The sequence below is a fragment of the Hemitrygon akajei genome, unplaced genomic scaffold, assembly GCF_048418815.1.
Source record: "Hemitrygon akajei unplaced genomic scaffold, sHemAka1.3 Scf000044, whole genome shotgun sequence".
Taxonomy (NCBI): Eukaryota; Metazoa; Chordata; class Chondrichthyes; order Myliobatiformes; family Dasyatidae; genus Hemitrygon; species Hemitrygon akajei.
Window position 1 is genome coordinate 5,871,215 of NW_027331930.1, and position 72,089 is coordinate 5,943,303.

The window sequence follows — 72,089 nt, forward strand, 5'->3', positions numbered from 1 at the left end:
AAGGCAGAGATTGCTAGGTATCTGAGTAGCCAGGGTATCAAAGGTTATGGTGAGAATGCGGGGGACTGGTACTAAATGGGAGAATGGATCAGCTCATGATAAAATGGCAGAGCAGACTCGTTGGGCCGAATGACCGACTTCTGCTCCTTTGTCTTATGGTCTTATTCTACCGTTCCAAATTCCCCTCTGATAAAACGTGAAATGACCTCTTTTATCGAAAATATAATTCAAACACTCAATTACCATACATTCCACAAGTTTACATAAATGAGACTTTAATGATATTGGCCTACAAGGAGGATCAGACGGGGAGATCCAGGTTTTAGAATGGGAACTACTACAACCATTTTCTATGAGAAAAGTAGATGGCCAAACCTCCAAATACGATTCAGAAAATTAATATTTTCACAAAAGAAAATGACTCACATACCTGTTGAATCGAGATTTTCTACAGGTTCATGATACATTTTATTCCGATTCACAACACTATACTCTGCCCCTTTCCTTATAAAACTGACAACCCCACCCCTCTACCAACTAACCTGTCAAGCCAAATGACAATATAATCCTGCACAGGAATAAAAATTAAAATGTGCAGGCTTCCTGAACAGATATAACATCGGAAGAATCTGACAAATCAGAAATAAACTGCTTAAAGTGTTGACCATGTAAAATCAGGCTTCTTGCATTTTACTTCAATATTTCAATCCCATTACATATCTTCACAAGTAGACTGGGATGCAGAAACCCCCACAAATCAGAGCTTCATTGACAGCTTCCCCCATAACACCAGTTACACCAAGATACCAGTCTGCAGCTTTCACAATAATTTTAATTTCCTCAGCAGGATGAGATGTCTGAGCAGTACAATTCACCACATCGGTTATAAACATCACAAACTTCATTTTATCCAGCAGTGAAGTATCTTTGGTGAGAGAACTGTGATGCCGGCATATATCCACTGACGTCACAGTCTGTTCTCCGAGTGGGGTCACTTTATCCAGTTTACCTGCTCTGCTTGCTGTACTTGTCCTTGAACAGGCCCTTCTGCTCACTGTGTTGTTCTGAACCAATTGAACTGGACACTTCATGTCTTACTAAACCAATCCCTTCTGCCTACACAAGGAACACATCCCTCCATTCTCCTTACATTCACGTGGTATCTAATAGCCTCTATCACATCTGCCTCCATCACCACCCGAGATTCACTCCAGACACCCACCACTATGGGAATGAAAAACACCACTTGAAACGCAAATCTCCTTTAAACATCCTGAGTCAGGTGTTTAACGTCATTGTCTTTTCTAATTGTTTTGCTCCAACAGCAGCTATGCAGAGAAAAGATAGGAAATTACATTAAATTACAAAATAATTCAATAGTGCAAAAAGGACCAATGAGGATGTGTTCCCCCTTTCTCCTGAAGTGCATGCCCACTGGCATTGGACATTTCCTCCTTAGAGAAAAAATCCCGGCTGTCTACTCTGTCTGTGCCTCTCACATTCCTGTAAACGTCTGTCAGACCTCCCTCAGCCTCTGCCACTCCGAAGAAAATTACCCGAGATTGTCCGGTCTCACTTTATCCAGGCAGCATCCTGTTAAGCCTCTTCCACTCACCATCCAAAACCTCCGCATTATTCCTGTATTCGAATGCAATTCTCCAGATGTGGTTAAACTAGAGATTTATACAACTGCAACGTAACTGCCTGACAATGGAACCACTATCTGAGAGTTATGAACTCGGATTCCAAGATCCCCCTGTAGATCAACACAGCCGAATCTCGCCCCATGAATATAACAGCAACGAGATAATGCTGAGGCTTTATAAGACACTAGTCAGGCCACACTTGGAGTATTGCCAACAGTGTTGGGCCCCATATCTCAGACAGGATGTGTTGTCAATGGAGAGAGTCCAGAGGAGGTTCACTAGGATGATTTTGGGAATGAAGGGGTTAAAATATGAGGAGCACTTGGCAGCTTTGACCCTGTGCTCACTGGAACTCAGAAAAATGCGGGGGCATCTCATTGAAACCTACCGAATGTTGAAAGGACTGGATAAGGTGGATGTGGAGAAGGTATTTCCTATGCTGGCGCACAGCCAGAAAGCTGAGGGGCCACCTTTTCAAACAGAGGTAGCAGGATATTTTTTTATTAGCCAAGGTGTATTGGAACTGTGGAATGCTCTGCTACAGACTGCGGTGGAGGCCGAGTATGTGGGTATATTCAAGACGGCAGTTGATCGTTTCCTGATCAGTCAGGGTATCAAAGGATATAGCGGGAGGTCAGATATCTGGAATTGAGTGCGATCTGGGATCAGCCATGATGGAAAGGTGGCTGACTCAATGGGCTGAATGGCCTAATTCTGTTCCTATGCCTTATGGACTTAGGAACAGAAGCCCCCTCAATCATGATGAATCTCCTCTGCACTCTTCCAGCACAAAACATCCTTTGTACAGAATGCTAAGCGGAACTGAATGTAACTTTTCAAGAACGTTGTCAAGTCAGGCAACATCTGTTGAGGGGAATAGAGTCGATGGTTGGGACAGAACCCCTCCCTTACGGCACTAACACAGGCCCTTCGGCCCAACCTTTCCATGCTGTCCTCCTGTCCATTTAAACTAATCCCTCTGCCTGTCTTTGACACAGAACACAGAAATCTACAGCACATTACAGGCGCTTCAGCCCACAATGTTGTACCGACCATGTAACCTACTCTAGAGACTGCCTAGGATTTCCTGATCGTATATCCCTCTATGTTTCTAAGCTCCATGAACCTATCTAAGAGTCTCTTAAAATATCCTATTGTATCCACCTCCACCATCGCTGCAGGCAGTGCATTCCATGCCCCCACGACTCTCTGTGTAAGAAACTTACCCCTGACATTCCCTCAGTACCGACTTCCGAGCAGCTTAAAACTACGTCCCCTCATGTTAGTCACTTCAAGCATGGGAAAATGCCTCTGGTTATCCACATGGTCAAAGCCTCTCGTCATCTTATTACAATTACTTATGTACAGGTTAGGAGAAATATAGCTTCAACATCACCTCACAGCTCTTGAACTCAATCCCACGGTTGATGAAGGCCATCACACCAGACGTCTTCCTAACAACACTGCCAACCTCCACAGCAGCTTTGAAAGTCGTATGGACATGGACCCCAAGATCTCTCTGACCCTCCACACTGCCAAGAGTCTTACCATTAATATTTTATTCTGTGTTCAAATTTGACCTGCAGAAATGAATCTCTTCATCTGTGTTGAACTCCCTCTGCCACTTCCCAGTTCTGCATCCGAGGCGAGGAAATAGATTGCTGGGCCTCTGGCTAGGATCATTATGTCCTCATTGTCCACGGGAATGGTCCCGGAGGATTGGAGGGAGGCGAATGTTGTCCCCTTGTTCAAAAAGGGTAGTAGGGATAGTCTGGATAATTATAGACCATTGAGCCTTACATCTATGGTGGGAAAGCTGTTGGAAAAGATTCACAAAGATAGGATTTATTGGCATTTAGAGAATCATGGCCTGATCAGGGATAGTCAGCATGGCTTTCTGAAGGACAGATCGTGTCTAACAAGCCTGATGGAGTTCTTTTAGGAGGTGACCAGGCATATAGATGAGGGTAGTGCAGTGGATGTGATCTACATGGATTTTAGTAATGCATTTGATAAGGTTCCACACTGTAGGCTTATTCAGAAAGTCAGAAGGCATGGGATCCAGGGATGTTTGACCAGGTGGATTCAGAATTGGCTTGCCTGCAGAAAGCCGAGAGTTGTGGTGGAGGGAGTAGATTCGGATTGGAGGGTTGTGACTAGTGGTGTCCCACAAGGATCATTTCTGGGACCCCTACTTTTCGTGATTTTTATTAATGACCTGGATGTGGGGGAAGAAGGATGGGTTGGCAAGTTTGCAGAAGACACAAAGGTTGGTGGTGTTGTGGATAGTGAAAAGGATTGTCAAAGATTGCAGAGAGACATTGATAGGATGCAGGAGAGTGCTGAGAAGTGGCAGATAGAGTTCAACCTGCAGAAGTGTGAGCTGGTACAATTTGGAAGGACAAACTCCAAGGTAGAGTACAAAGTAAATGGCAGGATACTTGGAAGTGTGGAGGAGCAGAGGGATCTGGGGCTACATGTCCACAGATCCCTGAAAGTTGCCTCACAGGTAGACAGAGTAGTTAAGAAAGCTTACGGGTTGTTAGCTTTTATAAGTCGAGGGATTTAAGAGTTTAAGAGTCGCGATGTAATGTTGCAGCTTTATAAAACTCTGGTTGGGCCACACAAGGAGTACTCTGTCCAGTTCTGGTCACCTCACTATAGGAAGGATGTGGAAGCATTGGAAAGGGTACAGAGGAGATTCACTAGAATGCTGCCTGGTTTAGAGAGTATGGATTATGATCAGAGATTAAGGGAGCTAGGGCTTTACTCTCTGGAGAGAAGGAGGATGAGAGGAGAAATGATAGCGGTATAGTTGATATTAAGGGGAATAGATAGAGTGGACAGCCAGCGCCTCTTCCCCAGGGCACCACTGCTCAATACAAGAGGACATGGCTTTAAGGTAAGGGGAGGGAAGTTCAAGGAGGATATTAGAGGAAGATTTTATACTCAAGAGAGTGGTTGGTGTGTGGAATGCACTGCCCGAGTCAGTGGTGGAGGCAGATACACGAGTTAAGTTTAAGAGACTACTAGACAGATATATGGAGGAATTTAAGCTGAGGGAGGCAGAGTTTAAGGGTCGGCACAACATTGTGGGCCGAAGGGCCTGTACTGTGCTGTATTGTTCTATCTGTTTCTCGCTGGAATCTCTCTTTTAATTTAATTTTTTAATGAAGGCACGACACAGTACAGAAAACGTAATGCATTACATTTTCCTCCATTTTGCTTTTATACCTTACCCCTAAACAACACAACAACGTCATCAGCGGGGCCTTCTGGGAGTTGTAGTCATTGTTCCTCGCTCGCTCCCTGTCAAAGCTTGTTTCGTCAGCCACCACAGACGTCACCGAAACAGACCCACCGAGGCGCGAAGGGGAATCACACCCGTCCTTGTGAGCGCCGAGGCCGGCGATACCGACAGAAGCGGATCGCTGAATCCCGCCATGGCGATGGAGCGGAAGAGGAGGGTCTCATCATGGGCCGATTTCCTCCAGCCTATCGTAGCTCAGACCTAACACTGACCCCTGCTGTCATTGGCTGTACTGCATGTCGCTCAAATGGGAACTCGGAGGGTGATTAGTTTATGTGAACGTCAGTCAGCCTTCCTGTCTTTATGAGTTTGTATTCGGATTTATAACGGGACAGGAAGCAAATTGGGAGAAATGTGAGTTTTTATGTGATGATACATCAGTCTCCGAGTTACATTATTAACAATAAAAGGGCAATGGCCGTGGTGAGGAAGTAGGTGATTTACTGGAGGTTATATGGAGATAATATTGGAAGGGATATCAAACTTGGAATTGTTTGGGATATGATTTAGAAAATGGCGGTTTTGTGGGGATCATAATATTCCAGTGTTGATTAATGAGGGCAAAATGATTGTTACTGAAACAGGGAAGGTTGTGTTACTGGCTGGGTCATTTGCTGAGATTCATAATCAGGATAATTTAAGTGAAGAAGTTAAACAATGTAGGGATATGTTTTTCAGTGAATACCCTGATGTGCTGGAAGTCAGCTGTAGCAATGATAGTATCACTGATGGAGAGATTTCTTTGTATGAATTTAAGACGTCTATTAATAATGCAGGTCAGGTGTTCCCAGGAAAGAGTGATATTTGAAATTGTAATTGTTTCTAATTCGCTTTTGTGAAAATATTAAATGTTTGAATTGTGCATCTACTTTCCTCATGGAAAATGGAAATAGTAGTGCCAATTCTAAAACCTGGCAGATCCCCATCTGATCCTTCCAGTTATGGGCCTATATCGTGAATGTCTCATGTATGTAAACTTATGGAATGTATGGTAATCAAGCGCTTGAGTAATATTTTGGAAAGAGTGGTGATAAAGTGTTTTATTAGAGTGGATTTTGGAAGGGTGAAATGACATTAGATTCAGTTTTAGATTTGGAAGATGATATTTGGAAAACACAATTAAATAAAGATGTTGTAATAGCAGTATTTCTTGATACTGAAAAGGGAAGTGATATGGAAGAAAGGACTTTTGATTAAATTAGGAGTGAGGGGGACATTGTATAATTTGTCTGAGTTTTTTATTTGGACGGACTGTGCAAGTACCGTTCGGCATGTTATGTTTGTGTTTCTATGAGGTAGAGAATGGGATCCCACAGGGCAGTATTTGTAGCCCTTCATTATTTAATATTATGATTAACGATATTTTCTCTGAGATGGGAAAATGGTATACCCTGGGTAAATCACAATATACAGATGACGTAGCTTTATGGATTAGAGGTATTAATTGCAATTTACAATTAATAGGTCAAACAATGGGCAGATTGATGAGGATTTTAAGCGTTTAGTCGTTAAAACACATTATGTGGTTTACAAACAGCAATAATAGACTTGCACTTGATTTAAAATTATGTCATTAATATCTTGTGGAAGTGTCAGAGGTAAGATTTCTCAGTATCTGGATGGATAATAAGCTGACGTGGAAGCACCTATCAGTAAAATAATTGATAAATGTAAAGGAGCTTTAAATCTCCTCAGACATCTATGTGGGTATTCTTGGGTGCAACATGAAAATCTTTGTTGACCAATTATATTTGTTTAATTTGATCTGTTCTTGAGTATGTCTGTGTGGCTTATGGATCACCTTCATCTTCAAATTAAAAATGTTTGTACGTGATACAATTACAGACTTTAAGATTGTGTTCTGTTGCAGTAATGTTGCCTCCTGTTTTGGCTTTACTGATTGCAATGGGACAATTGCCCTCAAAGTAACAGAGGTTCAAGTTGATGTCAACATACTGGATTAATTTGCGGGGGCAAGGAAATGATCATCCTGTTAAAGGTGTGCTGGAGGACGGTTGGGGACATCACAAGAAGAGTGTTTTTTGTTCTGAGTGGCTGGGTTCTTACCACGCTGGGAATACGGGTGTATTTGATGATACAATATGTCCCACTGTAGCTTTCACTGTAACCACACCTTGTTTTTTCCAATGACTTCAGTTGATTTTATGTTACACGATCGGATTCGGTTCTGCCTGAGAGTCTGTTGGTTCATCAAACCGTATTTCATATATAAAGTTTGATTTATATGTCTGCACATTCTGGGCCCTGCACATCACACTGTTGAGGGAAATGATGATGTTGACTGTTTAGCACCAAAAGCTATTAAATGTTAAGCTGTGGATATAGACCTTCCACTTAGCAAATTAGAAGCTAAAGGGCTGGTAGTGTTAAGAATTGGGGGCTTATGGCAAGACGTAGGATAATGGACATAAGGACAGACACCTTTACAGAATACATAAACCTGTTGGGTTTATAGAAGAAGGGCTTAAAACAAGGGAAGGAATGATATTGACATGACATAGAAATGTCCACACTATGCTTAATTATGCCTTGTAACTAATTGGAAAACTTCATTCTGTGTCGTGTACATTTTGTCATTATGAAACTGTCGAAACACATACTATTTCAATGTGAAGCATATAAGGCTGAAGAAAAATCAAATGCAGTCTTCAGTACAATCTTTGCGAGGGTAGATAGTTTTCAGATTAAAACTATTAAATTATGGGACTGACTTTAAATCAATTCACAGTTTGAGCTGGAAAAGGCATGTAATAATTGTGTTAAACCTAAGGAAATGACATATAGGGTAGCAAAGGTGAATGGGATGTTGGATTATTGGGATGCTCTTAAAATCCAACAAAAGGCAATGAAAAAAGCCATAAGAATGGTCAAGACGAAATATGAGGGCAAACTGGCCAATAATATAAATCAGTATACTAAAAGTTTAGTTTTCAGTTACATGAAGAGTGAAAGGGAGATGAGAGTTGATACTGGACCACTGGAAAATGATGCTGGTGAAGTAGTAATGGGGGACAAAGAAATGGCAGATGAACTTAATGAATAATCTTCACTGTCTTTTCCGGTCAGCACCGCCCCCCACTTGTCCCATTTAACCTGTCTCATTACGGGTGGATTTTAGGACCCGGGGGAGCTCAGGACCCGCCGCCCGCAACTGCTGCTGAATCCCCGGTGTTTCTGTTCGGTTGACGGATGCGGTGAACGAGTTAAAATTAATCGATCGACAATTCTTATGTCGTGTTTATTTCACTCCATAGAACCATAGAACACTACAGCACAGAAAACAGGCCATTTGGCGCTTCTAGTCTGTGCGGAAACTTTATTCCTCTCGTCCCATTGACCTGCACCCAGTCCATAACCCTCCAGACCTCTCCCATCCAGTTATCAATCCAATTTATTCTTAAAACTTAAGAGTGAGCCTGCATTTACCATGTCAGATGGCAGCTCATTCCACACTCCCACCACTGTCTGAGTGAAGAAGATCCTCGTAATGTTCCCCCTAATCCTTTCCCCTTTCACCCTAAAACCATGTCCTCTCATATTTATCTTTCCTAATCTAAATGGAAAGAACTTACTCGCATTTACTATCTATACCCCACATAATTTTGTAAACCTCTATCAAATCTCCACTCATTCTTCTACGCTTCATGGAATAAAGTCCTAACCTGTTCAATCTTTCCCTGTAACTCAACTCCTGAAGACCTGGCAACATCCTAGTAAATCTCTGAACTCTTTCAATCTCTCCAGCCTCTCCATGGATACCTCATGTCTGAACTTTCTGAACTAACCTCCCATCTGGGACCTTGTCAAAGGCCTTACTACAGTTCATGTGGACAACATCCACAGCCTTTCCTTCACCTACTTAGTTGATAACTTCCTCGAGAAACTCTTCGAGATTCATTAAACACGATCTACCATGCACAAAGCCATACTGACTGTCCTTAATCAGCCCTTGGCTGTCCAAATACTTGTAAATCCGATCTCTCAGAACATCCTCCAATAATTTACATACTACTGATGTCAGGCTCACTGGCCTGTAGTTACCTGGTTTACTATTGGAGCCTTTTTTAGACAATGGAATAACAAGAGCTACCCTCCAATCCTCCGGCACTGCACCCGTGGCTGAGGACATTTTAAATATTTCTGCCAGGGCCCCTGCAATTTCTACTCTAGTCTCTCTCAAGGTCCGAGAAAATATCAAGTTAGGCCCGGGGGATTTATCTACCTTTATGCGCTGTCAGGCAGCAAGCACCTCCTCCTCTTTAATCTACAAATTTTCCATGACACTACTGCTTGTTTCCCTTTCTTCTATATACACTATGCCAGTTTCCTGAGTAAATACTGATGCAAAAAAACTGTTTAAGATCTCCCCCATCTCGTGAGGCTCCACACATAGACGACCACTCTGATCTTCTTGGAGACCAATTTTGTCCCTTACTATCCTTTTACTCTTAATATACTTGTAGTAACCCTTCAGGTTTTCCTTCACATTATCTGCCAAAGCCACCTCATGTCTTCTTTTTTTTTCCTTCCTAATTTCCTTCTTTAGTATTTTCTTACGTTTTCTATACTCTTTAAGTAACTCATTTGCTCTTTGTTGCCTCTACCTGCTATACACTTCTCTCTTTTTCTTAACCAGATCGCCAATATCCCTTGAAAACCAAGGTTCCCTATGTCTGTTAACTTTGTCTTTAATCCTAGCAGGAAAATGCAAACTCTGCACCCTCAAAATTTCACATTTGGAGGCCTTCCACTTACTGAACACATCCTTGTCAGGAAAAAAAAAACTTATCCCAATCCACTCTTCCTCGATCTTTTTTCATTTCCACAAAATTAGCCCTTCTGCTATTTAGAACCTCAATTCGAGGACCAGACCCATCCTTATCCGTAATTAACTTGAAACTGATGACATTATGGTCACTGGACCCAAAATGTTCGCCTACACATACTTCTGTCACCTGACTGTCTGGTTTCTTAATAGGAGATCAAGTATTGCATCCTCTCTCGTAGGTACCTCTATTGATTTAGAAAACTTTCCTGAAAACATTTCACAAACTCCAAGCCATCTAGTCCTATTACAGTTAGGGAGTCCCAGTCAATATGTGGAAAGTTAAAATCTCCTACTATTTCAACTTCCTGTTTCTTACATTGGTCTACTATCTCTCTACAGATTTGCTCCTCCAATTCTCTGACTATTGGGCGGTCTATAATACACCCCTATTAGTGTGGTCACACCTTTCCAGTTCCTCAGCTCCACTCATATGGCCTCTATAGACAAACCTTCCGGTCTGTCCTGTCTACGCACAGCTATGATATTTTCCCTGACTAGTAATGCCACTCCTCCCCCTTTCATCCCTCCCCATCTATCATGTCTGAAACAAGGAATATTTCTATCATGTATAAACCTCAGGTGAGAGGTTATCTTTTTGTATTAATGTATTCATATCTGGAAACTTTGTAAAACATGTCTGACCTGAAGATATTGCAGTACGTGTGTATGAGAGAAAGATTATTTGCTAATTAACTCTTCAAAAGTCATAAATCGACCATCACAAAATAAATGATAATAAAAATAAATAAATCTGCAAAAAAAAACAGATCCCCTTAATCACTAAAGAATAAACAAGTTTGGGAGAGAGAACTTAATGTGACCTTTGTTAATGAAGATGGTCAATTCCTCTTTGATATGTGCCAATCAGTGTTTAATTCAATTTAAAATTGTTCACTGTTACTATTTAACAAAGGAGAGACTATCCAAAATATTTCCTAACATAGACAATTAGTGCGATAGGTGTAAAACTGAAGTAGCCACTTTTTCACATATGTTCTGGTCATGTTCTTCATCAAAATCTTTTTGGAAATTTTTATTTTCTACAATTTCTAAAGCTCTGAAAATTAATTTACAACCTAATGTACAAACCTTTGATTTCTGTCTATACACGCAGTCCTTACATGACCTTTATCCTCCTCCACCTCACTATCTGCTCTAACACTCTGGTTCCCCTCCCTCTGCAAATCTTTTTAACACCCCCCCCCCCCCCGAGCAGCACTGGTAAATCTACCCGCAAGGATGTTATTCCCCCTCCAGTTCAGGGGCAAACCGACCCGTCGGAACAGGCCCCACCTTCCCGGGAACAAAGCCCAATTGTCCAGAAACATGAAGCCCTCCCTCCTGCACCATCTCCTTAGCCACGTATTTAGCTGCACTCTCCGCATATTTATATTTACAGGGACTTTACTCCTGACGCCGGTCCCGGGACCCGACCCGTTTACAGACCCGGAGCGGATCCGGAGCAGATTCTCAGCCACTGGTTTCCATCCCCGGTCGCGAAGAAAGGATAAAGTTTCCCCGTGAATTTATTCCCAGTGAAGGTGTGGAGATGGGACTTGGTCTCCGCGTTGTAAAATGAAACTGTCCCGGACTCGTAACTGAGATAAACTCCCACCCTCCCGGGGATGGGACCGGCAGGGAGACGGGCCCCGGGGGAGGGGACACCGGACACGTCATAATCCCGATATAACACGTCACAATACCGCCTGATGATCCAGAATCCGGTCTCCGGTCTCAGTCTGACCCCTCTCTTCCTCTCCACAGACTCTGCGGCGACTCCCAGACACCAGCGCCGATTCCCCGTCACCTCCACCTCCCAGTAATGTCTCCCCGATGTGAATCCCTCCGATCCCAGCACACATTCCCAGAATGTAAATCTCTTCCCGGTGTCAGGGAGATTCCTCCGGGTCCCGGTATATCTCACACACTTCCGATCCTCAGACACCTCGAGCCGCGGATGCGCCGTTTCCACATCCAGGGTGACAGAGACTGGGGGGAGAAGCAGAGAATTAGAGAGTCCCCGGGGATCGGGGGGGAGACTCGGACAGCGCGGCCCCGGGGATCGGGGGGAGACTCGGGCAGCGCGGCCCCGGGGATCGGGGGAGACTCGGGCAGCGCGGCCCCGGAGATCGGGGGGAGACTCGGGCAGCGCGGCCCCGGGGATCGGGGGAGACACGGGCAGCGCGGTCCCGGGGTTCGTGGGAGACTCGGGCAGCGCGGTCCCAGGGATCGGGGGGAGACTCGGGCAGCGCGGCCCCGGGGATCGGGTGGGGAGACTCGGGCGGCGCGGCCCCGGGGATCGGGGGGAGACTCGGGCAGCGCGGCCCCGGGGATCGGGGGGAGACTCGGAATGCGCGGCCCAGGGGATCGGGGGGAGACTCGGGCAGCGCGGCCCCGGGGATCGGGGGGAGACTCGGACAGCGCGGCCCCGGGGATCGGGGGGAGACTCGGGCAGCGGGGCCCCGGGGATCGGGGGGAGACTCGGGCAGCGCGGCCCCGGGGATCGGGGGGAGAATCGGGCAGCGCGTCCCCGGGGATCGGGGTGAGATTCGGAATGCGCGGCCCCGGGGATCGGGGGGGGAGAATCGGGCAGCGCGGCCCCGGTGATCGGGGGGAGACTCGGGCAGCGCGGCCCCGGGGATTGGGGGGGAGACTCGGGCAGCGCGGCCCCGGGATCGGGGGGAGACTCGGGCAGCGCGGTCCCGGGGATCGGGCGGGTGAGACTCGGGCAGCGCGGCCCCAGGGGTTCGGGGGGAGACTCGGGCAGCGCGGCCCCGGGGATCGGGGGGAGACTCGGGCAGCGCGGCCCCGAGGATCGGGGGGAGACTCGGACAGCGCGGTCCCGGGGATTGGGGGGGAGACTCGGGCAGCGCGGTCCCGGGGATTGGGGGGGAGACTCGGGCAGCGCGGCCCCGGGATCGGGGGGAGACTCGGGCAGCGCGGTCCCGGGGATCGGGCAGGTGAGACTCGGGCAGCGCGGCCCCGGGGATCGGGGGGTGGGGGGTGGGGTGAGACTCGGGCAGCGCGGCCCCGGGGATCGGGAGGAGACTCGGGCAGCGCGGCCCCGGGGATCGGGGGGGGGCGGGGTGGGGTGAGACTCGGGCAGCGCGGCCCCGGGGATCGGGAGGAGAATCGGGCAGCGCGGCCCCGGTGATCGGGAGGAGACTCGGGCAGCGCGGCCCCGGGGATCGGGAGGAGACTCGGACAGCGCGGCCCCGGGGATCGGGAGGAGACTCGGGCAGCGCGGTTCCGCGGATCGGGGTGAGACTCGGACAGCGCGGCCCCGGGGATCGGGAGGAGACTCGGACAGCGCGGCCCCGGGGATCGGGGGGAGACTCGGGCAGCGCGGCCCCGGGGATCGGGGGGGGGGGGGAGACGGGCGGCGCGGCCCCGGGGATCGGGGGGGGGGGGGAGAGTCGGGCGGCGCGGCCCCGGGGATCGGGGGGAGACTCGGGCAGCGCGGCCCCAGGGATCGGGGGGAGACTCGGGCAGCGCGGCCCCGGGGATCGGGGGGAGACTCGGGCAGCGCGGCCCCGGGGATCGGGGGGGGGGGGGGAGACGGGCGGCGCGGCCCCGGGGATCGGGGGGAGACTCGGGCAGCGCGGCCCCGGGGATCGGGAGGAGACTCGGGCAGCGCGGCCCCGGGGATCGGGGGGAGACGGGCGGCGCGGCCCCGGGGATCGGGGGGGGGGGGTTTCCGCTGGACGGAGAGCAGAGAGACCCCTGGCCCTTGACTCCTCAGACAGGGGAAACATCCTCCCTCACTCCTGCCTGTTGACTCCTGAAAGAATTTTGTGTTTCCATGAGATCTCTCATTCTTCGAAACTGGGAACAGAGAACATAGAGCAGTACAGCACAGGAACAGACCCGTCATACAATGTTCACATTCATTTGTGAGTGTGAAGTGGGGCAGTGTGATGGTTTGAGACAGTAAAGGAGGTGATAATGGGAACCAGTAGGGGAGAGATGAATGGCACATCGAACCAGGAGGGGGAGTGGTGGAAAGCCCGTGGGTGAACTGTGTGTGTAGACGTTATGAGAAGCTGGAGGGGGCAAAGATGGGAGATGAGGATGACTTTGTCCCCTTTCCCAGAACCCCATCCCTCGCAGCCCCTTATTTAGACAGGGGATGAATTTGCAGGAACCCTTAAGCAAAACAGGTCCTGATGAACTGTTTCAGTCTAAACCGTGGACTGTTTATTCTTTTCCATAGAAACTTTCCGGACTGCTGTTCCCCGAACAATTTGTGTGTGTTACTCTGCTTTAAATATACTCAATTATTTGGCCTCCACAGCTGCCTGTGGCAGATTCACTATCCTGTGGATAAAGGAATTCCTCCTCATCTCTGTAGTCGGAGGCTGTGCTTACCGTTCTCGACCCACCCACATCCTCCCAACATCAACTCTCTCCAGACAGGTTTCACAGAGATCTGGCGAGACCCTTCATCAGGACCTGTGCAGCTTGGATTACCAGCATCTGCATATTTTCTCCTGCTTGATTTTTAAAGCAGAAGTTAATAAATAAACTTCTTGATCAGTCAGAGTCTCAAAAGTTATGGGGAGGAGGCAGGAGAATAGGGTTGAGTGGGATAATAAATCAGCCATTCTTCTAAACTCCCATGAGTACAGGCCCAGAACCATCAAACACTCCTCATATGTTAACTCTTTCATTCCCGGAATTATTCTTGTGAATCTTCTGCACCCCCTCCAATGCCAGTACATGTTTTCCGATAGAAGGGACCCAAAACTGCTCACAATACTCCAAGTGTGGTCTGAGCAATGCCTTATAAAACCTCAGAATTACATCCTTGCTCTTGTACTCTAATCCTCCCGAAATGAAAGCAAACATTGAGTTTGCCAATCTTACCACTGACACAAACTGCAAGTTAACCTTCAGGGAATCCTGCACAAGGACACCCATGTCCCTTTGCAACTTTGATTTTTGAATTTCGCCCTGTTTACAGAATTGTCTATGCCTTTATTCCTTCGACCAAAGTCATACCTGCCTAAGTTTGTACCTGCCAAACTCTACCTGTGCTACAAGATACTTATTCCGTATACTGGTGCATTCAAATAAGACCATAAGACAAAGCAGCAGAAGCCGGCCATTCGGCCCTTCGAATCTGCTCCACCATTTTATCATCAGCTGATCAATTCTCCCATTTAGTCCCACTCCCCCACCTTCTCACCATGACCTTTGATGCCCTGGCTACTCACATACCTATCAATCTCTGTCTTAAATACACCCAATGACTTGGCTTCCATTGCCGCAAGAAATTCACAGATTCACCACCTTCTGGCTAAAAAAATTTCTTTGCATCTCTTTTCTGAATGGGCACCCTTCAATCCTTAAGTCATGCTCTCTCGTACTAGACTCCCCCACCATGGGAAACAACTTTGCCACATCCACTCTGTCCATGCCTTTTAACATTCGACATGTTTCTGTGAGGCTCCCCCTCATTCTTCTAAACTCCACGGAGTTCAGTCCAAGAGCGGTCAAATGTTCCTCATATGTTAACCCTCTCATTCCCGGAATCATTCTGGTGAATCTTCTCTGAACCCTCTCCAATGTCAAAACATCCATTCTTAAATAAGGAGCCCAAAACTGCACACAGTATTCCAAGTGAGGTCTTACCAGTTCCTTATAGAGCCTCAACATCACATCCCTGCTCCTATACTCTATTCCTTTAGAAATGAATGCCAACATTGCATTCGCCTTCTTCACCACCGACTCAACCTGGAGGTTAACCTTAAGGGTATCCTGCATGAGCACTCCCAAGTCCCATTGCATCTCAGGACTTTGAATTTTCTCTCCATTTAAATAATAGTCTGTCCGTTTATTTCTTCTACCAACGTGCATGACTATACACTTTTCAAAATTGTATTTCATTTGCCACTTCTTTGACCATTCTCCTAATCTATCCAAGTCTCTCTGCAGACTCTCTGTTTCCTCAGCACTACCGTCCCTTCCACCTATCTTTGTATCATCAGCAAACTTAGCCACAAAGCTATCTATTCCATAATCCAAATCGTTGATGTACAACGTAAAAAGAAGCGGCCCCAACACGGACCACTGTGGAACACCACTGGTAACTGGCAGACAACCAGAATGGGATCCTTTATTCCCACTCTCTGTTTCCTGCCAATCAGCCAACGCTCTATCCACATATGTAACTTTCCAGTAATTCCATGGGCTCTTATCTTGTTTAGCAGCCTCATGTGTGGCACCTTGTCAAAGGCCTTCTGAAAATTCAAATACACAATATCCACTGCATCTCCCTTGTCTAGCCTACTTGTAATCTCCTCAAAAAATTTCAATGGGTTTGTCAGGCAGGATTTTCCTTTAAGGAAACCATGCTGAGTTTGGCCTATCTTGTCATATGCCTCCAGGTACTCCGGAACCTCATCCTTGACAATTGACTCCAGAAACTTCCCAACCATTTCTCAAGCTAACAGGTCTATAATTTACTTTTTGCTTCCTTGCCCCTTTCTTAAATACCAGAGTGGCATTTACAATCTTCCACTCCTGCGGAACCATGCCAGAATCCTGACTTTTGAAAGATCATTGCTAATGCCTCCGCGATCTCCACAGCTACTTCCTTCAAAACACAAGGGTGCATTCCATCTGGTCCTGGAGATTTATCTACCCTTAGACTATTCAGCTTCCTGAGTACTTTCTCTGTCGTAATTGTGACTGCGCACACTTCTCTTCACTGACACCCTTGAGTGTCCGGTGTACTGCTGATATCTTCCTCAGTGAGGATTCAGTTCCTCAGCCATCTCCTTATCTCCCATTACAATTTCTCCAGCATCATTTTCTATCGGTCCTGTATCCACTCTCACCTGTTTTTTATTCGTTATTTACTTGAAAAAGCTTTTAGTATCTTCTTTGATATTATTTGCTAGCTTCTTTTTATAGTTCATCTTTTTTCCTCTTAATGGCCTTCTTAGTTTCCTTTTGTAACCTTTTAAAAACTTCCCAATCCTCTGTCTTCCCACTAATTTTTGTTTCCTTGAATGCCATCTCCTTTGCTTTTACTTTGTCTTTCACTTCTCTTGTCAGCCACGGTTGCATCCTTTTTCCATTCGAAAATTTCTAACTTTTTGGAATATATCTGTCTTGCACCTTCCTCACTTCTCACATAAACTCCAGCCACTGCTGCTCTGCTGTCCTCCCGCTAGTGTCCCTTTCCAGTCAAATTTGGCCAGTTTCTCTCTCGTGCTACTGTAATTTCCTTTACTCCACTGAAGTACCGACACATCGGATTTCAGCTTCTCTTTCTCAAATTTCACAGTGAACTCAATCATGTTACGATCACTGCCTCCTAACGGTTCCTTCACCTCAATCTCTCTAATCACCTCTGGTTCATTACACAATATCCAATCCAGTACCTCTGATCCCCTAGTCGGCTCAACAACAAGCTGTTCAGAAAAGCCATCTCGTAGACATTCTACAAATTCTCTCTCTTGAGATCCATTGTCGACCTGATTTTCCCAATCCACTCGCATGTTAAAATCCCCCACAATTATCATAACACTGCCCTTCTGGCAAGCCTTTTCTATTTCCTGTTGTAATTTGTAGTCCACCTCACTGCAGCTGTTAGGAGGCCTGTAGATAACTGCCATCAGGGTCCTTTTACCCCTGCGATTTCTTAGCTCAACCCATAAAGATTCTTCCGATCCTACGTCACCTCTTTCTAATTTAATATCATTTCTTACCAATAAAGCCATGCCACCCCCTCTGCCTACCTGGCTATCCTTCCGATACACCGTGTATCCTTGGACATTCAGCTCTCAGAGACATGCATCCTTTACCCACATCTCAGTGATGGCCACAAAATTATACCTGCCAATCTGTATCTGTACGACAAGATCATCCACCTTATTCCTTATGCTGTGTGTATTTAAGTATAACACCTTAAGTCCAGTATTTGATACTTTTTGTTTGATTGCACTGCAACTCATCCCAGTGGCTGCAAATTTGCCCCATCACCTGCCTATCCTTCCTGACATCTTTACTACTCACTATCTTAGATTTATTTCTGTTTTCCCCCTCCTCTACTCTATCATTCGGGTTTCCCATCCCCCTGCCAAATTAGTTTAAACCCTCCCTAACAGCTCTATTAAACATTCCCGCTATGGTTCAGGTGTAACCCGTCCTTTTTGAACAGGTAATACTTCCCTCAGAAGAGATCCCAATGATCCAAGAATCTGAAGCCCTGCCCCCTGCGCCAGTCTCTCAGCCACGCATTCATCAGCCTGATCCTACTATTCTTGTCCTCGCTAGCACGTGGCACAGGTAGCAATCCTGAGATTACTACCCTGGAGGTCCTGCTTCTCAGCTTCCTTCCTAACTCCTGGAAAACTCTCTTCAGGACCTCCTCTCTTTTCCTCTCTATGTCATTGGTACCAACATGTACCAAGACAGCTGGCTGCTCACCCTCTCCCTTCAGAATATTCTGGACCCGATCCGAGACATCCCGTACCCTGGCACCTGGGAGGCAGCACACCATGCGGGTATCTCTACCAGGCTCACAGAATCTCCGGTCCGTTCCCCTATGACTACCGCATTCCTCTTCTCCTCCTTCCCTCCTGCACAACAGCGCCAGGCTCAGTGCCAGAGACCCGGTCACCGTGGCCGTCCCCTGTCAGGTCATCCCCCTCAACAGCATCCAAAACGATATACTTGTTGCTGAGAGGGGCAGCCACAGGGGTGCTCTCCACTATCCGGGCATTTCCCTTCCCTCTCCTGATAGTCACCCAGTTTTCTGACCCCTGTAGCCTAGGGATGACTACCTCCCTGTAGCTCCTGTCTATCACCTCACCATTTTCTCTAATAAGCAGTAGGTCATCAAGCTGCAGCTCCAGATCCCTAACACGGTCTCCGAGGAGCTGAATCTCGGTTTACCTGGTGCAGATGTGGCTATCAGGGAGGCTGGAGGTCTCCCAGGATTCCCACATCTGACACCCTGAACAAAGCACTAACCCTGCAGACATGCTACCTAATTCTACAGGAATGAAACAAAGAAAGATAGGTCAACTCACCCACTTACTTCGCCAAACACACGAACTTTTTAAACCGGTAGCTAATGTGCCCTGCTGTTCCCCCGTCCGTCCGGACCGATTTGCCAAGGGGAGAAAAAGAGTCGGTGCCTCGCTCTCGCCTCTTCCCGTTACCGCCTAAGCCCGTTGAGCCAAAGCCCTACACTCTGCTGCCACCCACTCCGCTGCCCGCTGTATAGGGTGGTCATCTTTTTCAACTCTCGGCACTGTCCTGCGCAGTCTTGCCGTTCTTGTACGCAAAGTTTTTTACAGAACTGCCTTCCTTCAGAATTTAGCTCCCACGCCGCCCTTCTTGTCCCAATCTAAAAAAACACCTTCAGTCCTGTATTCATCAGCCTATTCCACACTGTCCACATGAAATTCAGCAAGGCCTTTGATGTCGATGATAGACCACACTTGGAGCATTGTCTGCATTTCCGGTTCCCGAATATCGGGAGGATATCATTACACTGGTCAGGAGGCTTCAGGAGGATGTTACCTGGACTGGGGGCTTGGGTTAAAAGCAGAGAGTGGATAAGCTTGGGCTATTCAGCTGTAGTGTAGGATGTTCAGGTATGACCCCTTATCGAGGTAAATAATTCATAAGGAGCTTAAATAAGGTTTCTTTTTCCAAGAAATGGGAGTACAGAACCAGAGGCCTCAGATTGAAAGTGAGACAGGAAATTTTTCTGAGTGGTCTATCGGGTAAATGAGGGAGGTTGGTAAATGGAATATGTGCTCAGACGCTGCAGAAACAGGTAAAAATAAAATATTTTAAAATAAATTTGGGCAGGTACACAGATGGGAAATGGTTAGAGGGATGGGGGGGGGGGCAAACACACACAAATGGGCCATGCTCAAGAAGACATCTTAGTCTTGCAGATTGATGAAGTGGGCCGTGAGTTCAACATCCATCAAACCCTCCCAGATCATCCTCCTGAGGAATCTCACCCCGGAGTCTGTCTGTGAAGTGTTGATGTGACGTCACGTCAGAGAGCAGCTCAGTTCCACAGAACAGACAGACTGGGTAAGGACGGCAGATTTCAATCCTAAATGGGAATTTGTGCCTATTTCTGTGGCCGTGTGTCACACTTAATTGAGTTGTTTAAATGAATAAATGACTGTCTCTGAGGAGATTAGTTTCCAGGTTACTGAGGGAAATAACAAAGTACATTGCTGAGGCTCTGACTACAATCTGCCAGTCATTCCTGTGTATGTGTGTGAGGGAGCTTTGCCAGGCCGGTTATGCTGTGTGTGCTTCTCCCGAGATGAAATCTTGACCCATGTCAATGCTTGTTGGTGTGTCCGAGCTCATTCTCACAATGCTTCAATGTAGTGGTCTGATCACCATAAGACATAGGAGCAGAATTAGGCCATTTGCCTATCGAGACTGCTCTGCCATTCAATCATGGCTGATCCTTTTTTTCCCTCCTCAGCCGCACTCCCTGGTCTTCTCCCCGTAACCTTTTATGCTGTGTCCAATCTAGAACCTATCAAGCTCTGCCTGAAATACACACAACAAGTTCCACAAATTCACCAGCCGCTGGCTCAAATTTCTTCGCATCTGTTTTAAATAGACCCCCCTCTATCTTGAGGTAGTGCCCTCTTGTCCTAAACTCCACCACCATGGGAAACATCCTTTCCACATCAACTCTGTCTGGGCCTTTCAACATTCGAAAGGTTTCAATGAGATCCCCCCTCATCTTTCTAAATTCCAGCGAGTACAGACTCAGAGCTATCAAACATTCCTTGTATGATAACCCTTTCATTCCTGGAAACATCCTTATGAAATTAACCTTCTGCAATGCCAGCACATCTTTTCTTAGATGAGGAGCCCAAAACTGTTCACAATACTCAAGGTGAGGCTTCACCAGTGCCTTATGAAGCCTCAGCATCACATCCCTGCACTTGGATTGAATGCTATCTAAACCACAGATTAAAAGCCAGGAGCAACAGGCTCTGGGACAGCTTCTTCAACCAGGCCATCAGACTGATTAACTCATGCTGACACAACTGAATTTCTATGTTATATTAACCAGTCTGTTGTACATATTATTCATCATAAATTACTATAAATTGCACATTGCACATTTAGACGGAGATGTAACATAAAGATTTTTAATCCTCATGTATATGAAGGATGTAAGTAATGAAGTCAATTGAATTCAAATCAATTTCTTGTTTATTTTTTTCATCCCAATCATTCTTTCAGTTCCTCTCTGTAGGTATTTAAAAGCTTCCCAATCCTCCGTCTTCCTGCTAATTTTTGTTTAGTTGTATTCCCTCTCTTTTGCCTTTACATTAACTTTTCTTCCCTTGTCAGCCACGGTTTTACTATTTTGCCATTTGAGTATTTATTTATTTTTGGAATACATCTAACCTTCACCTTTCTCAATTTCCCAGAAACTGACACCATTTCTGCTCTGCTCTCATCCCTGCCAGCATCTCCTTCCAATTTGCTTTGGCTAACTCCTCTCTCAGACCACTGTAATTTCTTTCACTCCTCTGAAATACTATAATGTCAGACTTCACTTTCTCCTTATCAAATTTCAAGTTGAACTCAGTCATGTTGTGAGCACTGCTTCCTAAGGTTTCTTTTAACTACTCACCTCTGGTTCAATACATAACACCCAATCCAGTAGAGCTGTTCCCCGAGTAGGCTCAACGACAAACTGCTCTAGAAAGCCATCACATTGCATTCAACAAACTCACTCTCTTGAGATCCTTTACCAACCTGATTTTCCCAATTGACCTACATGTTGAAATCTCCCATGATTATCATAACATTATCCTTTTCATCAGCCTTTTCTATTTCCAGTTGTAATCTGTGGGCCTCAACCCACTGACTGTTGGGAGGCCTGTATATGACTGCTGTCAGTGTCATTTTTACTTTTGCAGTTCCTTACCTCAGCCCACAAGAATCAACATCTTCAATCCTATGTCATATGTAGGTGCTGATTTACCAGCAGAGCCACGTCACCCCCTCACCCGACCTTCCTTCCTCCGATACATTGTGTAACCTTGGACATTCATCTCCCAACTACAACCATCCTTCAGCCACGATTCCGTGATGGCCACAACATCATACCTGACAATCGGTAATAGTGCAACAAGATCATCCACCTTATTTCTCATACTCCATGCATTGAGATATAACACTTTGTGTACTGTATCTGCTACCCTTTTAAATTCTGCATCCCTAATGCACTGATACTCACCCTGCTGGCTGCAATTTTCTCCTCTCATCTGTCCGCCCTATCTGGCAGTCTGACTGCATGCTATCTTTGCATTTTTACCATCAGTCCTATCCCTTCACTCCAGTTCCAACCCCCCTCCCCACCAAATTAGTCTAAACCCTAACCAACAGCTCTATGAAACCTGTCTCTCTGAGAATATTGTTCTCCGTTGGGTCCAGGTGCAACCCATCCCTTTTGAGCAGGTCACTCCTCCACCAGAAGAGATCCCAATGAATCAAGAACCTGAGGCCCTGCCCCCTGCACCATCTTCTCAGCCATGTTTATCTGTCAAATTATCCTGTTTCTACCCTCACCAGCACGTGGCACAGGCAGCAATCCAGAAATTACAACCCTGGAGGTACTGCTTCGGAGCTTTCTACCAAGCTCTCCAAATTCTATTTTCAGGACCTCTTTGCTTTTGCTTCCTATGTAATCGGTCCCAAGTTGCAAAATGATAGCTGGCTCTTGACCCTCCCTCTCCAAAATGCTGCAGACGCGATCCGAGACGTCCCTGACCTTGGCACCTAGGAGACAACATAGCATTCCGGTGTCTGATTCTTGTCCATAGATTCTCCTGTCTGTTCCCCGAATAATTGAGTCCCCGATCACTACTGCTCCCCTCTGCTCCCTCTAACAACGGTGAGATTTGCTGATCCAGAAGAGGGAATTCCTACGTCAGTCAGAGTCTGCACTCACAGGGCACGCAGGACTTGTGTATTTCCCTAACAATCCCGGTCACCACACTGATACCCGTTTTTAGTCGGTATTAAATTCCCAGCATCTGTGGTAGGATTCAAATTCATGTCATGGTGTGTTAGTTCAGTATGCCTGGGATCAGGACACAATGGTTCATCTGCCAGTCCTGTGTATTGGTTGTATTGTGACCCTGTGCTGGTGTGTTCAGGGGTCTGACATCTCCAGCTGACCATGTGACAGTGATGCCTCCCAGTGAGTGGGGTTGATGTGGAATAAACTTCAGTTCCCCTTCAGTCCATTATCGCAGCCAATCCTTGCTTCAACTTATAACATAACTGTGTTTCGTGAACAGCGAAAAATGAATCTTTGTAAATGTTACCTCGCTTAATGGTATCAAGTTTTTCTCTCAGCACTGTGTTCAACAAATAGGGGTGAACGAATTTTCCAACCGGCAGGGCCTCATCTGTCACTGACAATTCCTGGATATTGTCATTAATCCTGTAAATATTAAACTGCTGGTGATAAACTGGAATTTTTAACTATTTTACAAATCTGTGCAGGGTTTCAGTAAAGAGCATGTCCTACCTCCTGTTCCGATGAGCTTCCTCCTGAAATAAATAAAAACACAAATCTGATTAGACTTGGACTTACTGTCCACATCGTTGACCGATTCATTGCAGTTTAATTTACGATTAATTATGCTGAAAATTCATCGCGTAAAGATTGTATGTTGCTGATAAATGATCGATTATCTGTCTCCGAATGTCATTAGCGGAGTGATTGGAGGTTCGTCATGCAAGGAGAACACTCTGTGTGAGGTCACCAGCAGCGGCAATTGATTTGGTAGAATTGGCCGCTGTGCTGTGTTTATTTCAAATATACCACTGTTCATTTAGTTCAATTTGACAGAAACAAATTCAAATTTAATAACTCACCTTGAGAAATATCACACCATCTTTTTGATCCATCTGCTCCTTTAATTTCAAGATTTCCTCCTGAATAAACCTGATATTCTCTTGAATCTCTTGAAGATTTTTCTCCATTGGATTAAGAATCCTCTTCTCTTCTTCCCTGAGATCCCTGAGTGAGCTCTGCTCTTTCTCAGTGATAATCTGGCGCAGTTCAGCAAACTGGGATGTGATGTGGGACTGAACGCTGTGTGACTGTTCCTGTCGAATGAAAGGTGAAGATTAGTTTACTGCATTGCTGTGTTGTATTTCCTTATGACATAAAAGTGACCATTCGGTCCATTGGGGTCCATACTACTTCTGAGACATTCCCGTCAACCCCATTTCCTCACGTTTTCCTGAAACCTATTCTCCCTCACTGACCCATTAACGGCCAACTGATTCACATACACCCTCCTCGACCTTCACAGGGTTAACGGTAATTAGCCATTCATCCAGCATGTCCTTGGGATGTGTCGGAGTCCCTCGTGGTCACAGGGAGAGCATGCAAACTCCACACAGACAGCAGCAGAGGTCAGGATCGAACCCAGGTCACTGGAGCTGCGATACTCTGTTATTCTGCATTAAATGGAGCAAAACCCGACAGTAATATCAGAAATTCCGCTCAGGAAGCCTCACCCGAACTCCGGAAATCTTCTCTTTCTGTTGTTGCTCCTTTTCCTGGAAGTCTGATTTCTTTTTTGTGAGAGAGTCTAAGGAAGATTTTAGCTGATCCTGGAAGTCAGAGAGTGAAGGAAATAGAAATAAAGATGCATCAAAAGAAACAGGTGATCAAACCCGATTATCACACAAAATGCCGGAGAAACTCAGTGAGTCAGGCAGCATCTATTCAGGGGAAATAAACAGTCGGTGTTTCGGGATGAGACCCTTCATTAGGACTGAGAAGGAACGGGACAGAAGCCAGAATAAAAAGGTTGGGAATGAGAACCAGCTGACAGCTGACGGGTGAGACAATGTGAGGGGTAGCGTGGGGGAGGGTGATGAAGTGAGAAGCTGGGAGGGGACAGGTGGAAGAGGTAAAGGGCTGGAGGAGAAGGAATCTAATACGAGAGGACAATCGACCATGGAGGAAACGGGAGGAACTGGGCTGTTTGCGTCCCTGAATGGTGACGAGGGAGGAGGTTAGGAGTCAGGTGATTCACTTGTCCCGCTTGCAGGTGTCGGTGCCAGGAGGGAGATCAGTGGGGAGGAGCGAGTGGATAGATACAGGACGTAGAGCGCGATCCGTATGGAGAGCGGAGAGTTGCGGGGTGCGGAGGTGGGCTGTGTGACGGAGAGATGCTAGAATCCCGTTGGAAATGGCAGAAGTAGCAAAGAATGATGTGTTGGTTATGGAAGCTCGTGTGATGATATGTAGGACAAAGGAAATATTTTAAGTATTGAACTAACGTTAGTTTTTACCATATAGTTTTTAACAGCTTCTTTAATCGGCCTGAAGCGGTGCTCTCTGTGTTCCTCCGCCACTGCACAGATCACACAGATCAGTGTCTTGTCCGTTTCACAAAACAGCTTCAGTTCTTCCTCATGTTCCTCACAGTGAAGTTTACTTTCCTTCCCTTTGGGATTCAGGTTTAGATTTCGAGCTTTTTCAGCCAGATTTGCTAAGGCCCGATTCACCCTGAGGGTGCGGTCAGCAAACTCCTCTCTACATTCCGGGCAGGAGTTTCTCTCCTCCCTTTCCCAACACAGTGTGATACAAGAGCGACAGAAGTTGTGTCCGCACTCCAGTATAACCGGATCGGTGAAGAAATCCAGGCAGACGGGACAAATTGCCTCCTCGGTCCAACTCTCGGCCGGTCCTTTCGAAGCCATGTTTACTCCCAGCACTTCCTGATTCAGAATGCTTTCACTTTCGGGGAGTTGCTGATCCCCTGCAGTACCGCGAGTGTCCACTACGCGCGCTGCAGTGTCGGGGAATGAACATTCTGCTGCTGGATGTGTTCAGTGGAAATTCTGGTTAGTGTGGGATCAAAAACACATTAAACGGGCAACAGATAAGAAAACGCGGCCATGGACTGTCTTAAGCCCGGCTACGAGCGGAGGAGGGTTGGCCATATGGCCAGCAACCCCATCTCTTTAAAAACACAGAGCGACAAAAACGTCAGCTGAATCTCCAAAGGCCTCATCCCTGCGGTCGGAAGGACCTTCCTCTGGAAGATGATTGAAGTCCTGCGCTGAAAGGAGAAGCCATGTGTCCCCCCGGGGTGGTTCACTACTACAATAACTGTGAGGCTTCCTCAGCCAACCCGGCCACTCCCTGTCCAGTGTAGAGGATCCCTGTAGTTCCAATGGTGTCCCTGTAGTCTGGAATGTGTCAGTCGGCAGCATTCCCGTACTACTGGGCTTCGTAAACTTTTTTTTAATGCCATCGACCAATACCAGTAACCGTGGACCCCAGGTTGGGAACCCCTGCTCTCCGGACATCTCGATTTGATGGCAGGCCAACAAGTTTTGAGCGTCTTTCCCCGAGTTGATGATCTTCCAGCAGCATTCGCTGTCCGTTTTCCTGCGCGTCCTGGGAACAGCCCGAGGATCAGTGAGCCTTCTGTCACGCAGCTGCTGTGGCACAGGCCCTTGCATCTTTCTCCACAGATCTTCGCCAGCCCACAGTCCGCAAAGAGGCGAGTGACCGTCTCGTCCCCAATGCAGTAATCTCGGGGCAGCGCGCTGTGGGAGTGATCTCCGGGCATGCAGCAAGGATCAGACTGGGAGGGACCCTCTCGTCTCCACTGCAGTAATCTCGGGGCAGCGCGCTGTGGGAGTGATCTCCGGGCACGCAGCAAGGATCAGACTGGGAGGGGCCCTCTCGCCGCCAGACAGGTGAGGTCCTGGTGCCTGTTGGTGAGATCTGGTGATGAGACATTCTGCCAAATGGTCCGGACTGTCTGCTCAGGGAACCACTCCACTGTGTCCATCCAGTCCTTCTCCTGCAGTAACTGCAGGACATTCCGTGCTGACCACTGTCTGGTGTTCTTGTGGTCAAAGCTGCTGGTCTGAAAGAACTGTCACCAATTTCATTAACACAAGGTTCACATGGAGAAGCTTCCTGACTGAGACAGACACAGTTTCACAGGGTATTTACAGGGTAGGGGCAGGAATGATGTTTCTCCTGGCTGGGCAGTGGAACCAGGGATCACAGACTCAAAATCCGAGATCACCTCAGCAGGACTGAGATGAGGAGAAATTTCCCCAACACAGTGCGGTGAATATTTGGAGTTTTCTCCACAAGTTTTCTAAATTCAACAGACATATTTAGGGGCTCGGCGATGTTCGGAACGCTGCAGGAAAGTGGCGCTGAGGTCAAAGATCAGTGAGGGGCAGAACAGCGCAACGGGCCGAATGACAACGCCTGCTCCTGTTTCTTATTTTCTAAATCACGAGTTGACCTTTGCGCCTTGTTCTCCCTTGGCCTTCAGCCTGTCGGATTGCACAGGGGAGCGGTGAGAGCTCCGGAGATCCATCAGCAGCCGCTGCGGTTATTTCATGCTCTTGTTATTTATCGCTTTTTCCCCGTATTTGCACAGTTTGTTACCTTCAGCACTCCGGCTGATCTTTCACTGCCTGCTTCTGTTATGGTCACTATTCTATATTTTTTCTAAGTATGTCCGCATGAAAATGCTTCTCGGGGTTGTATGTGGTGACTTATCTGGACTCTGATAATAAAATTTATTTTGCAATTTGAGTTTCGGGAAACTTGCTTTAATTCTGAGAACAAACTGTGACTGACATCTCCAGCTCCGAGCAGCAGCCCGTCCTCACACACTCACAGCCATTCAGCGATCATCGCTGGGAGAAGTGTGCTCCCATTGGCTGAGGGTGTCAGTGGGCGGGACGCTGAGCGCCCGGCCGGGCCGGGGTTTGGAACCGGGACCGAGTGAGGTCGGAGACCGGGAGCTGCGCCTCGGGTTTCGGCTGCACCACCGGCGGGTCGTGAATCCTTTCGAAGGCAGAGCTGAAGACACCAGCGGAGATTCCGTGAGATGTTTCAGCTACACGGAGGGCGCCCGGCCTTTCCCCGCCGAGGATCGGGGCCTGTTGTCTGGAGTTGTCTCCCAGACCCGTCCCTTCCTGCTGGGTGACGGGAGCTGCCCCGCAGCGGCTGCCGATGGACCTCCGGAGCTCTCACCGCTCCCCTGTGCAATCAGAACGGCTGAAAACCAAGCGAGAACAAGGCGCAAAGGTAAACTCGTGCTTTAGAAAATAAGTAACAGGAGCATGCCTGGCCACTCGGCCCGTTGCGCCTATTCCACCCTTTCCTCAGAATAGTCCTTTCTATTTAAATCTTTTTATTGATTTTAAACAAACATAAATGAAACATGAATACAAAGAGCTTGAGAGTACATAATTAATAGGTTAAGGTATAAATACAAATAGATGATGATACCCTCCCAAACTCATAGTGGTTACAAAAAATGGAGAAAATAAGAAACCCTCCCCCCCAAAAAAATGAAAAAAATCCTAACCGACATGGGCCATTGCATTATATCAATTATACACAGTAGCGTCAATAACTCCGCACCTCCATCCAAATAATTAAGGACAATAAAAGTAAGGTTTAGGAAAAGTCAGTTTAGCTTATATGAAAATGTTGAATAAATGGTCTCCAAGTTTCTTCAAATTTAACTGAAGGGACAAAGACAACACTTGTAATTTTTTCTAAACTCGAACAAGAAATAGTTTGAGAAAACCACTGAAATATAGTTGGAGGATTAATTTCTTTCCAGTTCAATAGGATAGATCTTCTAGCCATTAATGTAACAAATGCAATCTTCCGCCAGGCTGGCGGGGGATAAAAGACTATTATCCACCATTGGTAAACCGGAAATTGCAGTAATAGGATGTGTTTGCAATTTGATATTCAGAACTGTTGAAATAATACCAAAAAGATCTTTCCAATAATTTTGCAAACAGGGGCAAGTCCAGAACATGTGGGTCAATGAAGCGACTTCAGAATGACATCTGTCACTGGTTGCATTAACATAAGAATGAAATCGAGCGAGTTTATCCTTGGACATGTGAGTCCTATGAACAACCTTAAATTGTATTAGGCATGTTTAGCACAAATAGAAGAAGAATTGACTAATTGTAAAATTTTCTCCCACTGCTCTGTGGGTATAAGACAGTGAAGTTCTTTTTCCCATTCCTTCTTAATTATTTCTGATACTCCTGGCTGTATTTTCATGATCATATGATAAATGATGGCTACTTACCCCTTCTGGCAAGGATTCAGAGCTAGAAATTTTCTGTAATGTCCATTGGACATAATTTCAGAAAATACTAACATTCAAGAAATTTCTAACTTGCAAGTATCTAAAAAAAAAATGAGTTTTAGGCTGTATAGCTGTTCAAAGGACATAAAACTGTTATCTAAAAATAGATCATGAAAACATGTTATACCTTTTGTTTTCCATAACACAAAGGCTTGGTCCATAAAAGAGGGCTGGAAAAAGAAGTTAGATATAATAGGGCTTGATTATTCAAGCCAAAGAATTTACAAAATTGAAACCATATTCTTAATGTATGTTTAATTATAGGATTAGTTATTTGTTTATTCGGTTTAGATAAAGCAAAAGGAAGCGAAGATCCTAAAATAGAAAACAATGAGAAGTTTTGTACAGATTTACACTTCAAATTTACCCATTGTGGGCAAGGTACTATGACCGATACTTGTGTCCAAAATATTAAATACTGAATATTAACTGCCCAATAGTAAAATCTCAGGTTTGGCAAAGCAAAACCACCTTCCTTCTTAGGCTTCTGTAAATATTTTTTACTTAATGTAGGATTTTTATTCTGCCACACATACGAGGATATTTTGGAGTCAATAATATCAAAAAAAGATTTAGGAATAAAAATTGGTAATGTTTGGAATAAATATAAAAATTTGGGTAATACTATCATCTTGATGGTATTAATTCGACCAACCAATGACAGAGATAATGGGGACCACCTGGTAACAAGTTGCTTGATTTGTTCAATTAAAGGTAAAAAATTAACTTTCAATAAACCTTTATGTTTCCTGGTAATTTTAATACCCAAATAAGTAAAATGATCTGTGACAACTTTAAATGGTAAGTGTTTATAAATTGGAACTTGCATATTTAATGGAAATAATTCACTCTTATTAAAATTCAGTTTGTAGCCAGAAAAGCTACTAAACTGAGCAAGCAAGGATGAAATATCAGGAATAGATCTCTCAGGGTCAGATATGTATAGTAACAAACCATCAGCATATAATGATAACTTATAAGTCCCTTACCCACAGGTAGTACCAAAAATATTAGGTGATTCACGAATGGCAACGGCTAAAGGTTCCAAAGCAATGTCAAATACTAGAGGACTTAAAGGACAGCCTTGCCTCGTACCACGGGACAACTGAAAAAAAGGAGATCTTTGAGTATTGGTAAGAACTGAAGCAAAAGGATTATAATAGATTAATTTAATCCATGATATAAATTTCAAGCTAAAATTAAAATTCTGCAACGTATCAAATAAATATAGCCATTCAACTCTATCGAACGCCTTTTCAGCATCTAAGGAAATGACATTTTGGTATTTTAGATGAAGAAGTATAAATTATATTAATTAATTTTCTAATGTTAAAAGATGAATAACAGTTTTTAATAAATCTGGTCTGATCTGCTGAGATAATTTGAGGTAATGCATTTTCTAATCTAGTGGCCAAAATTTTGGTAAAAATCTTAGAATCCGTATTCAGCAAGGATATTGGTCGATAGGATGCACATTCAGTGGGGTCTTTATCTTTTTTAAGAATTGGAGAAATGGAGGCATCATAAAAAGATTGTGGTTATTTACCTACAGTTAACGCATCTTTAAAAATTTTACAAAGCCAAGGAGCTAGTACAGAAGAAAAGGATTTTAAAAATTCAGCAGTATAACCGTCCGGACCAGGGGCTTTATCTGAATTCATTGAAAAAGGGAGTGGGTTCCCCTTTCCAGACCCTGCCCGGGGAGTTGCGCCACTCAGGGTTATATATGGAACCTCTCGGGCAGGGACAGGGAGTGTGTTCCCCTTTCCAGACCCTGCCCGGGGACTTTTGCCACTCCTCAGGGTTATATATGGAACCTTTCAGACAGGGACAGGGATTCGGTTCCCCTTTCCCAGGCAGATGCCCAAAGGTGACCGGGAGCCACCAGAGGGGCTGATGTAATACAAGCCATGGCACGGTGGGTCACTGAGGTAAGGGAACCCATTTGAATGACAGCCCGACTGCATGCGGATTTTGGTGAATTTACACGATACCGACAGAAAAAAGGAGAATCCCTTGCGTACTTTATAGCTCGTTTTAAGGAAACGTGAGAGTCCAATGCCGGCAAACCCCTGGACAGATCAGTATGTCCAGCTGGCAGTGCAGACTTTTCTAAACTGTCTCAGACCCAAGCCTGCCCACTCCTTTAAGTTAACTAATCTCAATTCACTGTGTCAGACCTGGCCCCACGTGACATAAATTCTGATGTATAGGGAGCGCAATTGACTCTTTAAATGGACTGGGGAAAAGCGAGAGTGTGCACAGAGAACCGGTAGTGAGCAGATCGAGTTCGGGTCCCAACGAAGAACCCAAAATGGGTGGCAGGATCGTGCGGATGGTGCAGATGAAGAGGACACTTGGCTAAGGACAGAAACGGGGTTTGTAGAAAGAGGGGACATTGGGCCAGAGATTGTCGCACTGCAATCACAGACAAGAATAATAAGAGGCAGGCCAGAGGGGATGGACCACAGTAATACTCGACAGAGTACCACATTTACTCTCCACAATCCCTTTGGTCCCGGATAGGGCAGGCCAGAGGGGACGGATCACTGCGATACTCGACAGAGTACCACATTTACTCTCCACAATCCCTTTGGTCCCAGATAGGGCAGGCCAGAGGGGACGGATCACTGCGATACTCGACAGAGTACCACATTTACTCTCCACAATCCCTTTGGTCCCGGATAGGGCAGGCCAGAGGGGACGGATCACAGTGATACTCGACAGAGTACCACAGTTACTCTCCACATTCCTTTTGGTCCCGAATAGGGCAGGCCAGAGGGGACGGATCACAGTGATACTCGACAGAGTGCAACATTTACTCTCCACGATCCCTTTGGTCCCGGATAGGTCAGGCCAGAGGGGACGGTGATACAGGCAGCTGTAATCAGGCTTACCACACAGGCAGGCTCTTTTCTCACTGCTGTAATCAGGTAGAAGGTACTAGAGCCTCAGGACTCGCCCCACCAGGGTCAGGAACAGTTACTACCCCTCAGCCATCAGGCTGTGGAACAACACAGGATAACTGCCCTCACCTCCATAGAGATGCTTCCACAACAAATCATCGTACTGGGACTGTTTCCAAATGAGTGAAATAAGAGGTGGTTGGACTGAGACAGATCACATTCCTGTCTCAGAATTAGAGAAATACAATCTCACAGGATATTTACAGCGGAAGGGCTGGAATGATGTTTCCCATAAGGTGCGGAACCAGCGGTCACAGACTCAAAATCGGAGGACAACTCAGCAGGACTGAGATGAGGAGAAATTTCCTCACCCAGAGTGCAGTGAATCATTGCAATTATCTCCACAAGGTTTCTAAATTTAATAGACATATCCTGGGGCTCAGCGGTGATGGGAAGTTGCAGGGAAGTGGTGCTGAGGTCAATAGTCAAGCATGTTCTGAGTGAAGGGCAGAAAGGTTGCAAGGGGCCGAATTGCCACGCCTTCTCTATTTCTGATTTTCTGAAACACGAGTTTACCTTTGTGCCTCACTGTTTCTTGTTCTGTCAGATTGAACAGGGAGCGCTGAGAGCACCGGACATCTATCGGCAGCCGCTGCTGTTATTTCATGTTCTCATTGTTTATTTGCATTGGCGAAGTTTGTTGTCTTCTGCATTCTGGTTGATCTTTCAGTGATCCAGGTGTAGTTACCGTTCTGTAGCTTTGCTCTGTATAACCATATAACCATATAACAATCACTGCACGGAAACAGGCCATTCCGGCCCTCCTAGTCCGTGCCGAACTCTTAATCTCACCTAGTCCCACCTACCCGCATTCAGCCCATAACCCTCCACTCCTTTCCTGTCCATATACCTATCCAATTTTACCTTAAATGACACAACTGAACTGGCCTCTACTACTTCTCCAGGAAGTAGTTTGTAGGAGTTGTACTTTTGTAGTACTCTACGTTTGTAGAGTACTTATATGTACTCTGTTAGTTTTTGGAATAGTCGCTTGGGGAATCTGAGGTGGAGGAGTATTTGGGGCTTGTTTAAAATTATACATAGATATTATCCAACCAATGTTTATTTGACAAGGGTTAATTCTGATATTGAAACTAACTGTTCTTTTTGTGGTTTATATCCAGAGAATTTATTTCGTCTGTTTTGGGATTTTGAATATGTTAAAACTTTTTGGGTTGATGTTGGTCAATTTATAGATCAATATATTAATGTGGATTTTACTTTTTGTTTTCAAAATGTCTTATTTGGGTTTACTAATAACACCAAATCTCATAGGGATCATTTCTTTATCATAAATCTTTTGTTATTTACAGCAAATTTTATATCCATAAATGCAATCACAGCAATAAGAAACCATTTATATTTTGATGTCAGACTTCAAACTATACTTTAATACTCTGAAAACTTCTCATAGCCAGAAGGCTGTAAAGACTGTACAGATTTGTCAACGTTCTGGGTTATCTCTGTAAATGTTCCTGTTTTGTGACTCCTCTTAGAATTAGACTCCTTCTGTCCAACAATATTTTGAGCAGATTTCCTTGTTTATTTGTATATTTAAAGTTAATAGTTATATATTTGTTGCTACTTTTGTGTGACTCCCTGGCTTTGTTAGCATATGTTTAGTGTTGCTGTTTTTGATTGTGTTTAATAAAAATTTAAAAATTTAAAAATAATAATAAAATTTACTTTGAACTTTGAGCCTCGGGGAACTTGCTTTGATTCTGAGAACAAACTGTGACTGACATCTCCAGCTCCCGGCAGCAGCCCGCCCTCGGACACACTCACAGCCAATCAGAGGACACCACTGGGAGACTCTTGCCTCCATTGGCTGAGGGGTGTCAGTGGGCGGGACGCTGGGCGGACCGAAGTTTGGAATCGGGAACGAGTGGACCCGGTGAGAGACCCGAGATTGGGAGCAGATCCCCGGGTAAAGGCTGCAACAGCGGCCGGAGTTTTGAATCCTTCCGATGGCGGAGGTGAAGATTCGGGCGGAGATTCCGTGAGATGTTTCAGCCACACAGGGGGAGCCCGGTCTTTCCCCGCCGTGGATCGGGGCCTGTTGTCTGGAGTTTCCTCCCAGACCTGTCTCCTGCTGCTGGGAGACGGGAGCTGGCCCGCAGCGGCTGCCGATGGATCTCCGGAGCTCTCACCGCTCCTCTGTGCAATCTGAACGGCTGAAGGCCAAGGGGGAACAAGGCGCAAAGGTAAACTCGTGCTTTAGAAAATAAGTAACAGGAGCATGCCTGGCCACTCGGCCCGTTGCGCGTATTCCACCCTTTCCTCAGAATAGTCCTTTTTAAATCTTTTTATTGATTTTAAACAAACACAAAAATGAAACATGAATACAAAGAGCTTGAGAGTACATAATTAATAGGTTAAGGTATAAATACAAATAGATGATAATAACCTCCCAAACTCATAGTGGTTACAAAAAATGGCGAAAATAAGAAACCCTCCCCCCCAAAAAAATGAAAAAAATCCTAACCGACATGGGCCATTGCATTATATCAATTATACACAGTAGCGTCAGTAACTCCGCACCTCCATCCAAATAATTAAGGACAATAAAAGTAAGGTTTAGGAAAAGTCAGTTTAGCTCATATGAAAATGTTGAATAAATGGTCTCCACGTTTCTTCATATTTAACTGAAGGGTCAAAGACAACACTTGTAATTTTTCTAAACTCGAGAAAACCACTGAAATATAGTTGGAGGATTAATTTCTTTCCAGTTCAATAGGATAGATCTTCTAGCCATTAATGTAACAAATGCAATCATCCGCCGGGCTGAGGGGGGATAAACGACTATTATCCACCATCGGTAAACCGAAAATTTCAGTAATAGGATGCGGTTGCAATTTGATATTCAGAACTGTTGAAATAATACCAAAAATATCTTTCCAATAATTTTGCAAGCAGGGGCAAGACCAGAACATGTGGGTCAATGAAGCGACTTCAGAATGACATCTGTCACTGGTTGGATTAACATAAGAATAAAATCGAGCGAGTTTATCCTTGGACATGTGAGCCCTATGAACAACCTTAAATTGTATTAGGGCATGTTTAGCACAAATAGAAGAAGAATTGACCAATTGTAAAATTTTCTCCCACTGCTCTGTGGGTATAAGACAGTGTAGTTCTTTTTCCCATTCCTTCTTAATTATTTCTGATACTCCTGGCTGTATTTTCATGATCATATGATAAATGATGGCTACTTAACCCTTCTGGCAAGGATTCAGAGCTAGAATTTTTTCTGTAATGTCCATTGGACATAATTTCAGAAAATACTAACATTCAAGAAATTTCTAACTTGCAAGTATCTAAAAAAAATGGTTTTTAGGCTGGGCAGCTGTGCAAAGGACATAAAACTGTTATCTAAAAATAGATCACGAAAACATGTTATACCTTTTGTTTTCCATATCACAAAGGCTTGGCCCATCGGTACTATGACCGATTCTTGTGTCCTAAATATTAAGTATTGAATATTAACTGCCCAATAGTAAAATCTCAGGTTTGTCAAAGCAAAACCACCTTCCTTCTTAGGCTTCTGTAAATATTTTTTACTTCATCTAGGATTTTTATTCTGCCACACATACGAGGATATTATGGAGTCAATAATATCAAAAAATGATTTAGGAATAAAAATTGGTAATGCTTGTAATAAATATAAAAATTTGGGTAATACTATCATCTTGATGGTATTAATTCGACCAACCAATGACAGAGATAATGGGGGTGACCTGGTAACAAGTTGCTTGATTTGTTCAATTAAAGGTAAAAAATTAACTTTCAATAACTTTCAATTAACTTTCTTTATGTTTCTTGGTAATTTTAATACCCAAATAAGTGAAATGATCTGTGACAACTTTAAATGGTAAGTGTTTATAAATTGGAACTTGCATATTTAATGGAAATAATTCACTCTTATTAAAATTCAGTTTGTAGCCAGAAAAGCTACTAAACTGAGCAAGCAAGGATGAAATAGCAGGAATAGATCTCTCAGGGTCAGATATGTATAGTAACAAACCATCAGCATATAATGATAACTTATAAGTACCTTACCCACGAGTAACACCAAAAATATTAGGTGATTCACGAATGGCAATGGCTAAAGGTTCCAAAGCAATGTCAAATAATAGAGGACTTAAAGGGCAGCCTTGCCTCGTACCACGGGACAACTGAAAAAAAGGAGATCTTTGATTATTGGTAAGAACCGAAGCCAAAGGTTCATAATACATTAATTTACTACATGATATAAATTTCAAGCTAAAATTAAAATTCTGCAACGTATTAAATAAATATAGCCATTCAACTCTATCGAACACTTTTTCAGCATCTAAGGAAATGACATTCTGGTATTTTAGATGAAGAAGTATAAATTATATTAATTAATTTTCTAATGTTAAAAGATGAATAACAGTTTTTAATAAATCTGGTCTGAGATAATTTGAGGTAATGCATTTTCTAATCTAGTGGCCAAAATTTTGGTAAAAACCTTAGAGTCTGTATTCAGCAAGGATATTGGCCGATAGGATGCACATTCAGTGGGGTCTTTATCTTTTTTACGAATTGGAGAAATGGAGGCATCATAAAAAGATTGTGCTTATTTACCTACAGTTAACGCATCTTTAAAAATTTTACAAAGCCAAGGAGCTAGTATAGAAGAAAAGGATTTTAAAAATTCAGCAGTATAACCGTCCGGACCAGGGGCTTTACCTGAATTCATTGAAAAAGGGAGTGGTTTCCCCTTTCCAGACCCAGCCCGGGGACTTGCCTGCACTCCTCAGGGTTATATATGGAACCTCTCGGACAGGGACAGGGAGTGGGATCCCCTTTCCAGACCCTGCCCGGGGACTTGCCTGCACTCCTCAGGGTTATATATGGAACCTCTCGGACAGGGACAGGGAGTGGGTTCCCCTTTCCTGACCCTGCCCGGTGACTTGTGCCACTCCTCAGGGTTATATATGGAACCTCTCGGACAGGGACAGGGAGTGGGTTCCCCTTTCCTGACCCTGCCCGGGGACTTTTGCCACTCCTCAGGGTTATATATGGAACCTCTCGGACAGGGACAGGGAGTGGGTTCCCCTTTCCTGACCCTGCCCGGTGACTTGTGCCACTCCTCAGGGTTATATATGGAACCTCTCGGACAGGGACAGGGAGTGGGTTCCCCTTTCCTGACCCTGCCCGGTGACTTGTGCCACTCCTCAGGGTTATATATGGAACCTCTCGGACAGGGACAGGGGGTGGGTTCCCCTTTCCCAGGCAGATGCCCGAAGGTGACCGGGAGCCACCAGAGGGGCTGATGTAATACAAGCCATGGCACGGTGGGTCGCTGAGGTAAGGGAACCCATTTGAATGACAGCCCGACTGCATGCGGATTTTGGTGAATTTACACGATACCGACAGAAAAAAGGAGAATCCCTTGCGTACTTTATAGCTCGTTTTAAGGAAACGTGAGAGTCCAATGCCGGCAAACCCCTGGACAGATCAGTATGTCCGGCTGGCAGTGCAGACTTTTCTAAACTGTCTCAGACCCAAGCCTGCCCACTCCTTTAAGTTAACTAATCTCAATTCGTTGTATCAGACCTGGCCCCAGGTGACATAAATTCTGATGAATAGGGAGCGCAATTGACTCTTTAAAGGGACTGGGGAAAAGCGAGAGTGTGCACAGAGAACCGGTAGTGAGGAGATGGAGTTCTGGACCCGACGAAGAACCCAGAACGAGTGGCAGGATCGTGCGGACGGTGCAGATGAAGAGGACACTTGGCTAAGGACAGAAACGGGGATTGTAGAAAGAGGGGACATTGGGCCAGAGATTGTCGCACTGCAATCACAGACAAGAATAATAAGGGGCAGGGAGAGAGTCTGGACCACAGTAATACTCGACAGATTACCACATTTATTCTCCACAATCCCTTTGATCCCGGATAGGGCAGGCCAGAGGGGATGAATCACAGCGATAGTCGACAGAGTACCACATTTACTCTCCACAATCCCTTTGGTCCCGGATAGGGCAGGCCAGAGGGGACGGATCACAGTGATACTCGACAGAGTACCACATTTACTCTCCACAATCCCTTTGGTCCCGGATAGGACAGGCCAGAGGGGACGGATCACAGTAATACTCGACAGAGTACCACATTTACTCTCCACAATCCCTTTGGTCCCGGATAGGACACGCCAGAGGGGACGGATCACAGTAATACTCGACAGTGTACCACATTTATTCTCCACAATCCCTTTGGTCCTGGATAGGTCAGGCCAGAGGGGACGGTGATACAGGCGGCTGTGATCAGGCTCACCACACAGGCAGGCTCTTTTCTCACTGCTGTAATCAGGCAGACGGTATGAGAGCCTCAGGACTCGCCCCACCAGGCTCAGGAACAGTTACTACCCCTCAGCCATCAGGCTGTGGAACAATACAGGATAACTGCCCTCACTTGTCCATAGACATGCTGCCACAACAAATCATCGTACTGGGACTGTCTCCAAATGAGTGAAATAAGAGGTGGTTTGACTGAGACAGATCACATTCCTGTCTCAGAATTAGAGAAATACAATCACACAGGATATTTACAGCGGAAGGGCTGGAATGATGTTTCCCATAAGGTGTGGAACCAGTGCTCACAGACTCAAAATCGGAGGACAACTCAGCAGGACTGAGATGAGGAGAAATTTCCTCACCCAGAGTGCAGTGAATCATTGCAATTATCTCCACAAGGTTTCTAAATTTAATAGACATATCCTGGGGCTCAGCGGTGATGGAAAGTTGCAGGAAAGTGGTGCTGAGGTCAAAAGTCAACACAGATGCCTTGTGCAGGAAAGCACAGAGTCGACTGTACTTCCTAAGAAGGTTGGCATCATTCAATGTCTGTAGTGAGATGCTGAAGATGTTCTATAGGTCAGTTGTGGAGAGCGCCCTCTTCTTTGTGGTGGCGTGTTGGGGAGGAAGTATTAAGAAGAGGGACGCCTCACATCTTAATAAGCTGGTAAGGAAGGCGGGCTCTGTCGTGGGCAAAGTACTGGAGGGTTTAACATCGGTAGCTGAGCGAAGGGCGCTGAGTAGGCTACGGTCAATTATGGATAACTTTGAACATCCTCTACATAGCACCATCCAGAGACAGAGAAGCAGTTTCAGCGACAGGTTACTATCGATGCAATGCTCCTCAGACAGGATGAAGAGGTCAATACTCCCCAATGCCATTAGGCTTTACAATTCTACCGCCAGGACTTAAGAACTTTTTAAAAGCTATTATTAATGCTTTTTGAGATAGTGATTTAGATGCATATCATATTTTTTACTGAGTTAAGTATTGTATGTAATTAGTTTTGCTACAACAAGTGTATGGGACATTGGAAAAAAGTTGAATTTCGCCATGGGGATGAATAAAGTATCTATCTATCTATCTATCTATCTGTTCTGAGTGAAGGGCAGAAGAGGCGGAAGGGGCCGAATAGCCACACCTTCTCTATTTCTTATTTTCTGAAACCCGAGTTTACCTTTGCGCCTCACTGTTTCTTGTCCTGTCAGATTGAACAGGGAGCGCTGAGAGCACCGGACATCTATCGGCAGCCGCTGCGGTTATTTCATGTTCTCGTTGTTTATTTGCATTGGCGAAGTTTGTTGTCTTCTGCACTCTGGTTGATCTTTCAGTGATCCAGATATAGTTACCGTTCTGTAGCTTTGCTCTGTATGTTTGTAGGAGTTGTGTGTGGTGACATATGTACTCTGTTAGTTTTTGAAATAGTCACTTGGGGAATCTGAGGTGGAGGAGTATTTGGGGCTTATTTAAAATTATACATAGATATTATCCAAACAGTGTTTATTTGACAAGGGTTAATTCTGATATTGAAACTAACTGTTCTTTTTGTGGTTTATATCCAGAGTATTTATTTCATCTGTTTTGGGATTGTTAATATGTTAAAACATTTTGGGTTGATGTTTGTCAATTTATAGATCAATATATTAATGTGGATTTAACTTTTTGTTTTGAAATTGTCTTATTTGGTTTTACTAATAATACCAAATCTCATAGGGATCATTTCCTTACCATACATATTTTGTTGATTTACAGCAAATTTTATATCCATAAATGCAATCACAGCAATAAGAAACCTTCATTTATATTTTTTACATCAGACTTCAAACTATACGTTTATACTCTGAAAGCTTCCCATAATCAGAAAGCTGTAAAGACTGTACAAATCTGTCAAAGTTTTGCGTTATCTCTGTAAATGTTCCTGTTTTGTGACTCCTCTTAGATACAGTTCCTTCTGTCCAACAATATTTAGAGTGGATTTCCTTGTTTATTTGTATATTTAAAGTTAATAGTTATATATTTGTTGCTGCTTTCGTGTGATTCCCTGTCTTTGTTAGCATTTATTTAGTGTTTCTGTTTTTGATTGTGTTTAATAAAAATTTAAAAAAATTATAAATGATAATAAAATTTACTTTGAACTTTGAGCCTCGGGGAACTTGCTTTGATTCTGAGAACAAACAGTGACTGACATCTCCAGCTCCCGGCAGCAGCCCGCCCTCGGACACACTCAAAGCCAATCAGAGAACTCCGCTGGGAGGGTCTTGCCTCCATTGGCTGAGGAGTGTCAGTGGGCGGGACGCTGAGCGGACCGAAGTTTGGAATCGGGAACGAGTGGACCCGGTGAGAGACCCGAGATTGGGAGCAGCTCCCCGGGTAAAGGCTGCAACAGCGGCCGGAGTTTTGAATCCTTCCGATGGCGGAGGTGAAGATTCGGGCGGAGATTCCGTGAGATGTTTCAGCCACACAGAGGGTGCCCGGTCTTTCCCCGCCGTGGATCGGGGCCTATTGTCCGGAGTTTCCTCCCAGACCTGTCTCCTGCTGCTGGGATACGGGAGCTGGCCCGCAGCGGCTGCCGGTGGATCTCCGGAGCTCTCACCGCTCCCCTTGTGCAATCCGAACGGCTGAAGGCCAAGGGAGAACAAGGCGCAAAGGTAAACTCGTGCTTTAGAAAAAGGAAACAGGAGCATGCCTGGCCACTCGGCCCGTTGCGCCTATTCCACCCTTTCCTCAGAGTAGTCCTTTCTTTTTAAATCTTTTTATTGATTTTAAACAAACATAAATGAAACATGAATACAAAGAGCTTGAGAGTACATAATTAATAGGTTAAGGTATAAATACAAATAGATGATAATAACCTCCCAAACTCATAGTGGTTACAAAAAATGGAGAAAATAACAAACCCTCCCCCCCCAAAAAATGAAAAAAATCCTAACCGACATGGGCCATTGCATTATATCAATTATACACAGTAGCGTCAATAACTCCACACCTCCATCCAAATAATTAAGGACAATAAAAGTAAGGTTTAGGAAAAGTCAGTTTAGCTCATATGAAAATGTTGAATAAATGGTCTCCAAGTTTCTTCAAATTTAACTGAACGGTCAAAGACAACACTTGTAATTTTTTCTAAACTCAAACAAGAAATAAAACCACTGAAATATAGTTGGAGGATTAATTTCTTTGCAATTCAATAGGATAGATCTTCTAGCCATTAATGTAACAAATGCAATCATCCGCCGGGCTGAGGGGGGATAAACGACTATTATCCACCATTGGTAATCCGAAAGTTGCAGTAATAGGATGCGGTTGCAATTTGATATTCAGAACTGTTGAAATAATACCAAAAATATCTTTCCAATAATTTTGCAAACGGGCAAGACCAGAACATGTGGGTCAATGAAGCAACTTCAGAATGACATCTGTCACAGGCTGGATTAACATAAGAATAAAATCGAGCGAGTTTATCCTTGGACATGTGAGCCCTATGAACAACCTTAAATTGTATTAGGGCATGTTTAGCACAAATAGAAGAAGAATTGACTAATTGTAAAAATTTCTCCCACTGCTCTGTGGGTATAAGACAGTGAAGTTCTTTTTCCCATTCCTTCTTAATTATTTCTGATACTCCTGGCTATATTTTCATGTTCATATGATAAATGATGGCTACTTAACTCTTCTGGCAAGGATTCAGAGCTAGAATTTTTTCTGTCATGTCCATTGGACATAATTTCAGAAAATACTAACATTCAAGAAATTTCTAACTTGCAAGTATCTAAAAAAATATGAATATTAGATTGTATAGCTCTTCAAAGGACATAAAACTGTTATCTAAAAATATTTGACGAAAACATGTTATACCTTTTGTTTTCCAAAGCCAAAGAATTTACGAAACTGAAACCATATTCTTAATGTATGTTTAACTATAGGATTAGTTATTTCTTTATTCGGTTTAGATAAAGCAAAAGGAAGCGAAGATCCTAAAATAGAAAACAATGAGAAGACTTGTACAGAATTACACTCCAAATTTACCCATTGTGGGCAAGGTACTATGACCGATTCTTGTGTCCTAAATATTAAGTATTGAATATTAACTGCCCAATAGTAAAATCTCAGGTTTGGCAAAGCAAATCCACCTTCCTTCTTAGGCTTCTGTAAATATTTTTTACTTAATCTAGGATTTTTACTCTGCCACACATACGAGGATATTTTGGAGTCAATAATATCAAAAAAAGATTTAGGAATAAAAATTGGTAATGCTTGGAATAAATATAAAAATTTGGGTAATACTATCATCTTGATAGTATTAATTCGACCAACCAATGACAGAGATAATGGGGACCACCTGGTAACAAGTTGCTTGATTTGTTCAATTAAAGGTAAAAAATTAACTTTAATTAAACCCTTATGTTTCTTGGTAATTTTAATACCCAAATAAGTAAAATGATCTGTGACAACTTTAAAGGGTAAGTGTTTATAAATTGGAACTTGCATATTTAATGGAAATAATTCACTCGTATTAAAAATTCAGTTTGCAGCCAGAAAAGCCACTAAACTGAACACGCAAGGATGAAATATCAGGAATCGATCTCTCAGGGCCAGATATGTATAGTAACAAATCATCAGCATATAATGATAACTTATAAGTCCCTTACCCAAGGGTAATACCAAAAATATTAGGTGATTCACGAATGGCAACGGCTAAAGGTTCCAAAGCAATGTCAAATAATAGAGGACTTAAAGGGCAGCGTTGCCTCGTACCACGGGACAACTGAAAAAAAGGAAATCTTTGATTATTGGTAAGAACTGAAGCAAAAGGATTATAATAGACTAATTTAATCCATGATATAAATTTCAAGCTAAAATTAAAATTCTGCAACGTATTAAATAAATATGGCCATTCAACCCTATCGAATGCTTTTTCAGCATCTAAGGAAATGACATTCTGGTATTTTAGATGAAGAAGTATAAATTATATTAATTAATTTTCTAATGTTAAAAGATGAATCACAGTTTTTAATAAATCCGGTCTGATCTTCAGAGATAATTTGAGGTAATACATTTTCTAATTTAGTGGCCAAAATTTTGGTAAAATTCTTAGAATCCATTTTCAGCAAGGATATTGGCCAATAGGATGCACATTCAGTGGGGTCTTTATCTTTTTTAAGAATTGGAGAAATGGAGGCATCATAAAAAGATTGTGGTTATTTACCTACGGTTAACGCATCTTTAAAAATTTTACAAAGCCAAGGAGCGAGTATAGAAGAAAAGGATTTAAAAAATTTTATATGCAACCTCTCGGGCAGGGACAGGGAGTGGGTTCCCCTTTCCAGACCCTGCCCGGGGACGTGTGCCACTCCTCAGGGTTATAGATGGAACCACTCGGACAGGGACAGGGAGAGGGTTCCCCTTTCCAGACCCTGCCCGGGGACTTGTGCCACTCCTCAGGGTTATAGATGGAACCACTCGGACAGGGACAGGGAGAGGGTTCCCCTTTCCAGACCCTGCCCGGGACTTGCCTGCACTCCTCAGGGTTATAAATGGAACCTCTCGGACAGGGACATGGAGTGGGTTCCCCTTTCCAGACCCTGCCCGGGGACGTGTGCCACTCCTCAGGTTTATATATGGAACCTCTCGGACAGGGACAGGGAGTGGGTTCCCCTTTCCAGACCCTGCCCGGGGACTTGTGCCAATCCTCAGGGTTATAAATGGAACCTCTCGGACATGGACAGGGAGTGGGTTCCCCTTTCCAAACCCTGCCCGGTGACTTGTGCCACTCCTCAGGGTTATATGTGGAACCTCTCGGACAGGGACAGGGAGTGGGTTCCCCTTTCCAGACCCTGCCCGGGGACTTGTGCCACTCCTCAGGGTTATATATGGAACCTCTCAGACAGGGACAGAGAGTGGGTTCCCCTTTCCCAGGCAGACGCCCGAAGGTGACCGGGAGCCACCAGAGGGGCTGATGTAATACAAGCCATGGCACGGTGGGTCACTGAGGTAAGGGAACCCATTTGAATGACAGCCCGACTGCATGCGGATTTTGGTGAATTTACCCGACAGAAAAAAGGAGAATCCCTTGCGTACTTTATAGCTCGTTTTAAGGATACGTGAGAGTCCAATGCCGGCAAACCCCTGGACAGATCAGTATGTCCAGCTGGCAGTGCAGCCTTTTTTAAACTGTCTCAGACACAAGCCTGCCCACTCCTTTAAGTTAACTAATCTCAATTCGCTGTGTCAGACCTGGCCCCAGGGTGACATAAATTCTGATGAATATGGAGCGCAATTGACTCTTTAAAGGGGACTGGGGAAAAGCGAGAGTGTGCACAGAGAACCGGTAGTGAGGAGATGGAGTTCGGGTCCCGACGAAGAACCCAGAACGGGTGGCAGGATCGTGCGGACGATGCAGATGAAGAGGGACACTTGGCAAAGGACAGAAATGGGGTTTGTAAAAAGAGGGGACATTGGGTCAGAGATTGTCACACTGCAATCACAGACAAGAATAATAAGCTGCAGGAAGAGAGCCTGGATCACAGTGATACTCGACAGCGTACCACATTTACTCTCCAGAATCCCTTTGGTTCCGGATAGGGCAGGCCAGAGGGGACGGATTACAGCGATACTCGACAGAGTACCACATTTACTCTCCACAATCCCTTTGGTCCCGGATAGGGCAGGCCAGAGGGGACGGATCACAGGGATACTCGACAGAGTACTACATTTACTCTCCACTATCCCTTTTGCCCAGATAGGGCAGGTCAGAGGGGACGGATCACAGTGATACTCGACAGAGTACTACATTTACTCTCCACTATCCCTTTTGCCCAGATAGGGCAGGTCAGAGGGGACGGATCACAGTGATACTCGACAGAGTACCACATTTACTCTCCACAATCCCTTTGGTCCCAGATAGGGCAGGCCAGAGGGGACGGATCACAGTGATACTCGACAGAGTACCACATTTACTCTCCACAATCCCTTTGGTCCCGGATAGGGCAGGCCAGAGGGGACGGATCACAGTGATACTCGACAGAGTACCACATTTACTCTCCGCAATCTCTTTGGTCCCAGATAGGGCAGGCCAGAGGGGACCGATCACAGTGATACTCGACAGAGTACCACATTTACTGTCCACAATCCCTTTGGTCCCGGATAGGGCAGGCCAGAGGGGACGGATCACAGTGATACTCGACAGAGTACCACATTTACTGTCCACAATCCCTTTGGTCCCAGATAGGGCAGGCCAGAGGGGACCGATCACAGTGATACTCGACAGAGTACCACATTTACTGTCCACAATCCCTTTGGTCCCAGATAGGGCAGGCCAGAGGGGACCGATCACAGTGATACTCGACAGAGTACCACATTTACTGTCCACAATCCCTTTGGTCCCGGATAGGGCAGGCCAGAGGGGACGGATCACAGTGATACTCGACAGAGTACCACATTTACTCTCCGCAATCTCTTTGGTCCCAGATAGGGCAGGCCAGAGGGGACCGATCACAGTGATACTCGACAGAGTACCACATTTACTCTCAACAATCCCTTTGGTCCCGGATAGGGCAGGCCAGAGGGGACGGATCACAGTGATACTCGACAGAGTACCACATTTACTCTGACGGTGATACAGGCGGCTGTGATCAGGCTCACCACACAGGCAGGCTCTTTTCTCACTGCTGTAATCAGGTAGATGGTACACGAGCCTCAATTAACACCACTCAACCATCAGGCTGTGCAACAGTACGGGATAACTGCGCTCACCTGCTGTCCATAGAGATGCTCCCACAACAAATCATCGTACTGGGACTGTCTCAAAATGAGTGAAATAAGAGGTGATTTGACTGAGACAAATCACATTCCTGTATCAGAACTAGAGAAATACAATCTCACAGGATATTTACAGCGGAAGGGCTGGAATGATGTTTCCCATAAGGTGTGGAACCAGCGGTCACAGACTCAAAATCCGAGGACAACTCAGCAGGACTGAGATGAGGAGAAATTTCCTCACCCAGAGTGCAGTGAATCATTGCAATTATCTCCACAAGGTTTCTAAATTGAATAGACGTATCCTGGGGCTCAGCGGTGATGGGAAGTTGCAGGAAAGTGGTGCTGAGGTCAAAGGTCAAGCATGTTCTGAGTGAAGGGCAGAAGAGGCGCAAGGGGCCGAATGGCCACGCCTTCTCTATTTCTGATTTTCTGAAACACGAGTTTGCCTTTGCGCCTCACTGTTTCTTGTCCTGTCAGATTGAACAGGGAGCGCTGAGTGCACCGGACATCTATCGGCAGCCGCTGCGGTTATTTCATGTTCTCGTTGTTTATTTGCATTGGCGAAGTTTGTTGTCTTCTGCACTCTGGTTGATCTTTCAGTGATCCAGATATTGTTACCATTCTGTAGCTTTGCTCTGTATGTTTGTAGGAGTTGTATCTGGCGATTTATCTGTCCTCTGATAATAAAATTTACTTTGAACTTTGCACCTCCGGGAACTTGCTTTGTTTCTGAGATCAAACTGTGACTGACATCTCCGACTGCCGGCAGCAGCCCGCCCTCGGACACAGTCAAAGCCAATCAGCGACCACTACTGGGAGACGCTTGCCTCCATTGGCTGAGGGGTGTCAGTGGGCGGGACGCTGAGCGGACCGAAGTTTGGAATCGGGAACGAGTGGACCCGGTGAGAGACCCGAGATCGGGAGCAGCTCCCCGGGTAAAGGCTGCAACAGCGGCCGGAGTTTTGAATCCTTCCGATGGCGGAGGTGAAGATTCAGGCGGAGATTCCGTGAGATGTTTCAGCCACACAGCGGGTGCCCGGTCTTTCCCCGCCGTGGATCGGGGCCTATTGTCCGGAGTTTCCTCCCAGTCCTGTCTCCTGCTGCTGGGATACGGGAGCTGGCCCGCAGCGGCTGCCGACGGAACTCCGGTGCTGTGAGCGCTCCCCTGTGCAAAAGGACAGGCTGAAGGTCAAGGGAGAACCAGGCTCAAAGGTATACTCGGACTTTAGAAAAAGGAAACAGGAGCAGGCCATTCGGCCCTTTGTGGCTGTTCTGCCTTTCACTCAGAACATGCCTGATCTTTGACCTCAGCGCCACTTTCGCGCAACGTTCCCAGCATCGCAGAGCCCCAAAATTTGTCCTTCGAATTTAGAAACCTTGTGGAGATAATTGCAATAATTCACTACCCTCTGGGTGAGGAAATATTTCCTCATCTCAGTCCTGCTGAGGTGACCTCGGATTCTGTGACCCCCATTCTTCACCACCGACAAAGGTAACATCATTCCTGCCTCTTCCCTGTCAATACCCTGTGAGACTGTCTGTCTCAGTCAGACGACCTTTTATTTCTCTAATTTTGAGACAGGCCCGGTCAGTATAATCTCTCCGAGGACACTACCTCACCTCCTAAATCAATCTGGGAAATCTCTTCATTCCCTTCATCCCACAGGCTGACTCCGGGAGGGAGACCAGACCTGTGCACAGTGTTCCATGTACGCTCTCACCAGGACCCCATATACCTTCAGAGATCTTTATTCTTGTATTCAAACCTTCCTTCCCATTCAATGCTCTTCATTTAATATCGAACTCAAACAGTGAACAGACACAACACAGCCTCAGCCATGAATTTAAAGGGCAGGTGTTGCAACAGTTTGAGCTTCATACCGGGGGCCACGGAGCAAGCAGGGTGTCACAAAGGGGAGAATGTGGGAGTGTTGTATGTCTGAGCCCAGCTCTGTGCGTTTGTGTATCAAAATCAGGTTTAATATCACCGGCGTATGTTGTGAAATTTGTCAGCAGTAGATTGCAATATTTAGTAATATAAACTACGATTACAATTAGTATGTGTAAAATTATATTTAAAATGTGTTGCAAAAAGTGAGGGGGAATTCTGAGGAAGTGTTTATCGGCACATTGTCCATTCAGAAATCTGATGGTGGGGAAGAAGCTGTTCCTGAAATGGTGAGAGTGTCTTCAGGGTCCTGTACGTCCTCCTTGATGGTAGCAATGAGACGAAGGCATGTCCTGGTTGTTGGGGGTACTTAATGATGGATGCCACCTTTTTGTGGCATCATCTTTTGAATGTGTCCTGGATGCTGTGGAGTCCAGTGCCAATGAAGTTGCTGGCTGAGTTTGCAACTTTCTGCAGCAGTTTCCGATCCTGTGCAGTGGCCTCTCCACACCAAGCAGTGATGCAACCAGTTAGAATGCTCTCCACAGTACATCTGTAGAAATTTGCAAGTGTCTTTAGTGACAGACCAATTCCCCTCAATCTCCAAATGAAATATAGCCGATGTTGTGCCTTCATTGTAACTGCATCAATATGTTGGGCCCAGGATAGTTCCTCAGAGATGTTGACAGGCAGGAAATGGAAACTGCTCACCCTTTTCACTTCTGATCCCACAATGAGGACTGGTGTGTGTTCTCTCAACTTCCCCTTCCTGAATCCACAATCAATTACTTTGTCTTCATGATGTTGAGTGCAAGGTTGTTGCTGTGACACCCCTCAACTTGCTGATCTATCTCACTCCTGTACTCCTCCTCGTCACCATCTGAAATTCCAGCAACAATAGTTGTGTCATCGGCAAGTTTATAGATGAGCCTAGCCACACAGACGTGGTGTAGAGAGAGTAGAGCAGTGGGCTGAGCACGCATCGTTGAGGTGTGCCAGTGTTGATTGTCAGCAAGGAGGAGATGTTATTTCTGATCCACACAGACTGTGGTCTCCTGGTGAGGATCCAGTTGCAGAAGGAGGTAGAGAGGCCCAGGTTTTGGAGCTTGTTGATTACAATTGAGGGTCTGATTGTGTTGAACGCTGAGCTGTAATCAGCAGCCTGACTTGTGTACTGCTATTGACCTGGTGATCTAAGGCCGAGTGTGAGCCAGTGAGAATTGTTGACAGATTGTAGCGATTGGCAAATTGCAGTGGGTCCCTGCACACAGACAGGGGTTGATTCTAGTCATGACGCCCCTCAAAGCACTTCATCACAGTAGTGAGCGTCACTGGGCGACTGTCGTTGAGTCAGTTCACCCTGGCATTTTTGGGCACTGGTATGATTGTCGACGTTTTGAAACGTGTGTGTGTGTGTGTGTGTTTGCACGCTTGAGCAGAGAGACAGAGTATTTGAGGCTTTCCAGTTCAATTCAGGAATATTTCCAATAATTGGTGTGCCTCGAAAGACGGGTCACAGTGTTGGGCCGACCATTCAGATCAGATCAAAATAATTTACCCAGCAGACTGAGCTCACAACCCCGCTCTTGTGTTTCAGAGTTATTTACAAATTGAAATGTACAATTTAAAATGTGCAAAGTAAATTTATTATCAAAGTATAGGCATGTCACCATGCATAATCCTGGGATTTGATTATATTGTAAATTCAGTAAACTCAAGAACCATTATAAGATGAATGTAAGATCGCCCCCAACAGGACAAACAAAACAACTATGTGCAAAAGACAACAAAATTCAAATACAAAAGAAATAAAACTAATAAATAACCCAGAAATAAACTTCAAGAACATAAGATGAAGAGCTGTTGATTGTGTCCATTGTTTGTGGGAATAGCAAAGTTTAAGGATCTGGTCTCAATTTAGAAAATTTTTTGGTTTAGCGAATTTTTCATTATCATCTCCCATTCTCCTTAATTATTTTTTTTATCCCTTCCATGACTGCCAAAGTCTTTAAGGATTGGGATGAACTAGGTATTAAGTATTTTTGGGACTTGTTTATCTCAGGATCTCTTGCATCATTTGACCAATTGTCAAATAAATTTGCACTCCCAAAATCACATTTTTACAGATACCTTCAAATTAGAGATTTTCTACATTTCCAATTAGCTACTTTTCCTATAGGTCCTGATAAAAATTTACTGGACGATCTTTTAAATTTAAAACCTTATGTTAATGGTTGTATTACTGGTATCTATAACTTGTTGATTGATTCTAGACAAGTCTTTTTAGATAAAATAAAAAAGCTTGGGAGGATGACCTAAATTGTCAGATTTCTGATGATAGATGGAATAAAATTCTTAAACGGGTTATTAAATCATCTCTCTGTGCTCGTCATTCTCTTCTACAATTTAAAGTGGTTCATAGAGCTTACATTTCTAAACAGAAGCTCTCCAGTTTTTACCTGAATGTTTCTTCACTTTGTAATAAATGCAACTCTGCTGATGCCTCTTTAATTCATATGTTTTGGTTTTGCCCTACAATTGAAAAGTTTTGGCAGGAAGTATTTCATACCTTCTCTCAACTTTTTAGGGTCCAATTTGACCCAAATCCCCTTACTGCCTTGTTTGATATGATTGCAAATGAAGATATAACTTTAAATACTCCTAACATACAGGTTTTAGTTTTTACCTCTCTTTTAGCAAGAAGAGCAACCTTGCTTAAATGGAAGGAGTCAACCCCTCCTACACATCTTCAATGGCTACGTGATATTATGTCGTATTTAAATTTAGAAAAGATCCGCTGCTCAGTCTTAAATTTGAAACAATCTTTTTATGATATTTGGGGACCTTTCCTAAATTACTTTTCCAATTTATAAAGTTTAACAGTGCACAGACTTTTATGTATATTTTTATCTTCTCTTCTTAAGTGAATATGTTTTTTTTTCTAATTATCCATTGTCATCCATCAGCTTTTTTCTTTGGTAGTTGGTAGGGGGTTGACTTTTTATATATATATATATAAAACATTTATTTTATGATGTATGACCTATCTTTAAATTTTTGATTGCAGAGTGCTATACCTTTATGTGTTATGCTATAACATTTTGATCAATTTTATTACACTATATGAATGTACACAAATTATGTTGAGATGTATCTATGTGTTGCACTCTGTAAATCTTTTTTTTCTTCTGAATAAATATATTGTAAAAAGAAAGAAGGACCTGTTGGTTGAGTGTAATAACTGTTCCTGAACCTGGGGTTGAGGCTCCTGAGGCTCATGCACCTTCTTCCTGATGGCAGCATTGAGAAGAGAGCATGGCCTGGGTGGTGGGGGTCCTTGATGATGGATGCTGATTTCCTGCGACAGCACTCCACAGAGATGTGCTCAGTTGTGAGGAGAGTTTTACCCATGATGTGCTGGGCCATATCTACTATGATGTGCTGGGCCATACTACTGAGGACAGACAGTTCATGCTTTCTTGTAATTGCACTTGTGTCCCGGGCTCGGGACAGATCCTCTGAAATGTTAACACTGTGGCCCCGATGAGGATTGCCTCATGGGTTCCTGTTTCCTCCTCCAAAGTCCAGAACCAGTTCATTGCTCTTGCTCTCATTGAATGAGAGGCTGCTCTTAGACCATAAGACCATGAGAGACAGAAGCAGAATTAGGCCATTTGGCCCATCAAAACTGCTCTGCCACTTCATCATGGTAAATCCATTTTTCCTCCCAGCCCCATTTTCCTGCCTTCGCCGCGTATCCTTTAATGACCTGACCGATCGAAAGTCCATCAACCTCTGCCTTAGCAAAAGGAAAAGCAGCATCTGTCATCAGGGCAAGATGAGGTGAGTCACCTCTCACTCCATACCATCCATTTCTGTCGCTCCCCCCTCCCCACTCTCTTGCCTACAAAGCTCACTTTCACTCCTTACCATTACCTACCCAGGACTGTATAAAGTGCACAAAACAGTGAAGGGATTACAATAAATAATAAACTGGACAGTAGGGCAAGGTGTCAGTCCAGGCTCTGACTATTGAGGACTCTGATAGCTTGAGGGAAGAAACTGTTACATAGTCTGGTCGTGAGAGCCCGAATGCTTCGGAGCCTTTTCCCAGACGGCAGGAAGGAGAAGAGTTTGTATGAGGGGTGCGTGGGGTCCTTCATGATGCTATTCGCTTTGCGGATGCAGCGTGTAGTATAAATGTCCGTAATGGCAGGAAGAGAGACCCCGATGATCTTCTCAGCTGACCTCATATCCGCTGCAGGGTCTTGCGATCCGAGATGGTGCAATTTCCGAACCAGGTCGTGATACAGCTGCTCAGGATGCTCTCAATACAACCCCTGTAGAATGTGATGAGATGGACTTTCCTCAGCATCCGCAGAAAGTAGAGACGCTGCTGGGCTTTCTTTGCTATGGAGCTGGTGTTGAGGGACCAGGTGAGATTCTCCGCCAGGTGAAGAAATTTGGTGCTCTTAACGATCTCTACCGAGGAGCCGTCGATGTTCACTGGGGAGTGGTCGCTCCGTGCCCTCCTGAAGTCAACAACCATCTCTTTCGTTTTGCTCACATTCAGAGACAGGTTGTTGGCTCTGCACCAGTCCGTTAGCTGCTGCACCTCCTCTCTGTAAGCTGACTCGTCGTTCTTGCTGATGAGACCCACCACGGTCGTGTCATCGGCGAACTTGATGATATGGTTCGAGCTGTGTGTTGCAGCACGGTCGTGGGTCAGCAGAGTGAACAGCAGTGGACTGAGCACGCAGCCCTGGGGGACCCCCGTGCTCAGTGTGATGGTGTTGGAGATGCTGACTCCCGATTCGGACTGACTGAGGTCTCCCAGTCAGGAAGTCTAGGATCCAGTTGCAGAGGGAGGTGTTCAGGCCCAGCTACTGTATGAGGTTGGTGGTGGTGCTGGGAGATCCCCAGAGTCAAAATGGTTGGTGATGGTGTGGGAGACGATGTCCTGGTGTTCCTTACTGGGGTCCTGTTCCAGGGGTAAGTAAGAGGAGGTGTCCGAGAGTTGGCGATAGGCCTCAGCAAGGTAGGGGTCAGTCCGACAGACAACTACAGCACCTCCCCTATCTGGGGTTTGATGGTGAGGTTAGGATTAGAGCAGTGTGAGTGGAGACTCCAACGTTCAGAAAGAGTGAGGCTGGAATTGGAGAGAGGACTGTTGAAGACGGTTGATGTCCCATAAACAGACTTTGTTGGATCCTGTTCAAATTCCTGTGGCTCCTTTGAGCCCCTTCCGAGGTCAGCACATCTTTTCTTGGATATGGGGCCGGAAACTGCTCACAATGCTCCAAATGCATCCTTGCTTTTCCTCTCGAAGTGAATGTCAACATCACAGAGAACCTCCTCAACATCGACTCAACCTGCTAATTATCCTTCAGGGAATCCTACACGAGGATTCAGAAGGCCCTTTAATTTTTAATGTTTTTTAATATTTTTTCCAGTTACAAAACAGTCTGCCCTTTTATTTCTTCTACCAAAGTACACGACCATGCCGTCCCCGAAATTCAGTCCTTCATCCATTGATGTCTTCTGTAAATCTTTCTACAGGAAAGAAACAGCAATTTGTGTCCGGGAATTCTCAAACACAACACACCTCTGTCCGGATATTTAAGGAGTGACCAGATATTTCCATTGAAACACCGATATATCAGCTGTTGATCCTCGGGGATGAAGTAGTGTCGCATCTCAGCCGGAAACGTGACTGAAATATTTTCGATGTCACTCAGTGAAATCCACTGGAACCGGGCGCTGAGAACACAAGTAACAGAAGTAAGGCTGTTTACAAGAAGGGGATGAGCGGTCTCCATTTTCTAAGGAAGCCGAGATCCTTGAATGTGTCAGGCAGGATGCTGGAGATGTTTTACCAGTCTGTTGTAGCGACTGCAGTTTTCTTTGCCGCTTTACTTTGGGGGAGCAGCATCGATGCAAAATAAACTCATCAGAAAGGTTGGAACCGTCCTTGGCCACAACCGGGGCTCTTTGGAGTGAGTGAGAGGAGTGGTGTCACTAAACAAATGGACACCCATTAGGGACAATCGGGCACATCCTCTCCATGAGCGACTGCACAGGCAGCGGAGCACCCTTTCGAACAGACTCACTCAGCACCGCTGTCACAAGGACCGTTACAGAAGCTCTTTCCTATCAGATGTAATAACCACATACAACAGTCCATCTGCTAACCGGCCACCCACAGCTCCAATCTCTTCATTAAATTTGCCGACAGCACCACATTGATTGGCCCAATCTCAAACAATAATGAGGTGGCCTGCAAGGAAGAAGTCATCTCTCTGACACAATGGTGTCGAGAAAACAACCTCTCCTTCAATGTCGGAAAATCAAGGGAGCTGGTTGTGGATTACAGGAGGAATGGAGACGGGCTCACCCCTATTGACAACAATGGATCTGGGGTTGAGAGGGTAAACAGCTTTACGTTCCTCGGGATCCTCATCACTGAGGACCTCACGTGGTCTGTACACACAAGCTGTGCGGTGAAAAAGGCACAACAGCACCTCATCCACCTCAGACCGTTGAGGAAGTTTGGTATGGGCCCCCCAGATCCTAAGGACTTTCTACAGGGCCACAACTGAGAGCATCCTGAGTGGCTGCATCACTGCCTGGTATGGGATCTTTACCTACTTTAATCGAAGGATTCTGCAGAGAGTGGTGCGGACAGCCCTGTGCATCTGTAGTTGTGAACTTCCCATGATTCAGGAAATTTTTAGAGACAGGTGTGTAAAAAGGGTCCGCAGGATCATGGGGCACACCAGTCACGGTAATCATGATCTATTCCAGCAGCTACCATCGGGGCAACGCTACCGCAGCAGAAAATCCAGGATCAACAGGCTCCGGGACAGCTTCTTCCACCAGGAATCAGACTGCTTAACTCACGCTGATTTGAGTGCATTTCTATGTTACCTTGACTGTTCTGTTTATTATAAATTACTATGAAATACTACGATTGCACATTGCACATTTAGACGGAGGCATAACGTAAACAGTTTTACTCCACATGTATGTGAAGGATGTAAAAAATAAAGTCAATTCAATACATCTTTCTGCGACGGATCATAGTTCAATAGTCTCTGCAATATTGTTTCATACATTGTTATTGCACATTGGTACAGTATTACTGTGTATGTTATTATTCTCTATTTTTAGTAAAGTCTTCGCACTGCTAAGTGCGATTTTAAATATTGCTGCTGTAACGAAAGAATTTCCCACTCGGGATCAATAAAGTATTTATTATTATTATTATTATTATTATTATTATTATTATTATTATTATTCTCCAGCCCTATATCTCTTTCACAGACTTCACCGCTCTTGACTTTACGCCTCCCCCTTTCCCGTTTTCTCCTATCACCTCACGTCGCCCCACAATCTGACTCCCTCCCTTCCTTTCCAGTCCTGAAGAAGGGTCTCGGTCTGAAACGCCGACTGTTCACTCCTCTCCGTAGTCGCCGCCTGCCCCCCTGAGTTCCTCCAGCATCTTGTCTGTGTTGCTTTGGGTTCCGTATCTGCAGATTCTCGCCTGATAAATCATTGCGCATGTGTGGTCGTCGCCACCAATCCCGAGTATCGCGCATGCGCTGAGTAGCCCAGAGACCGAAAAACGAGCGGACAAAGGTAAGAGCGGGTTCCGGGCGGGTTCTAATTCACCGGCGTCTGAAACGCGACCGAAGGACAATTACTGTGATTTCCAGCAACACTGGTGCTGCACCCCACGGCGGTCCTGGTCCTCTCCCGCTGTCTTAGCCCCACGATCCGTACCCGGCCCCAGAGCATGCGTACCGGCGCACGCGCATTCTCGGGCCTTTCGATGCGGCCAGGGAGGTTTCTCTCTCCCTCTCCCTCTCCCTCTCCCCTCCCCTCCCCCTCTCTCTCCCCCTCCCTCTCTTGTTTTACAGCGGTTGGAACCCAGCTTAATGGTGCATTACCGTCACCTTCTACTCCGGAGTATGCGATGGACTCACATTCTAAATCCCTTCATCCAATCGGACACATACACATAACCTAACCTACACTTTATCCTCCCCATACTAGTACCCTATTTCTGTTTATCCATTATATCCTATAAAAAACCCCTGCACCCCTTAAGAAAACTAAAACTACCCTGACCTGTGTTCTCTCACCCATGCCCAGCAACCCTTTTAATGTGAATTCCTGCACCCCCAATTCCCTTAGATTAATTCTCATCATCTCTCTCTGTATCCCATACTTCCTGCAACTCAGAATTACATGTTCAACTGACTCCTCTTCCTGACATTCCTCACACGGTCCTGTCTGGCGTTTCCCTATCAATTTCAGTGTTTGGTTTAGTGCACAGTGCCCCAGCCTTAACCTAGTCCACACAATTTCCTCTCTTCTGTATCTACTTCCTACCCTAGTACCTGCAACACTTTTTTGTATTTGATATAAATGCCTCCATTTCCCCTCCCTGTCCCATCTTTCTTGCCACATTTGGTTAATTTTCCCCCCGATTACACACTTAACCTCTACTTTACTAATACTAATGTGCATTTCTATATTTTCTTTCTTTATTGCCATCTTTGCCAACTCATCCACCCTTCCTTTGCCCTTCACCCCTATATGAGCTGGAACCCATAGAAATTTAACCTGACCTCCCTGATTTGCAACTCTTGTGACTGACTGAAGGACTTCATGAAGTACATCTTGCCGACTGTTTGAGTGAGAAGACCTTAAACTTGCTAGTACCGAAGAGGAATCTGAGCATATCAACACTTTGACTAGTTTTCTCCACCCAACGCAACGCAACCAACACTGCCATCATCTCCACTGTACACACCGCTAACTTATCAGATGTTCTTCTGCTGATTGCAATTGCTTTTGCTGGTATAGCCACCCCAAACCCTGTCACTCCTGTCTCAGGTTCCTTAGCACCATCTGTATAGACCTGAGTATAATCACTATACTTTTCCATCACATAACAGTTAAATGCACTTACCAAATCAGTTTTATACTTTCCTTTCCTTTTTACCTCTAACAAATGCCAGTCTACATCAGGCCATACCAGCTTCCTTGGAGCTACAACCAGATAAACTACTGAAGGACTTATCCTTAGATCCAACACTCCACATAATCTAGCAATATCATTCCCTACCCGACTAAAGTTTTCCCTCTGAAACCTCCCATTTTCTCAGGACACCTGCAACACTCCTTTAGCAGGGTGGGAGTCATTGTGTCCCTGCAAATTAACCCAGTAGTTTGCCATCAATTGCATCCTTCATAATTCCAAAGGCATTGTTCCCATTTCTACCAGCAGGGCTGATACTGGTGATGTTTTAAAAGCCCCACTGTACACTCTCAAAACCTGAGCCTGAATCACATCCAGTTTCCTTATAAGAGACCTAGCTGCTGATCCATATGCTACACTTCCATAATCCAACACAGATCTTACTAAAGTCACATCCATTCTCTTTAATGCTGAACAACTTGCTCCCATTCCCTACCAGTCAAACATCTCATCACGTTTATTACTTTTTTACAATTCTCATCAACTGCCCATGTTGGTCTGCCCATGTTAATCGTGAATCAAATATAACTCCCAGAAATTTAAATGATTCAACCCTTTCTAATTCAATCCCATACATCCTTAACTTCTTCCCTACTTCAATTCTTTTCCAAGTGAAAAATACAGTTTGAGTTTTTTCCACTGAAAATCTACATCCCCAATCAAAACCCCACTCTACCACTTGATCAATTGCTCCTTGTAGTATCCTGATTATATGCTCCGTGTTCCTGCCTCTTTTCCACAAGGCCCCATCATCCGCAAACAGTGACCTACCTATATCCACTGGTACCTTTGTGAAGACATCATTGATCATAATGATGAAAAGTAACGGGCTAATCACACTACCCTGAGGTGTGCCATTTCCCACTATGTACTGTTTTGATAATTCTGAATTTGTCTACCAAACAAAAAATCTTTAATCCAATTAAAAACTCTCCCCCCAACCCCCATCTTGTGCAGTTTAATTAATAATCTTCCACATCATTTCATAGGCTTTTTCAATGTCAAAAAACACTGCAGCTACTGATTCTTTATTTGCCTGGGCCTTTCTTATTTCAGTCTCTAACCTTATCACTGAGTCCATGGAATTCCTTCCCTTCCTAAAACCACTCTGATAACTAGCCAGCATTCCCCTCTTCTCAAGATCATATGATAACCTTTCAGTTATCATCCTTTCCATTACCTTACATATATTTGATGTTAGTGCTTTTGGCCTGTAGCTAGTGGGTTTTGACAGATCCTTGCCAGGTTTCCTTATTGGAATTACTACTGCTTCTTTCCATGCACTTGGCAATCTTCCCTCCTCCCACACTCTGATAAAAATGCAGTAACTTCAAGAGCGCTCCTTCTAGATTTTTTAGCATAATGTAGCATATTAGATCTTTCCCCGGGGAGGTTGGTCTCGATCTCTTTATTGCTCTCACCATTTCTGACAAAGTAAATGGATCATCAATTATATCATCTGTTTCTTTCCTCCTGTTTAATACACCTGGGTATTGACTCATTGTTCTTTCCCTTCTCCTTCTCCCTTCTTCAGACAAATTTTCTGAACTATGTATCTTTACAAATGACTTGGCCATGATCTCAGCATTTTCCCTGCTGGAGACTGCTGTTTCCTCCTCAGATATCATTACTGGATACTCCCAGTCCCTTCTATCTCCCCCCATCCTCTTAATCATTCCCCATACCTCTCCCACGGGCGTTGTTCTTCCTATTTTGTTGCAAAAACTCCTCCAACTTGCCCTTTTAGCTTGACGTATAGTTCTTCTCACCACTGCCTGTGCCTTCTTATATTGAATCAAATGCTGCATATTATGGGTTCTTTTAACTAGCCTGAATGCTCTATTTCTGTTTTTTACAGCCTGACAACATTCCTCTGTCCACCATGGCACTATTTTTCTATTCATCCTATTTTTACTCCTGGGTATAGATCCTTCTGCTGCCATAACAATTGCTGAAGTCACCTGACTGTTTAATTCATCTATATCTCCAGAAATGTCAATCTTTGTCAATGCTTCTTCACTTAACTTCTGGAACTTACCCCAATCTGCTTTTCCAAACACCCACTTTGGGACTCCCCCACCTGGTCTTATTTCAACTCTTTTACCCACTGAACATAAAACTGGGTAGTGATCACTGCCTACTGTTGAAGCAGTCCAAACTCCCCAGTTACTGATGCCAGCCAAGACATTAGACACTAACATAATCTCTAATACCGACTCAATTCCTGTTGTTATGTTTATCCTTGTTCCTCTACCATCACTCATACATACCAAATCCCTTTCTTCCATCAAATCTTCAATTACCGTTCCATTTGAATCTGTAATCAGATCCCCCCATATTGTACTGTGAGCATTGAAATCTGAACACTACACTACTTTATGTCTATTTTGTCCTTGTATCCTTAGTAGGCTGTCCAAATCCAACCTTTTACATGGATTGTAGTAGTTAATTATAACCACTCCCTCCCCTCTCTCCCACATTTCCACCACTATGATTGTCTCCTTTTTCCAGTACTCTGTACAGTATAGCTTGTTTGATTAACATAGCACAAGCTCCTCCTCTCCCTAGATTTCTATCTTTCCTTATCATTGTATACCCATATACCACAAAGTCTAAAGCTGGTTTCAACCAAGTTTCCTGAATACCCACTACATCCGGTTTTACAACCATTTCCTTAATAAATTCCTTAAATTCCTGGCCATTGGCCAGTAAACTCCTTGCATTCCATTGTAAAAGAATCACCATAATGAGTACTAACCAACCTATGACACTTCTTGGCTTGACTGATTAGTGAGGTTCTCCCTCACTTCTTCTCATGTCAGTCCTGCTAACCCTAAATGGTTTACTGCTGCTTTGACCACCAGCTGAATTTTGTCACTTTTTGACTTTACCTCTGCCGTACTATTAATGACTCCTGCAATGAATGTTACTACGGCTTTTTTTTCCACATAAATCCTGTCATTTACTCTTCGCTGTATCTCTTGCATCCCTATTGCTCTCTGGTCATTAGGAGCATTATTCTGTGCTCTTGACATTCTTACAGCTTCTGCATTAGTGATCTTTCTTTTCACTCTTATTTCTTGAATTTTATTCTCCTGTCTCATAACCTCACACCCACTGTACGCCACATTATGAGCTCCTGCACAATTACAGCATTTTGGTTGCACTCCTGTTCCGCACTTTCCATATTCATGATCATCCCCACATCTAGCACATCTCCTCTGCCTTTTACAGTTTTTAGCTATGTGTCCAAACCTTTGACAATTATAGCACCTCAATGGCTTTGGCACATATACCCTTACTGGGTAACTCATGAAACCCAGTAACACTTTCCTTGGCACTCTTTCTTCTTCAAATTTAATCAATACTCTTTCACTTTCTTTTTTCATTCCCTCCTTTGTTGTTTTCAGTCTTAGAACATTAATTACTTTCCCCCCTTTGATATTCCTCTTCAACTCCTCCATGTTTATACTCATTGGTACACCCGTGATCACTCCTTTACAACCACCATTTCGTGCTCCCACCCTCCCTGTATATTCCACCTCGCATTTTCCTATCTCTTTTAGCTTGAGTGCTTTCTCAAGTTGTTCCTCATTCGCACATCTTACCAATAAATTGCCATCATTAAGAACTTTTGCAAATACTATTTCCCCTATCTTATTTGCCAGAGTTGTTGTTGGCACAAACGGGTTAATTTTCTTCTCATTAAACCTAATTATGACAACACCTCCTCTCTGAACTTCTTCATCTTCCTCACTTTCAGAACTCTCTCCACTGTCATTTCTTATTCTTTTATTCCCTTTGTCTCGGTTTTCATTCATCCATCCCCTCACTATCTCCTTATTCCCTTTATTTCTCCCTTCACAATAATCCATTTCTCCCCAGCTGCCTACCTCTGATCCCAAATCCCTGTCCCGCTCTTCTCCACTCTTTCCCTCAGCCCCTCCTCTCACCTTGTCTGCCATTACCAGACCCAGGCAACCCCCTCCCAGCAATTCCCGCTCCTTCCCCACTCTCTTTCCCTCAACAAGTTCCAAACCACATTCACACATGCACCACCACCTTCCAAACTCTCAGCCCAGCCCACAGCCAGCCCAACAATACCGGGAGGTTTCTCTTCGTGAGGGTTTCTGGGTAAGGAGGCAGCCATGGGCGGTAGTACCGGTGTTGTTCCGTACAGTCGAAGGAAGTGCGAGCGGATGTATCTCCCAAACATTGCCGAGCTCCACTATGTAAATCCGAGCATTATGAATCAGAACGAAAATATAGTTCCCAGTTAAGCTCGGTTGAAGAGTTTACCTTCCAGTCAGTGAAAATGTCAATTAGTGCTGTATGGAAATAAAACCTTCCATCAGATTTAGTTCTCTCCGGGTTAATAACGATATGAAACAGCTTTGCCTCGATGACAAGTGACTTCTGGCTTTCAGATCAAAAAGCTGCCGCACTCCAATGAGAATAACCACTGCCCTCCATTGGCCTTGCCATTGATGGGTTCATCACTGTCAATCAGCAGATGGGGGGGCGATCCAAGTAATTGGTAAATCTCCAGGATCGTACATGCAGTAACAACTGATCTTTGTAGTATTGTGGAACATGACCAGAACTTGAAATAATACCAAAGGACAGAGACAGATTGAGCCAAGTCACAGGTTGATTGAAGTCAGAAACAGCCCATTCTCATAAAGACAGGGATATAGTCAGATAATTTGATGGTCAGTCAGAATGTCTGATCCGTGCCTTGTTAGAAGATGAGTGCATATGGAAAAATAGAAATCTACAATATAATACAGGCCCTTCAGCCCACAGTGTTGTGACGTCCATGTAACCTATTCTAGAAACTGCCTCGTATTTCCCAACTGCATTGCACTCTGTGTATTCTAAGCTCCATGAAATTATTTGAGTTTCTCAAAAGACTGTATGGTATCTGCCTGTACTGTCATCGCTGGCTGTGTATTCCATACACCTGCTACTCTCTGTGTGAGAAACCTACCTCTGACATCCCCATGGACCCTACTTCCAAGCACCTTAACACAATGCCCCTTGTGTTTGCCAATTCAGCCCCAGGAAAAAGCCTCTGGCTGTCCACACGATCAATGCCTCTCATCATCTTATACACATCTATCAGATCACCTCTCATCCTCCGTCGCTCTAAAGTTCACTCAACCTATTCTCATAAGGCATGTTCTCCAATCCATGCAACATCCTTGTAAATCTCCTCTGCACTCTTTCTATAGTATCCACATCCTTGCTGTAGTGAGGTAATAGAATACTCTAAGTGGGGTATAAATCCGGTCTTATATAGTTGCAACATTACCTCACCACTCTTGAACTCAGTTCCATGGTTGATGAAGGCCTTCTTAACAACAATGTCAATCAGCGCTGCAGCTTTAAGTGTAAAATTGACATGGACCCCAAGATCTCACTGATCCTCCACACTGCCAAGAGTCCTAACATAATATTGTATTCTGTCTTCAAATCTGATGTACCGAAATAAACCACAGCACACTTATCTGGGTTGAAGTCCATCTGCCAGTTCTGCATCCTATCGATGTCCTGCTGTAACCTCTGGAGAACTGTCCAGACTGCTCACAACACCCTCAGCTTTTGTGTCATCAGCAAACTTACTGACCCACCCTTCTACTTCCTCATCAAGATCATTTATAAAGATCACAAAGAGAAGGAGTATCAGAACACATCCCTGTGGAACACCACTGGTCACCGTCCTCCATGCAGAATACGAACCATCTACAGCCACCTTTTGGCTTCTGTGGGCAAGCCAATTCTGGATCCACAAAGCAAGGTCTACTTGGATCCTTGCCTCATTACTTTCTGAATGAGCCTTGCATGAGGAATCTTATCAAAAGTCTCACTGAAAGCCATGCATACTACATCCAATGCTCTACCTTCATCGGTGTGTTTTGTTACATCCTCTGTTACGAAAACCCCGTAACCAGGTAACTTACCAGCAAAGATAGATGGATCAGCTGAGTCGGATGCTACTATTTTCAAACGTTTTATTCAATAAGGGCACAAACGTATGGTTAATACAAAACATTCAAATCGTCAAAACTCAATCTAAAACACCGGTGTAACCATAATCAATCAGAAATAAGCTCTTTCGTTGTCTAGGGTATATAATACTGAGTCCAATTGGAAATATAAAGAGTCACTCTGAAGTCTGCAGGCTTTCGGTTTCACGTGTTGGAGAGAGAGAGAGATAAAACGGAAAAACTTGCCGTTTACATCCGTGTAATCAGGGGAGCGATCTTCCCCGTTGTTAGTTAAAAGCGATCTTCCGTTGGTTCCAGCCACAAACCCCGCATTCGGAATTTAACGCACGTGGCTTATTTCAAAATGGCTTCCCGTTCCCACGGGAAGCGTTATCGTGCTTCTTGGTGTCTCCTTGGTGCGTCTGAGGGTCGTCCTCTTTCAGACCCTTCTTTATACTGCCTCACAGGATCTCAGGTGTCAATCAGGTTGCAGGTGATGCAACCTCTCTCTCTCAACCAGCCCACTTTGCCCGAGGGCTTTACAATGTCCCTGCGAGTTGGCACGTCTGCAGTTCCCAGGTGTCTCCTGAGAACAATGCCACAGTCACCAGCTTTTGTCCCAGTGGAATGTCTTTCCATTTCCTGTGTCCATTCAGCCTGTCTCTCTCTCTCTCTTTTGGGTCATTGACCCCCCTTTTCTAGGGCTCTTGCAATTCTCACAAAGGAGGGGGCTGGTATCATAACACCTCCCCTCTTAAAAAGGTTTTTACCAGCGGTTAAAACCCAGAGTGGTACCGTCTTACAGAAATTTTGAATCTAATACAGAGTAATACAGTTATACATTCAAGTCAGCATCTAAACAGTTAACAAGTACAGTGCCCCTTTCCTTTAATACCTTAACCTCATGTGCCCTACTAACGCCTGGTAGCATCAAACTTCAGCTCAATAACCACCTTATTTATTTGCTTTCTTCGGCAACATAACTAAGGAGGTGTGATCTTAGCTTACATACATCTACAAAGGTTCATGCAAAAGACAAATTTTTATGCTACTTTCAAACTTAACAGTCAAGCTTCCATGGGTGTTGTCTTTATTATTCACATACTTTGTCAAAATCCCTTAAAACCGGCTTCTGCTATTTTAAAAATCGCGCCCCCATTAACCCTCGCCTTTTTTCCGGTTAATTCCCTCGTGGCGATCTTGGGCACCCTGGCGAAATAAGCTTTCGCCCGCTCCTTTCATAGGAGTTATTTTATCAGCGTATTCCAAACTTAGACCACCCAATTCCTTAATTTTAGGCCATTTGTCGTTTTTCTCTTCAGGACCCGTCATGCTATTAGTTTCCAATTTAAGATCCGCAAGCGATCTCGCTTTGTTCAGACAGCATTTCAAATTCTGCCTTTTCACAGCACCCTCTTGAATAACAATAGCGTGTGGGGCACCTTTACATTCCAAATCAACCTGTAATTGATTCGCAGGCACCGTGTTACCAAGCCATTGTCTCTGCAGCCTGGTTGCTGCTTCTGACATCAATCCAGACATTAAATTTTCTTCCTTTGATTTGGGAATTACAGATTTCCCGTCTCCCTCCACAACAACAGTTATCTCCCCATTCGTAAACTCCACATTAACTCTGAAGACCCCCTTCTGTACAACCCTCTGGGAACTCACACTTCCCAAGGTTAACCCCTTTTTCCCCGAACCAGGTCTATCTGACTCACGAGGACGGCCGCCCCGTCCCCCTGAATCAAACACCTCAGACTTCCCCTGAGCTCTGTTACCAGGTTCAGCACCACGTGCGCCCCCATCTTGGACACACTCAAACGGGACATTGGCCCCTTCCAGGCTTTCAATACCCGTACCTTTTTCAAATTCTAACGTCCCCCGATCCTTCCAGTTACTCTCTAGGCAGCCCCCCGTTGGGGAAGGCGCAACCCTGCGAGCTGAAACAACCTCCTCGGCCATTTCAGCTGACTTCTCCACGGCAAGGGTACCCTTCTCCTCTAAGACTGCCCTCATTTCACTCTCGGGACCATCGAGAACATCTTTAGGACTCTCAACTTCTCCAAACAATTCTGCCAAACCAGACAGATCAACCACGTCCAACTCTGGACGTTTTAACAGCTTTATCCATTTCTCATCTTTATTTCCTACCTCTAGGACCTTTCTCTTCACTAAGGGGAGGGCTATCTCCTTACCCTTACCCCATTTTACTTTACTACCTTCCGTTTTACCACCCTCTGAACCCTCGTGGTGTAGGGTCGGTAAAAACGTCTGGGCCAATTTCAAACTGCGCGCGGTCCCAGTCGCCGCTCTCGACAGGCTGCGAGTGACCGCGCATGCGCGATAGCTCGGGGACTCCATGGGCGGGGCCTCAACTATCAGGGCGGTTCCCATCTTCCCACCCGTGAGGTCATTACCCAACAGGAGGTCCATGTCCTCCCCCGGTAACTCCGGCAGGACTCCTAGCTCCACAGGTCCCGACACCAACTCGCAATCGAGAAAGACCCTATGCAAAGGCACGACCGTGATCTGGTTCCCGATTCCTCTCAGGGCAACCTCCCCCGTCCGAGGGCCGAAATTTAACACATTACGGCTAATTAACGATAGTTCCGCCCCCGTGTCTCTCCAAATTCGTACAGGGATGGGGGGGTCCCCTTCCCTCAAAGACACGGTTCCTTCGGAACTAAATGTCTCCCGCCCCTCCGGTACTCCATCTACCTGGGGCCCTCTTGTCAACGTCCTGAGTACCACTGCACGCCCGATAGGGATCGCTGCTCTCTCCCTCTCTGGCTCCTTTCTCAGAGCAAAGCACTTTGATGCAATATGTCCCACCTTTCCACAATTAAAACAGTTTAAACCAGGAGATCTCCAGGTTTCCTGTCTGTTATCCTCACTTTTTGTGCTAGCTCCCGGTGGAGTCTCTCCCTTAGCCGGCGGACTGTCCCTACCATTCCGACGGTCTCTCGGGTAACTTTGTGGCGAGGAAAACTTTGTCTTGTGGGTTAGGGCATATTCATCTGCGAGCCTAGCCATCTCTGAGATGGACTGATTCGTCCTCTCACTTAAATACATTCGGATCTCTTCCGGAACGCAACTTTTAAATTCCTCAATCAAAACTAGCTCCCTGAGACGCCCATAGTCCTCGGCCACCTTTTCAGCTGTGCACCAACGATTCAAGAGCACACCCTTCTCATGGGCTAGCTCGGTATACGTTTGATTCCACCCTCTTTTTAAATTTCGGAACCTTTGTCTATACGCCTCAGGTACTAACTCGTAACCTCGGAGAATGGCCTCCTTTACTTGATCATAATTCCTGTCCCTTTCTGTGGGCAGCGCGGCATATACCCGCTGTGCTTTTCCTCGTAACACACTTTGTAACAACGCCACCCATTGCTCTCTGGGCCACTGCTGATTCTCTGCCACCTTTTCAAAGAGCAAGAAATAACTATCAACATCCGTCTCCTCGAACGGGGGGACCAACCTCAACGCCCGACTAATATCAAACCCCTCTTTCTCTCCCCCTTGAGTTCTTCGCTCTTGTTTCCGCCTGTCCAGCTCCAATTCATAGTTCCTCTGTTTCTCTCTCTCTTCTGCTTCTATTTCTAGCTGCTTTAGTTTGAACACATGTTCCAGCCTTGCTTTCTCCAACTCTGCCTGATTTGTCCCACTCACTAATCTCCTTTCGGGAATATTTTCCAAATCCTCAGCTGTAAACACCTTCTTCCCAACGTAATGCAGTTGTATGACCCTTAGCACTTCCTGCTTTTTCATTGCTGGCTTCACCGCTGTGAGGTCTAAGGCCTGCGCCAAACTTACTAAGTCTGATTTTGTAGCCTTCCCTAGCGCCTCTACTGTCGGGTTTCTCGTAAATTCATCCACATCCATCTTTGCTGGTTTCCCGTCTGACTACCTGCGTAACCAGATTTAAGTTTGGACTTACAGCCCGATTCACTGACCTCCCCCCTTTTTGGTGTCAAATCCCGGACGAGCCCCCACTTGTTACGAAAACCCCGTAACCAGGTAACTTACCAGCAAAGATAGATGGATCAGCTGAGTCGGATGCTACTATTTTCAAACGTTTTATTCAATAAGGGCACAAACGTATGGTTAATACAAAACATTCAAATCGTCAAAACTCAATCTAAAACACCGGTGTAACCATAATCAATCAGAAATAAGCTCTTTCGTTGTCTAGGGTATATAATACTGAGTCCAATTGGAAATATAAAGAGTCACTCTGAAGTCTGCAGGCTTTCGGTTTCACGTGTTGGAGAGAGAGAGAGATAAAACGGAAAAACTTGCCGTTTACATCCATGTAATCAGGGGAGCGATCTTCCCCGTTGTTAGTTAAAAGCGATCTTCCGTTGGTTCCAGCCACAAACCCCGCATTCGGAATTTAACGCACGTGGCTTATTTCAAAATGGCTTCCCGTTCCCACGGGAAGCGTTATCGTGCTTCTTGGTGTCTCCTTGGTGCGTCTGAGGGTCGTCCTCTTTCAGACCCTTCTTTATACTGCCTCACAGGATCTCAGGTGTCAATCAGGTTGCAGGTGATGCAACCTCTCTCTCTCAACCAGCCCACTTTGCCCGAGGGCTTTACAATGTCCCTGCGAGTTGGCACGTCTGCAGTTCCCAGGTGTCTCCTGAGAACAATGCCACAGTCACCAGCTTTTGTCCCAGTGGAATGTCTTTCCATTTCCTGTGTCCATTCAGCCTGTCTCTCTCTCTCTCTTTTGGGTCATTGACCCCCCTTTTCTAGGGCTCTTGCAATTCTCACAAAGGAGGGGGCTGGTATCATAACACCTCAAAGAAATCAATCAGGTTCATAAGGCACGATCTGCCCTAGACAGAGCCATGCTGACTATCCCACATCAGATTATGCTTCTCCAAATGCTCAGAAATGCTGCCTCTCAGGAGCTTCTCCAACAGCGTGCCCTCCTCTGAAGTAAGAACCACTGGTCTGTAATTTCCTGGCTTATCTGGCTTACCTGAAAAGAGAACAATGTCCTCTGGTACTTTTCCCCTCTCTACTGATGGTGCAAAGATCATCACCAGACATCCAGCATTTTCCTCCCTCACTTCCCACGATAGCCTGGGGTATATCTCAAGATGAGTACCCCCAACTTGAGTTGAAATTGGTAAAATTGTGATGCCAGAGCTCTCATTCAAAGGAGAACATATCGAAGCGTGTAAAATTATGAAAGGAATAGATAAGATAGAGGTAGGAAAGTTGTTTCCACTGGTGGATGAGGCTAGAACTAGAGGATGTCGCCTCAAGATTTGGGCGAAATTGGGATGGAGATGAGGAGGAACTGTTTTTCGCAGAGGGTGGTGAATCTGTGGATTTCTCTGCTCAATGAAGGAGTGGAGACTACCTCAGTGAATATATTTAAGACCAGGTTGGATAGATTTTGGCATAGTAGGGGAATTAAGGGTTATGGGGGAAAAGGCAGGTAGGTGGAGATGTCCATCGCCAGATCAGCCATGTTCTTATTAAATGGCAGAGCAGGCTCGATGGGCCAGATGGGTGACTCCGGCTCCTATTTCTTATGTTCTTATGTTCTCACCACAGACTATAATCTCTCCTGAAATACTGTCCTTCACACATTGATGTATTTTGCAAATATTTTTACAGGTTTGAAATGACAGAACACTTGTGCACGGGAATCTCAAACACAACAACACATCAGTTTTGCTGACTCTGGATATTTAAGGAGTGACCAAATATTTTCTTTGCATCACCAACACATCTGTTGTCAATCCATGGAGATGAAGCATTATCTCATACCATCTGGTAATGTGTTTTGTCTCTGAAATCAAGTTTTCTGTTGTAACTCAGTGAAATCCACTGGAACCAGTGTGCTGTGAACACACCAGCATTTGTTCACTGGAGATCAGTTCTTCAACTGCATTCAAAACTTCAAAACTACAAGGGATTCAAAACTTCTGACTTTCTGAATTGCCAGAGAATTGATCGTAGTCAGGTATCATTCTCCTTCTCTCAGTGTGGGAAGGGATTCACTCACAGCCTACCCACAGACAGGCCAGTGAGTTCACCGTGGGGAGATATCATTCTCCTTCTCTCAGTGTGGGAAGGGATTCTCTCACAGCCTATCCACAGACACACCAGTGAGTTCACCGTGGGGAGATACCATTCTCCTTCTCTCAGTGTGGTAAGGGATCACTCACAGCCTACCCACAGACAGGCCAGTGAGTTCACCGTGGGGAGATATCATTCTCCTTCTCTCAGTGTGGGAAGGGATTCACTCACAGCCTACCCACAGACACGCCAGTGAGTTCACCGTGGGGAGAGGCCATTCACCTGCTCTGTGTGAGGGAGGGGAACTACTCAGTCATCCAGCCTGAAGATACATCAGCAAGTTCACACCAGAGTGAGATGCTCCACCTATTCTTTAAATGGGAAGCAATTCGTTCCATTGTCGATGCTGAAGATATATCCTAAAGTTCACCAGTGAGAGGACATTGACCTGCTTGGATGGTGGGAAGACATTCACATGCTCAAACAGACCACAGTGACACCAATGAGTTCACACCGGGGAAAAACCATTAACCTGCTCTGAATAGGGGAACGGGTTCACTTAATCATCTCAACTGAATGAACAGCAGCGAGTTCACACTGAGAAGAGGCCGTTCACCTGCTCAGACTGTGGGAAGAGATTCACTCACTCGTCCACACTACATAGACACCAGCGAGTTCACACTGGGGAGAGGCCATTCACCTGCTCAGACTGTGGGAAGAGATTCACTCACTCGTCCACACTACATAGACACCAGCGAGTTCACACTGAGAAGAGGCCGTTCACCTGCTCAGACTGTGGGAAGAGATTCACTCACTCGTCCACACTACATAGACACCAGCAGGTTCACACTGGGGAGAGGCCATTCACCTGCTCAGACTGTGGGAAGAGATTCACTCATCCAACCTACATAGACACCAGCGAGTTCACACTGGGGAGAGGACATTCACCTGCTCAGACTGTGGGAAGGCATTCACTCAGTCAAATCACCTGCTGCAACATCAGTTAGTTCACACTAGGGAGATGCCATTCACAAGCTCAGACTGTGAGAAGGGATTCACCCAGTCATCTCAACTGAAGTCACATCAGCGAGTCCACACTGGGGAGAAGCCGTTCACTTGCTCTGAATGTGGGAAAGGATTCGCTCGGTCATCTGTACTGAAGGTACATCAGCGAGTTCACACTGGGGGGAGGCCGTTCACCTGCTCAGACTGTGGGAAGGGATTCGCTCACTCGTCCAACCTGCACAGACACCAGCGAGTTCACACTGGGGAGAAGCCGTTCACTTGCTCTGAATGTGGGAAGGTATTCGCTCAGTCATCTGAACTGAAGTCCCATCAGCGAGTTCATACTGGGGAGAAGCCGTTCACCTGCTCTGAATGTGGGAAAGGATTTGTTCTGTCATTTGAACTGAAGTTACATCAGCGAGTTCACACTAGTGAGAGGCCGTACACCTGCTCTGAGTGTGGGAAGGGATTCACTCACTTGTCCAACCTACACAGACACCAGCGAGTCCACACTGGGGAGAAGCTGTTCACTTGCTCTGAATGTGGGAAAGGATTTGCTCGGTCATCTCAACTGAAGTAACATCAGCGAGTTCATACTGGGGAGAAGCCATTCACCTGCTCTGAATGTGGGAAAGGATTTGTTCGGTCATCTGAACTGAAGTTACATCAGAGAGTCCACACTGGGGAGAAGCCGTTCACATGCTCTGAATGTGGGAAATGATTCATTCGTTCATCTCAACTCCTGAGACACCAGCAAATTCACACTGGGGAGAAACCATTCACTTGCTCAGAATGTGGGAAAGGATTCATTCGTTCATCTCAACTCCTGAGACACCAGCAAATTCACACTGGGGAGAAACCATTCATCTGCTCAGAATGTGGGAAGGGATTCACTCACTCGTCCAACCTACACAGCCACCAGCGAGTTCACACTGGGGAGAATCCGTTCACATGCTCTGAATGTGGGAAGGGATTTGCTCAGTCAGCTCAACTGAAGTTACATCAGAGAGTCCACACCGGGGAGAAGCCATTCACTTGCTCAGAATGTGGGAAAGGATTCATTCGTTCATCTCAACTCCTGAGACACCAGCAAATTCACACTGGGGAGAAACCATTCATCTGCTCAGAATGTGGGAAGGGATTCACTGATTCAGTTCATCTGAAAGAACATCAGTTTGTTCACACTGTGGAGAGGCCGTTCACCTGCTCAGACTGTGGGAAAGGATTCACTCGGCGTTTTAGTCTATTAACGCACCAGTTAGATCACAGTGAGGAGAAACCATTCACATGCTCTGAATGTGGGAAAGGATTCACCCAGTCATCTCAACTGAAGTTACATCAGTGAGTTCACACTGGGGAGAAGCCGTTTGTCTGCTCTGAATGTGGGAAGATTCACTCAGTCATCTCAACTGAAGTTACATCAGCGAGTTCACACTGGGGAGAGGCCATTCATCTGCTCTGAATGTGGGAAAGGATTCAGTCGTTCTTCTCAGCTTTTGAGACACCAGCGAATTCACACTGGGGAGAAGCCATTAATCTGCCCAGAATGTGGGAAGGGATTCACCGATTCAGCTCAGCTGAAAGAATATCAGCTTGTTCACACTGGGGAGAGGCCGTTCACCTGCTCTGAATGTGCGAAAGGATTCAGTCGTTCATCTCAGCTCTCGAGACATCAGCAAACTCACACTGGGGAGAAACCATTCTGAGGAAATGCGGATATATAAAAAATCATTTTGAACCCAAGTAACCTCCAGCTAAAAGAATAAGTGGGACTGAATAGGAATTTTTGAACAAAAGTAAACTCTGTCTTCAGCAGTTAAGAAAGTAAACGGCTTATACTGGTTTCCTTTTAATTGTCAGAGGGACATTGAGAATTTGATAATGTATATTGTACCCGTGTTTGAGTAAGCACTCATTGATAAGGACAGCAATGAACATCTGTCTGGAATGAAGTCAGGACCTTGCAAAGGGAATAGCTGATAAGGACTGGACCGTATATCCATCTATATTCAAGCCTTGAGTTAGTGCACTCTGTTATCTAAGACCTTAAGTTTTGCA

At 45.1% G+C, this 72,089-nt stretch overlaps 1 protein-coding gene and 1 pseudogene across 1 annotated transcript; one reads left to right on the forward strand and one right to left on the reverse strand.

Moving 5' to 3' along the window:
• Positions 1-11,080: 11,080 nt before the first annotated feature.
• LOC140720527 (zinc-binding protein A33-like) lies at positions 11,081-27,519 on the reverse strand. The gene is made up of 6 exons (XM_073035370.1): positions 27,514-27,519; positions 24,365-24,460; positions 23,714-23,947; positions 23,364-23,386; positions 23,158-23,276; positions 11,081-11,794 (listed from the first exon to the last, which is right to left on the reverse strand). Exons 1-6 carry the CDS (start codon positions 27,517-27,519, stop codon positions 11,244-11,246), a joined length of 1,029 nt encoding a protein of 342 aa, XP_072891471.1. The 3' UTR covers positions 11,081-11,243.
• Positions 27,520-70,047: 42,528 nt separating this feature from the next.
• Positions 70,048-72,089, forward strand: part of LOC140720541 (uncharacterized) — a 2,213-nt pseudogene continuing 171 nt past the window's right edge.

Coding starts and splice junctions, on each gene's coding strand:
- LOC140720527 (XM_073035370.1), bottom strand. Junction 23,948..24,364: donor AGAAGATTTCCGGAGTTCGG/GTGAGGCTTCCT, acceptor TTCATTCGACAG/GAACAGTCACACAGCGTTCA. Junction 11,795..23,157: donor ACTTGATACCATTAAGCGAG/GTAACATTTACA, acceptor TTCTCCCCCCAG/TCTCTGTCACCCTGGATGTG.